General features: G+C 39.0%; 6 protein-coding genes across 13 annotated transcripts in view; 2 read left to right on the top strand and 4 right to left on the bottom strand.

Moving 5' to 3' along the window:
• The window catches only part of LOC111649545 (transcription factor COE3), a 68,775-nt gene extending 64,738 nt beyond the window's left edge, over positions 1-4,037 (bottom strand). For 7 of the 8 annotated variants that reach the window (XM_087172010.1, XM_087172012.1, XM_087172011.1 and 4 more), the window contains exons 1-5: positions 3,310-4,037; positions 2,865-3,021; positions 2,499-2,562; positions 2,099-2,154; positions 89-162 (exon numbers count right to left, since the gene is read on the bottom strand). In XM_087172010.1, the coding sequence (XP_087028136.1) occupies positions 89-162; positions 2,099-2,154; positions 2,499-2,562; positions 2,865-3,021; positions 3,310-3,440 (482 nt within the window). In that variant the 5' untranslated portion in view covers positions 3,441-4,037. The remainder of the gene's footprint in view (positions 1-88; positions 163-2,098; positions 2,155-2,498; positions 2,563-2,864; positions 3,022-3,309) is intronic. The other variant, XM_023399296.2, reaches the window with a different exon arrangement.
• A 12,577-nt stretch (positions 4,038-16,614) lies between these two features.
• LOC111649550 (protein phosphatase 2, regulatory subunit B, delta) lies at positions 16,615-21,554 on the top strand. The gene is made up of 10 exons (XM_023399303.2): positions 16,615-16,784; positions 16,998-17,072; positions 17,566-17,663; positions 17,793-17,958; positions 18,082-18,194; positions 18,280-18,457; positions 18,578-18,742; positions 19,001-19,170; positions 19,596-19,687; positions 19,868-21,554. Exons 1-10 carry the CDS (start codon positions 16,778-16,780, stop codon positions 20,145-20,147), a joined length of 1,344 nt encoding a protein of 447 aa, XP_023255071.1. The 5' UTR covers positions 16,615-16,777; the 3' UTR covers positions 20,148-21,554.
• On the bottom strand, positions 21,314-24,804 carry bnip4 (BCL2 interacting protein 4). Its single transcript, XM_023399305.2, has 6 exons — positions 24,643-24,804; positions 24,067-24,238; positions 23,894-23,954; positions 23,635-23,741; positions 23,067-23,216; positions 21,314-22,269 (listed from the first exon to the last, which is right to left on the bottom strand). Exons 1-6 carry the CDS (start codon positions 24,683-24,685, stop codon positions 22,227-22,229), a joined length of 576 nt encoding a protein of 191 aa, XP_023255073.1. The 5' UTR covers positions 24,686-24,804; the 3' UTR covers positions 21,314-22,226.
• Positions 24,805-33,559: 8,755 nt separating this feature from the next.
• On the bottom strand, positions 33,560-35,520 carry LOC111649551 (alpha-2A adrenergic receptor-like). Its single transcript, XM_023399304.2, has one exon. The coding sequence runs from the start codon at positions 35,084-35,086 to the stop codon at positions 33,875-33,877; it is 1,212 nt and encodes a 403-aa protein (XP_023255072.1). The 5' UTR covers positions 35,087-35,520; the 3' UTR covers positions 33,560-33,874.
• A 1,069-nt stretch (positions 35,521-36,589) lies between these two features.
• Positions 36,590-40,546, top strand: smndc1 (survival motor neuron domain containing 1). The gene is made up of 6 exons (XM_023399308.2): positions 36,590-36,746; positions 37,104-37,223; positions 37,705-37,847; positions 38,289-38,450; positions 39,227-39,380; positions 39,771-40,546. Exons 2-6 carry the CDS (start codon positions 37,104-37,106, stop codon positions 39,906-39,908), a joined length of 717 nt encoding a protein of 238 aa, XP_023255076.1. The 5' UTR covers positions 36,590-36,746; the 3' UTR covers positions 39,909-40,546.
• A 213-nt stretch (positions 40,547-40,759) lies between these two features.
• On the bottom strand, positions 40,760-49,149 carry LOC111649553 (max-interacting protein 1-like). The gene is made up of 6 exons (XM_023399307.2): positions 48,783-49,149; positions 47,521-47,623; positions 47,285-47,314; positions 45,795-45,909; positions 43,014-43,185; positions 40,760-42,821 (listed from the first exon to the last, which is right to left on the bottom strand). Exons 1-6 carry the CDS (start codon positions 49,009-49,011, stop codon positions 42,658-42,660), a joined length of 813 nt encoding a protein of 270 aa, XP_023255075.1. The 5' UTR covers positions 49,012-49,149; the 3' UTR covers positions 40,760-42,657.
• Between the last annotated feature and the right edge of the window lie 2,015 nt (positions 49,150-51,164).

The raw sequence follows: 51,164 nt of genomic DNA, 5'->3' as shown, positions 1-51,164 counted from the left end.
GGAGGGAGGGGGGGTTAGATTGGATCTGCAAAAATGGACAGAGGAACAACAACAACAAAATAATAATAATAAATATAATAATGCTTACCTGCACATAATTTCATGAGTAAGAAGAACTCTGCACATTTCTGGATTCTTGTCTTGGCCCTCATAAACTATGGCCTTAGAAAGGAAATGAGATGGAAATAAAAGTGAAAACACAGTCATCTCTTAAACACATTAATTCACAACTAATTAGACCAACATAGCTGCTGTTCTTGAACTTTATGAAATAAATCAGGGCAGGAACACACATGATGTTAGGACAAAACAATATATTAGATGAGTGCAAAGGCTGAGTAAGACTTTGGTTAAGATAATCACACTGTGATAAATCATATGAATTTATCTAAATATCTATTACATTCACCCAAATAAACAATTACAAAAAAATATAACTGACAGAAACAACAATAATAAAAGTAGCAACAATATTTTTAGTGGCAGTAATAATAAAAGATATAATTATAAAATGAATGGTAACAATAATAGTAATGATAATAATAATAATAAATTGTGTTTTTTTTATTAATCTAGATAATATCCTGTGGCTCAGACAGACAGACAGAGAAAGAGAGACAGAGAGATTTTCATAAGGAGAGATCCAATAGAAGTGTCATCAATATGCTTATAATCTGGGGATATTTGGGGGAAAGTGTTAATGGGCAATCTGTTGTTTATTTTGAGCCGCTAACAATGATCTTTCTGTGGATAAAAAGCGGTGTCTGGCGGTACGGTTGAGTAATTTTTGAGCATTGGCTGAAACAGATGGCGTGGAGCTATCAGTTCTGCCGCTCTTCTCTTTCTCTCCCTCCCTCGATCCCTCCCTCCTTCTTCCATTTCTAAGGATAGACTCTTCACTCCCTCGTACTGAACCGGCACCAAGTGTAGACGCAGGCAAAGCATCACATTATTGACAAAATACTTACAAATATAACTATATCCTATATATGCATATATATATAAATATACAAAATAACAAAAATAAAAAAATACAATAAATAAGCAGCGTGATGTTTGTTTATGTTTTGCTGTCATGAATAAATTCTATGTGTTTTTTTTTTTTTTTTGGCTCGCTTCAGGCGAATAAGAGAGAGTGACTTTGAAAAAGTGACATATCTGAACCAGGTCGCATCAGTCTTTTTTTTTTTTTCTTTTTTTTAAGCTGTCCTACTTGACCTGATGTGTGTGTGTTTTTTCTTTCTTTTTTTTTTTTTTGTTCTGGGAGCCGGGCGATTATCTATATTGGTTTGATTTATGTCGCTATTTGCAGCTGTAGAAACAGAAATCCATAAATTGCTTGTTCTGCGTCATTGACTCGGATCATTCGCACAGGAATGTTGTCTGTGACCAGTGGCCCAGGCTTCACGGCTCTATTCAGAAGACTCTACCTTAAACCCTCCGTTTCAACACAAAACATGGGCTGGAGAGCTGAAGTGAGGACGCCTGATTTTATTCCCCTAAATATAATTAAGTTTACAAACCTCTGCGTTGGCTTAAAACGTGCGTGCAGACATAGAATAATAACATTTGCTGCGCTGGGCTCTGGGTGAAAAGTCACTCAGCTGTTTGTGAGGATGATGAGTGAAATGCACCTCAGCAAAAATAGATTAATATTAATATTTATAAATATAATACGTTATGCAATTTTTTAAAATATCTTTAGAGCGTCACCTCTGGCTCTGTGCAGTAAAAGCCAGATAAGATCATATGGAGCAGACGTAGCGTTTAAATTTTAATGTTGGACAAACTGAGCCTACAAAGAAGCCTAACTCAAGCAGAGTAAAATCGACTTTGGAGTCTTGCAATATGATATGGCCAAACATAAACAGTCCAAATGGAGACTGTCTCTTCTTGTTACACCGGTAATTTGATTTTATTTTTCGCCTACCACTATATTTTGCAAGAATTTTTTTTTCTTTTTTTTTTTTTTGTGGTGCATGTTATCTCAGGGGGTGACAATTTGCATGGCGTGTTAAGGTTTTGCACAAGTGTAACCGTGGATGTGCAGCAAGAGTTGCACCGTGCGTGGACACACAAGTGTAACAGCAGCTCTTACCTGCTTCGTCATGGAATCGATTAACCGTATGTAAAGATCCTGTTCTGTTCTGACGCCTGCAGGGGAGAGAAAACACAAGAGCACTGGTCAATTTTGAGGAATTGTTGACAATAAATAAGAAAAAAAAAAAGAGAGACGAAAGCCCTCGGAAAAAAAGTTTGGTAACATGTCATTAGAAAAAACAAAGAGTCTAGAATCTTACTGGATTAAAAAAAATTATCAGACTGCTTTTACTATTATAATTATAAATATTATCATTATCACTCTTATTGTTAACCCTATTATTATTACTGTTGTTATTATTAGTAGTATTATTATGAGTGGTTTTATGCAGGCAGACAAACTCATATTTGATATGTTTGCACGTGTTTGCAAAAATATGAATGGCATTTGAACTCACCATTGCTGTACAATAACTGTAGTTTGTAATGTATCCCATTGTTAGTTTTTTCACTGGTTGGTTCCTGCAGAAGAAACAGTTTGTGAAAATTAGCATCAACAAAACAACTGCCTGTCAATACACCACATGTCTGCGTGTTAAAATATATGTGTGTGTGTATATATATTTATAGTTTTTGTGCAAAAGAAGAGAAACAGCTTTAGTTGTTAAAACGACTCTCTGTCATCAAGGAATTGAGTTTTTAAAAAAATCAATATTACACGTGACTTCCCCTTAGTAACCCATTGCCATTTCAGAGAACATAATTTCGATACATGTGCTGATTATGTTCAGGGGGTGCATGTATTTCTAAAATACACCGCTTACTTTTTCTTTCTCCACAAAGTCCACAAAAGCTGTCCTTTCGATCTCCACGGGCTGACCCTGTCTGTCATACAGCGCCAGGACGAAATGGAAAAAATTGGATTTTCTGAGGTTGGAAGGGGGCTGCTTTTCATAATGTGCCCGTGCCAAGCCGACACCGCTGCGGGGAGAAAACAAGAGACCATCTCGGTTAAGCACCGGACACCGGGGATACTAGATGATGGAGAAGCTGATGGAAACATTGGAGATGCAGAAGCACGCTCGAGTACGGGGGAGATTTCTTGATTTGTCACAATAATGGGTAATCTCATGTAATGAAAGAAGGGAAAGCCGAAGGGGGGGCATTTATTGGGAGACCGTAATTGATACAGAGTATTCAGGGGATTGAGGGGTCGATATGATGAGGAGGGAATGCGTGAGAAAAATCAGATGCTTTTGGCATGCGTACCTTTGGGCGGCTGTGTTTGCATCCACCACCCCAGCTGTGTGCATCCAGGAGCGGACCGAGTTCAGTCCACCCAGCGGTTCCTCCTTCATCGTCGTCCCACCCCGCGGTATAGTTTCCTGAATCCCAAACATTTAGGACAATTTGCGTGAAAAAAGAGCCTCCTGCGAAATTAGGGAAATAAACGTCCAAGCGTGTTATCCTTCAGGGTTTTTTTTTTCACGGGATAAGTAGCGAGAGCCGATTCAGACTTGCGAGGGAAAACCCGGTCCACAGGTCTTGCCTCCCTCTTCAGTCCGTCCGATGTGAACAATTCTCAAAGTGCTGTACTTAGTTAGAGCGGTATCCACAGACTGGAAAAGTGAATTGTTCAATAGACAAGATTTTTTTGTGTTGCTATTGTTCCTCTTTGTTTTTTCTTTTTCTTTTTTCTCTCTCTTTTTTTTTTGTGCTATTCACAGAAAAATCGATGGCAGTTGTTTGTGTTTGTGGGTGATGCTGCTCTCAAAGTGCCCACATCCCTGAAGCACCGCATCCAAAACCTTCAGGACTTCTTGTTGAATAAAAAACCCACTCCTGAAAAGGTGCTGCTGCTTCTCCACAAGACAAACACAGGCAAAGGCTGATCACCAGTGGAGGTGTTCCTAGTACACAGGAGAGGTGGATAAGGGGCCCTTTCGCGTCGTGCAGGATGGATGGGAACATGCAAAACTAAGCCCTCTTTCCCCGAGGACTGAAATCTTTCCCGGGAGCCAAAACTCTAAACCCACGGGAGAGGCGCTGTCAGAATATGACGCTGAAGGGGCGTGGTTTTGACCATATATGGTGCTCTGACGGTTCCTGTCAGGCAGTGGCGCTCCACTGTACGGGTACAGCCCTATAGTGCAGCAGCCTGAGAACACTCACTCGCTCCACTTTTCCTCTTGCTTAGGCCCTATATGTGGTGAGTTTGATTTTTTTAACGATATGGAAAATTCAACCGGGTGTAACCATCACACATAATGAGGAAAAAAAAATAATAATAAAAGAAAATAATACATAATAATAACTCGAAATTCAGGATTCATTGCTTATTGGTTTTAGCTGGCCTAATGATTGCAATTTCCGTGATTAGTTTTATTATAGCCTATTGGATTAAAATTAATAGTATTTGATATATTTATTCGATTAAATTTGTTATTATGATTACAAATTGGCTTGATGAGATTGTTTGTTCACTAATGTATCGAAAGCATCTCAATAGCTGTCTGAATGTACAGGCCATAAATCATATTTCAATAATGGCAGATCATGTTTCCTCATATTACTGATATATATATATTTTTATTGTGCACTTTTAACTCTTACGCTGCAGCTTATTTATTGTAATTAAAATGTAATTAACATAAGGCTGATTTCTCAGAATCAGACATGGTTTATAAATCTATTAATTTATATCAACTTCTCATTGAGAATTTTAACAACAGATGATTGACTCTCACTTGTTTGGCTGTCAGTCGCGATGCAGCTCGTTTCTTTATTTATTGCGAGAAGCATGAAATATAAACAAGGCTTGAAAATCAGACATAGTGTCTTAGCATCCATATTATTAATGTCAAAACTAATCAGTCACGTCGCTGTGCCATTTGCAGGAGATAAAGTCAGACCTCCTGACTTTCTTTTTTTATGGGCTAAAAAAAAGCACAGCCACCGTGTCTCATGACATTAAACAAACTTCAGGAAAAGCCATGGTTCTGTGTCTTCTTTATTTCATGCACGTCCCGTAAAATCAGTAATAATCAGAAACATCTAAATCATTTTTAAAGAGCCAACTGCCTACATGTCCGACTCCGTCCGAGAGGAGCAAGCAAGCAATCCGGTTCATTAGTGGTGAAAAGGAGGAGAGGATGGAGGGAGAGAGGGGAGGGTGCGAGGAAGAGAGATGTGTGCTATATCCTGAGCAATCTATCTAGCTGGTGCTGAGGGTTAATAGCTGCTGCCAAAGATAAGTGAATTATAAGCTGTTGCTTTCACCTCTACACAATCTATTGCCAAATTGCCCAGTCACAAAATGAGGGTGTGGGTTTTTTTTTTTTTTTTTTTTTAACTTTTTTATTATTTAAAAGAAATCCAAGTTTCAATTTGTGGAAAAAAATATCAGGAGAAACTCAAAGGGGGAGGGGGGGGGCTCTTTGTTAATTTTTTTTTCTTAGATGAAACAAACCGACACGCATGTTGTAAATGTTTTTGTCTGTTCTACCGAGATTGCAAATATCTTTTTTGCACAGAACTCACTGAGCTTTTTTTGCACAGTTTCAAGTCGCTTATTAGAACTTAACCCCTGATTACACGCACCAAGGCGATTTAAATCTGATTATCAAATTAGGAGACTTTGAGACAAATCCTCTTAGATCTGATACTGTTGACTGGAGAGGGAAAATGGATCTCCACACCCGTCACGTAGGTAACGATGCTGTCCTGAAAGGGAGTTTTAAACCGTATTTGACAACAAATGCAGCTGCCCCGCTATTTCAGAAGATATTAGAGGAAAATGAATGCAAATCTGTGTGCAGGGGCCATCTGGACGTGGAGAGAGGGAGTCAGCTGCTCCACACACTGAGGCGCGGAGCCTGAATCCGTCTCAGCTCATTCTGTGGGATCATCTGCGTGGTGGGCTTACACCGTGGAAAATGCGCTCTCCATCATTAGGTGAAATGTTAGCATCAAAATAAAGGAAATGTTGATCCCCGTTGGTTTTAGTGGCTGCGTGCATGAAAACTTTGCACGGGCGTGGAATTAGAGGATCTTATAGTCACATTTTATCATTTCTCGAATTAAAAAAAAAAAGCTGTTTCTCAATAGCACGCTGGAGGTAAGTGATGGGTGACAAGCAGGGAAACAAGTGCAAACTGTTTGCCTGCATGATCTCTGCATCTTTGGCCGCACTGAGCCAGGCTGACTGCTCGTTTAAATGACCGGTTGATGACACGGGGGGCTGTTATCTCATGCTTCTATTCACTGGCCACAATGAATGAACCCCCAAAGATTTGGGCCTGACCATTGATATAAAACCAAACTCCTCGGGACGCGTGGCTCCCAATAAAAATGTACACGGTGACTTCGAAGACCTCCCGTCTCGACGGAACGAGCCTCCTCCGTATTGAGGGTGACGTCTTCTTTTTTGTGTGAATTTACGGGGCGAGGCCCTCATGATCTCCTTAAATTTGCATGTAAATGGCGACATCAGCCTATACGCGTGCCAGGGGCCAGCGGGCCTCCCAGATGTCAAGGCAAAGTCAATCAGCCGGCCGCTGCCCAGCTGTCCATCGATGCACTTTATTGGGACAACACTTTCATTATGCTCACCTGCATTGTTTCCTAATGGATTGATTGGCAAACGGAGAAATAAAAAGAAGAAGAAGAAGAAATCTTATTAGCACCCACCAAGCAAGTCCACTCACGGCTTTATCACAGAGGCTGTTTTAAAGTGATTTTTTTTTTTTTTAAATATCAATCAAACACGCCCTCAGTTATCATTTCAAATTCCATATCAGCCCACTCAGGCCTGCTGTTTACTGCAACATTGTTACTTCTATTGTTTATACTTTTAATATGTTGAGTATGTGGTAGAACTTAAATTTTATTTATTTGTTTGTTTATTTATTTCTTATTTATTTTGTTATTTATTTATCTATGCGGATGTGACATGTGCAAGATTCCGCGCAAACATTAAACAAACAAACAAACAGCAAACTAATTTGCAGTGAAATGCACAGCCATTTGTTTTCAATTTTCTGTCACTTGTGGCTGCATTTTAAAAGATCAGCTTCATTTTATTCTCATTCATTGAGACTTTTCTCACTTGTGGGGATACATTGGACAATATTTATAATTGTTTGATTTTCTTAAATTAAATTAGTGCTTCCACATTATAATAAATGTCTCCTTGCAAACTTTGTTTCCAGGAGCTATTAACGTTGTGCCATAATAAATGCACGTGCGGTATTCGATATGACATATTCAAATATCATATTAAAACACACTTTACGCGTTATTTTTAATTATAGGGGTAAAACACAAATGGCCAAGAGTGATGAGATCAATCATTCGAGGCTATTCGTGTCAAGCCCCAGTTACAGCGCTGATAGACGGACAGCGCCCCTCGTTGGTTACACTTGAGATCATTGTGTCGATATGAGGCAGCTGTGCTCCTCAGTGACAAGATAGCTAAATCTCAACATAGGTTTATCTAACACCCCCACCCCCCTCCACCACATCTCCAGCCCCCCCACCCGAGCGACCGAAAAATTGTTCTCATGTTGTTTGTGGGACAAATGATCTCAAATAATTATATATAATCATAATATTTTGCAGGAGCATTCTTAAAAGATTGTTGAGCAGCGTGCACACGAGAATAAAAAATTAAATTCGATTAAAAAAATACATATGGATAAAATACATATTTATAAGGAACAGAGTGTGTGTTTTCCAGGCGGCAAAATAACTTCAAATTAAACTGTCACTTTTATAATTATTATTTTTTATCATTATTATTATCATTATTATTATTATTTATTACAGTCCACTTGTGCATCTTTTTGATGCGTTTAATGTGGGCTTTGTCACAAATAAACACAATCACAGTATGTGGCACACAGCTGGTGTGACCTCACATTTCGTCACTAACTTCTGTCAGAGTGCTCATGTTAATTGTGTGCAGTGGTGAGTTCTGTCAAGGGCATTGCCCGTGCGCACAATTTGCATTTCCATTCTGCTGTGGAAATGATGAGAGAGTTTCTGCGCGGTTTAGAGCCTCGCGGCGCAGTCTGTGGGCGAATTACATTTAAAGAAGGCGAGAGAAATTAAATAAGAAACCGAGACCACTTCAGGGCTATTAACATCTAAAATATCCCCTGGAAATTTAGACCAAAATACACATGACCAAATACCCAGGATACCTTCGCTCTCATGCAGCCCCGTCTTGATTGTGTCCATCACTGTTTTGTAGGCCTATCTAAAATTCTTTATTTAAAAAAAAAAGTTATCTCACCGCCTCACATTTCTCAGTGGCGCTGATGGGAGTGGGGTAAATTTGATTATTCAGCCATAAATCGCAGCATATTAACTTATAGCCCTAATATATGCGCTCAAATGCCAAACGGACTGTGCCACTCAGAAAAAAAAAGAAAACGTGTGGAGAAAAAAAAATCTGACTTTAAAAGGTCGTTTAAACATCTCATCAGTAAGTATGATATGGGCACATGTTGCATCGGGCAACGTAGCCTCCAAAATGAGAGGCATCAGCTTTAACCTTGGTTCTTTCAGAGCGCATGTGCGTGTGCATGAGCAAACAGGCAGCAGCCTTTGCCTCAGCACTCCAGAGAACTTTAATTTGCCTGTTGACCCCTGTGATGGAGCTATTGGCAACCTATAGTCAGACCACCCCACTCACATTAAAATGTATATTTTCAACATGTTGCATCAGTGCCTCCAATTTACTTCCACATCATTAAGGAGATACAGATTCGATGGTGATTGGCAAGATGTCTCATATATGAGCAGCGCAGTGCAAACTACAGCAGAGATTTGACTTTAGTCGGAGATCCTTATTAATATTGAACTGTGCTACTATTAACAGAAATGTTAATTATGATGTCAAGACAGAGAGAGAGTCAAGGTGAAAGCTGCACAGCAATAGCTAAAAATACTCCATGCCAGCTATAGAGTACAGTATGATCCTGCAGAGGAGTGTTACTGGCAAGGGACCTTTTTGCTGCAACAAAGAGGTGGAAAAGAGGAAGTAAATGAATTAGAGTACAAGCCAGATTTTGTCTTTGTTTCATCCACACTTGTCCTGTCCCTATTTTCCAACCTCTCCCTTTTCCTTGCTATTGGAAGTGCTGCAAATTGTATAATGCTGGTCTTTGTTCTACAGAGTCAAGCCACATGAATAGCCGTCCTGAGCACACACAAAAACACACTGACAAACTGATCATCTTAAAAAAGCAACGCCCTGGTGCTCACTTGGCCTACTTTCCACGGCAGCACTGGGACGTGGGAAGAGGAATAGAATTCAGGGGAGGATGTTCTTGCACTCTGGGAAACATTCAGTATAGCAAGTGTGATGCACATAAACATAGCCTTTGCATTGTCAACCTTAGACCGCATTTGCCCCAGATAACTAGTCCCCATGTGCTAGACTATTCTCTTTGACTTTGCAATTGAAATCCTGAGAAGATTATGCCAAAGCTAAAAGAGGCAAACTCCGGGGTGGGATTTCAATTGTCAATTCCTGTTGGATTTTATAGCATTATGACATATAGTACACCATCTGTTACGCTTCCTGTGACTAGGTCTACGTCTGCACAAGTGGAGCCTATTGATGTGAACATCATTACAACTAAGACCTTTGGTTTTGAATGGACAGCAATATATTCCTCTTCCACACTCTTTAATACAGATGTATGACTAAGCACAGGGGTCTCTATGTTACAAAACATGAGGGTAAATCAGGAAGGTGCAGGAAAGTAACCACTCCTAACTTTAGCTAAACAGACTTCCTGAAGCGCTAGATAATCTGGGGCTTCTATGTACACCGCCTAACCAAATGTCGACATCTGTGAGGGTGTGCATAAAGAAAAGCTCCTCAGAGAAACAGGGGATAATAATCTTAGTTCCCCTCACCTTCAGCTTGCCCATAGGGGTTTAAAAGGGAGATGAAGAAATCCTATGTAAACATGCCAAGTCAAATTTTCACTTGAAATGTGACGTGGAGGCAAAGGGCAACCTTGGTGCATCACTAATGTGGTTCCACACATGAGTTTTCAGTGCCCCTGGATGTAAACAATTGATGTATTCAGTCCATGGTTTGAGCACTGACTCACTATGCACACTTAGTATGTTTGAACATCTTTTTATCCATGACTGTGTGTTTAGTGCATAGGTGAAGAGCCCAGAGAAGTCAACACAAAGCTTGTACACAATCAGAATCTCTGTACTCAATAGCTTCCATGAAAGTGAGTTTTGCTCTCCTGAGAAACATACAAAGTTTGAGCATCTGTTCCATCATGTAGTCTTTGTTGAGAAATTAAATATTGAACTGATCTAGTGTACCATGAATGTTTCACTCACATAGTGATTAGACAGACTGGAGAGGCAAGACATCGCAGCACTTTACACTCTACTTTAATATAGTGTATTTGTTGTCCTTGCCTTTGAGTGTTTTATACACCAGATTACGTTGTTATTGTTGAAGATGGTTTTTAATGTTGCTTCAATTAGACTTGACATACATGTGTAACTCTAACACATACGAACACACAAACAAATTTATATGTAGATTAAGTATACATGTGCACACACACAATCATCCACTGTACACAGTGAGCATTATGAGTGTAGTCCACGCTGATAGTGCACATCAATATAATTGGAAAAAAAGTGAAATTAGAGATTTGGTTTTATGATTCAATTATAAACTTGGTGGCAGCACTTTTTCCACTTTTATGGTGTTACGCACCATATAGAAAAAAAAGTCCTGTTTTAAATTGGTTATGTTGTTTGCAGTTAAAATGCATCTCAGGATAAAGGATGTCTCCTCTCTTACTTCACTGTCCTTTGCGCCAAATCAACAACTGTCCCGAGGGAGAGCCCTTAATGACGTTCTTTGACATTAACATTTCAGATTAGATGAGCGGGCCGAGGTAACATGCGAGCAGGAGAAGGAAACGGTATCATCACAGAGATCATAAAATGGTGTCGTGAGTAGTCTTTTGTCCGGGACCATAGGAGAGTTCTGTTGCTAAAGGGAAGGACAAAAGCAGAAGGCGCCACGGGTATAAGGTTCCCCTGAGCAACAATGCTGAAAGTTTCAACTTGCAGCACATGGGTGTAACTTTAACTGGAATACTGTGGATCAAAGACTCACAAACAAAGTGGGTGGAAATGCTGGAGGAGTGTCTGTGCTCAAGTGAAGGACAGGTTCACTAGAGAGAAAGCAGGAGAGACCATTTATGAAACACAGACTAGGCAATCAAGGCTAATTACTGAGACTGTGTTTTGTGAACTCAAAGGGCAGTGTGATTCAATTAACAAAATTGATGTGTATTATGATTTTTCGCTCACTTTGAAAAATAAAATTACCTTCACAAAAAGTGTGGCAAAGCAAGCTTATCAGATATAAAACAAAATCGGAATTTAATTAGATTTAAAAAAAAAAAAAAAAAAAAAAAAGAGCGAGAGATTTCTGATTTGTCAATGCTTCACGCACACAGAGGATACACAGTAGATTTTGTAAGGCATCTCAAACATTCATTCCATACCCCTGTCATCTTTTTGAGAGTGGGAGAATTATTCAGTTCTGATTCTTTAAATAAGAAACACAGCCTTGAAATTTGTGAGGCTTAAGGCAACTCATCAGGTTAGATCAGTACAATGTGGATGTGTAACCTTTACACTGCAGTTGAACCTGCACATACAAGTGTTATGAAAGGTCCCTGTGGCACTCTGCTCTTCTGACATGGATTTGAAGACTTGCCACTTTATTAGCTGCTAAGCCCCCAATACTTGTTCTATATAGTGGAGGCCTATGTTATGAGCTGGGATCTCATTGTCTAGCGTTATTAGAGGAAGAGTCTGCAGCACTCTCTTGTCCCCCCGAGAGAATAGCCCCGAATGTTTGAAGGGAAGCTACAAGTGCAATTTAACCCATCTTATTTACAATATGATCTGTTACAAGGACATCATCGCTGCAAGGATTCACATCTAATATATCCCCTCAATGTGGTTCTTTTCAGTTTTCATTGATTCGTGAGGGTATATCTTTTCTGATGTTGGCTTGAGCTTTTAACAAAATTTCTCAGAATCTGTCAAGTTGGAGTGTTCACGGAGATAAGCCGAAAACTTTGGCGAGCCATGCGGCTAAAAATTCTGGATTTTCTTTTATGTATATTTCACGTGGAACTTTGACAGTCAGAACAATTGCTTTGTGCTTAAAGGTCAAAACAGTTAATTAATAAATGTAAGTGCATATGGAGTTCTTCATGATACCATCAACATCAGCTCGGGGAAAACAAGCCGTCTGTGATCATCCCTTGTGTCAGCAGCACACACTTATCCTCCAAAATGGAAATTATCTGTTGGCATTGAATAATAAGTGCCATAGTGCCATCTAGTGCACAAATTTGCACACTGAAGAATGACAGTCCCTGTATGTAAAATATACACTATACACTGCATCTCACATATGAAGGCATAGAGCCTTAGCAAAGAGGTAGAACTGAAAAAATAATAATAAAAAAAGTAAAGGATAGAGTACTATTTGCACTCATCTCTTGTGTGCTTCAGTGTGAGGTTTAACTACACTGAATGACCACACCGAAAATTTCCACTCATGGGGGAAATAAACAAGGAGGCAAAGGTTTGTCTTCCAAGCCAGGTCTCTGACAACCCTCAGTTGTGGAGAGCCGCGAGGATAATCTCCTTCAGACAATGAGACAATGTTGAAGGCTGTGCATGCAAATTATACTCTGCCATCTAAATTACAAAGGCATACACAGACCTCAAGTCATCAGGCCTCACATCTCACTCATCGGGCCTCCTGGCTGTTAATTTGCCAGAGGATGCTATAGAAACAACAGAACAGAAATAAAAAGAAGAAAAAAAAAAAAAACACATGCGCCAAAACAAGAGTCTTGAATAATTGATTGTGTTTGTCTTTGCTGTTTGTGTGTGTGTGTGTGTGTGTGTGTTAAGACTGAGGGTCTGGACAGAGCTTATGCCCCTGAGCAGAGCAGACACATCCACTGCCCAATGGTTTGTGTTAAAAACTGTCTGATGGACCAAATGTGGGGGAAGGGTATGTTTGTGTGTCTGGGGGGGGGGGCATGCATGTGTATGGGTATTTATGTGGATTCCTCTGTGTGTAAATTCATACTGAAATAGATGGAATCAGTACTTAGCTGTGTCTGAGTTTGTCAAAAGAAACTTGAACATGATGAGCTCATGTTAAAAAATCAGACCCGTCTTTGTATTCAGTTACATGAGAATAACATAAAGTAAAGATTTCCAGGATAACAAACGCTTGTTGTTAAACGGCTCAGGAATAGGTGTGTTGTAAGATGTTAAAAAGTCAATATACCTTCATTTTGTCTGTGCTGGTAATGAGCCATATTTTCTGGGGGAAATGGCTGCTTCTCCGGAGGCACCATGTCTACTGAATGTGGCCCTGATCCTGGATAAAACAGAAGGCTCACCAATCAATCTCTCCAGGTTGCCCACAGCCAGAGAAAGCAGCTGCACCACATGTTTGCCTTGCGCGATAGCGACAAGTTAACATACGGGCAGCACAGTAACCATCCACAAGCAGCCTCTAGCTGTCTTATAATGAATTCCCACAGGGATGGGGAACTATCAGAGTCAGTGGTGTTACTGGAGGCTCGGAATAAAGTCAACACCTCTCCTTATACCTGATGAAGCTACGGCACGGCAGCACACACACTCTTTTTCACACACACACAGTCACAGCCACAACACTGAACTTGTAAAAATGTGAAAAATCTAATGTATACAACAATTAGGCTGTGCAGTTTATTAAATCACAAATTAGGCTTTAGTCAAATGTTTCTCCTTCACACTGTGACAATGAACACAAACAGTTCCTTTTGTTTTTTAGTAGTGCACTATTAATCAAGACAGCATTTTCTTTACTCTTATTTCTAAGAATGATATGTAGTGAGGACAGACATTTTAGAATGCAATTAAAATTAAACTAAATTTGAGAAACGCCTCTTTTCATAATTTCCTCGAATTTAAAAAGTGGCATTTCACATCCTTTATTCCGAACTGGCAATTAATAGCATCTGTACCCACAAAGTTAATGCTTTAAAATGAAAACTATGTCGTACTTATTGTATCCAGCGAGTAATGTCTACACTGCCTCATCAGACAAATACGCATTTTGTTCCATTTAGTCAGAGGTTGAAGCCATAGTAAAAACCACTGCAAACCCCATTTGATAGTGTGTAAATGCACAGGGCTCCTCATGTAGAAGTCAAGGATGTTTTGGAGGTTCAAGTGGTTCTTACAATAATGATGGTTTTACAGAACACTGGTGAGCCATCTATTTTTAATTCAAGGGTAACATCCACCATGTCTTTTAACTACTAATGGGATCACTACACAAGCAGGTGTAGAATGCTTATTGGGGTTTATTACGTTTAAAGTCACTATTCACCTGTGTCTTAGGGAACACCTGTAAAATGTATAATTTACACAAATTTCTATGTATGCTCTTTCATTTCTATGAGCAGTGTTACACCAGCCAACTTGTACTAACACTGCAGGCACAAGTTGGTCCACCTTTATATATATAACAATAGATATAGATATAGTCTTCCTAACCTCCAGGCCTCTGCTCTGCTTCTCCCCGAGGGACGCTGTGTGAGTGATGAGGGGGATGTGGAGCTCTGGAGATACCGGGGAGAAGGTTTTGGTGAGATTTGGTCCAGGTCTTTCAGGTTACATCTCGCCACCTCCAGGACAATCTGCAAATTCGGAAAACAAATAAAAGCACAATGGACAAAATGCCATCAATATGTAGTAGGTATCCAGAGCTCATTATCACAGTTACTTGAAGTCAGTGCAGAGGGTTAGCAAGCTTCAAAGACACATACGACCTGTAACATCTGGTTAAAAACAAGCATTATTTCTTAATGAGCACCATGCTATTTAAAGATAAAGAGTAAAATTAGAATATAATAGCTGCTGTAAAAACATAGGACCTCATTTTACTTTTCAGTGAAATTAATAGCCTGTTTCTATCAATCAGTGCACTTAAGAGGACATACAGTATCTCTGGTTATTCCGTCCACTGAAATGTGCCCTAGATATTACATATTCTCATACGTCATCAGAATCTGCAAATTTTTTTGTTTTTTAGTTTCTTTCTTTCTTTCTTTTTTTTTTTTTTTTTGGGGGAATGTGACTTTTTTTTATTGCACAATCAGCCCCTATGGGTTATCCATCGCCTCCCAATTCTTGACAACTCCCACCCCTCAGAGAGTGCTGTTTACAGAAAAATAAGCATAAAACTAAAAACAGCCACCACAGCTTGAACATCATGTATATTTTGCATCATGATTTTGAGCATATCCCCCCAAAAATAGAAATATGCATGGCATACTTTTTTTTGGCAAATTCTGAGCAGAAAAGTTTGTTCCCTAATGTAGACTCCACCATTTGAAGAAAACAATACAAAATGACTGTGTGTTGGTTGACACAGACTGAATGCTCCATATAAAATAAAATTAAAAAACTCAAATAAAAGATCAACCAAAATAAAATGTATTTTCTATTTTAGAAGTGATGTAAATTAAAATCAAGATTTAGATAGATAGATAGATAGATAGATAGATAGATAGATAGATAGATAGATAGATAGATAGATAGATAGATATTGTCAAGACTGTAAGAGACATAGCCTTTTGAGCAAATTACTCCTTGTCCTTACAGGTCAACAGTCAAAGTCAAAACTGAGAAAATAAATTGTTGTATTTTAACTTTTTAACTTACTATTTGTTTTTGATTGGACTTGATGGATCAGGCTTTACACATCAAGTCCCAAAGGACAAGCTAAAAATACAAAAGGCCCTATGGCAGTTCTGTGAAATGGGATCTGAATAATACATAAGTATGTACATTCAGTTTATTACCCTCAGAGATACAACACACCTGCATTACCAATCGAAAAAACAACTAGGTTTTCATCCTTTTGCCCACTAGATGTCACCCACTGACCATACAATACAAAGCTGGGGTACTTCTAAGGTGTCATACAATGTTTTTGAGTTAGGACACACTTAATATTTAACAGCTACAAGGACCAAGCGAACAATAAAACTAGAAAAACGTTTTACCGTGAATAATATAATTTGTAAATAGAAGTTTTTCAATGCTATAACTTAATCAGATACATTACACATTATACATTACACTATATTCATGACACCTGGTCTATGGACACAGGATTAGAAAATGTTACACTGCATAGCTATTTCTTCTTGTTCTTTGCGTGCTTCAGCTTTTATCAAAGGATACCTACACCTGATGTGCAGTGTCATATGTGTCATATGTCCCACCCACGAATCAGAGGACAGCTGAATTGGCTTAAACAGACTCGATATGAAGCGCTTAATGTGGAATGTAATAGAGGTAAAGTCGAAAGAACTGAAAATAAAGACTGAATGCAGATTTAATAAAATGATGCTCGGGAGGATGGAGGGAGCCAGGATGTGGCATGTGTGCATGACGTCATTTCTCCATGTACTGTGCGCCATTTTGGAAGAAAAAAAAATCACGGATAATTTCCGTGGTCTTGACAGATCCGGACCCGAGTCTTCACACTGATTGTGGATGCTATCTGTTCCCCCGAGCAAGCCGCATTGGTTGATTAAGTATTGGAAGCTGTGTAAAGCAAGAGCTGCTAAATGAAGCAATGGCGGGTAAGCTACTTTTGAAGGGGTGAGAGGGATCCACCTCACTTGGTGTGTGTGATGGCCTGAATCTGCAAGTTAGCTAGCCAACGTTAGCGCTGGCGAGCTAAGGTGCTAGTTGTCAAACTGTGTCACTGTCAGGTCGTTTTATCGCCACACGAAACGCAAATGAAACGCAAACCAACGCTGTGTTCTTTTGTCTCTTTTGTGTTTTTTTTACAGGAGTTGCAGGAGGAAATGATTTCCAGTGGTGTTTCTCTCAAGTGAAAGGAGCGATAGATGAAGATGTTGCGGAAGGTATGTGGCTAACGTTAGCTCGGCGGTTAGGCTGGAACGGTGGGAAGCTAGCTAGATGGTCTGATGATGATGATGATGCTCTGTGGACTTCACATGAGATGCACGATAGCTAGATGGTCACACAGATTTTAATACAGGGCAGCTGTCGTGATTGGTGTGAGTCTGTTTGTGGATCAATTGCACAAACGCCCTTTCTTCAGTAAATAACTGTATGCCGCTAGCTAGCTATATGCTAGGTGGTGGCTAAGCTATTAAAAGGGGAGCGACCGTGTCCATGACGTCAATGTGCTGCGTCCATAAATTGTCAAAGTGACATCATGCGTGTTTTCATTCATTCATACATGAATGGGTGTGCGTGTTGTGCGCGTTTGGCTGTATGTGTGTCACAAGAAAAATGTAATCTGCACCGCTAGCATGATTCTAGCTGCCATCAGAACTGTAATCGAGGAAACTGAGCTGTGAGGTCTTAATCAGTCTGTGTGTCCATTTTCAGCTGACATAATCTCAACGGTTGAGTTCAACTATTCTGGAGAATTGCTCGCAACTGGAGATAAAGGAGGCAGAGTAGTGATATTTCAACATGAACAAGAGGTAAGATTCATATAGAGCAAGACAAGAGTATCTTCATCAGCAGTCTAATGGCAGAATGTACATGCTGACTCTATGTTGCAATGATACTGTGTGCACTTTGTGACTTATGTTTACAATGTTTTCTTCCAGTCTAAGAATCGTCCACACCTGCGCGGGGAGTACAACGTCTATAGCACTTTTCAGAGTCACGAGCCAGAATTTGACTATTTGAAAAGTTTAGAAATCGAGGAAAAAATTAATAAAATAAGATGGCTACCCCAACAAAATGCTGCTCACTTTCTACTTTCGACAAATGGTAAGAGTTCCGAGTTTATCTATTTTGATTATTTGGTATTACAATTTGAAATTGTGTGAATGAACTTAATTCTAATTATTCTTCACCTCTAAATTTTACAACTTCCTTATCTATTTTTGTCAGATAAAACTATCAAATTGTGGAAAATTAGTGAAAGAGATAAACGAGCAGAAGGTTACAACCTGAAAGATGAGGATGGACGACTCAGAGACCCCTTTAGAATCACCTCTTTACGGGTATGTAACCTGTGTCATATTCAAACATGGCTGTTTATGGTTTTAATAAAATCTTATCTAAATAGGTGCATGTTGTATGTTTCAGGTACCAGTACTGATGCCAATGGATCTCATGGTAGAAGCAAGCCCACGGAGGATCTTTGCAAATGCGCACACCTATCACATTAATTCCATTTCTGTAAATAGTGATCATGAAACGTACCTCTCCGCAGATGACCTAAGAATAAATCTATGGCACTTGGAAATCACAGACAGAAGTTTTAGTATCCTTTTTCCTCATCAGAAAGCAGCAGATATTAGATATGTGGCTTAGGGGTCAATAGTCTCTGCACTCCTTCATAATGAAATGTAAGACTGTTAGTTCCTTAACAGTGTGTTCCCAGATATTGTAGACATCAAGCCTGCCAACATGGAGGAACTGACAGAAGTAATCACAGCTGCTGAGTGCCATCCACACCAATGCAATGTATTTGTGTACAGCAGTAGCAAAGGCACCATCCGCCTGTGTGACATGCGAGCAGCGGCACTCTGCGATAGGCACTCAAAGTGTAAGTACCTCCACTGCATGTGAATTGAGTAATTTAATTAGTCGATCAGTGGAAAAATCATTGATTAAAGTTTAGATGGATCAATTAAGTAATTAATTAATTAAAAATACTAGACATTAAGTAATCTAATATTTAGATTTCCTGCTTTTAAAACATCACTTTCTTTATTTTGAGTTATTGTAGTTTAACAAAGTCATGCTGGGAATGATTAGAGATATTAGAAATAACAATTGAGGATTTATTTATTTATTTTTTAAGTCTTTGAGGAGCCTGAGGATCCAAGCAGCCGATCCTTTTTCTCTGAGATCATCTCCTCCATCTCGGACGTGAAGTTCAGTCACAGTGGACGCTATATGATGACACGTGACTACCTCTCCGTCAAAGTTTGGGACCTCAACATGGAGAACAGGCCAGTGGAGACATATCAGGTGCATAAACATACTTATCTTGTGACTTAAAATATACCTGACATTAACCCTGCGTGAAAACGAAGTAAGCATTGTTTCAAAAATGATCTCTCTGAGTCAAGTGACAGCTTAAAATCAGTAATGTAAGAAATTAAAAAGCACTAAATGGTTTTTCTGTGATTGAAGTTTTAAACAATGTCATTTTGACTATATGGCATGCAAGCTCCTAATGACTCAAGAAAAGTAGGAGTAGGTGTCTGTTGAATCTGAGGACAGTTGTGCTAAAATGTTCCAAGCAGAAGTCACTGTTCATGTGATAAAATTGTAATATGCAGGCCAAGTATTGTGTTAGCTGGATGATCCCTTTTGCACTTAAATTCTATTCATATTGATGAAGACATCTGCCTCAAGTGAATATTTAGGCTAAGTCATTTGTTTTGTTTCAGGTGCATGAATACCTTCGCAGTAAACTCTGCTCCTTGTATGAAAATGACTGCATCTTCGACAAGTTTGAGTGCTGCTGGAATGGCAGTGACAGGTGAGTCTACTTGTTCTTGCATTGGATGACATTACACTTGCTGTTACTTTAATTGTTTGTTTTTAAAATATTCAGAACACTGTTCCTGGGTTTTGTATTAAATGTGTCTATCACTGGTGACACTCTAGGTTTTATAGCAACTCCGTGCAAACAATCACTTTGAATGTCTTTCTCCATCAGTGCCATCATGACCGGCTCCTACAACAACTTCTTTCGAATGTTTGACCGCAACACCAGGCGGGACATCACACTGGAGGCGTCCCGGGAGAGCAGCAAACCACGGGCTACGCTCAAACCCCGCAAAGTGTCCACTGGTGGCAAGAGAAAGAAGGATGAGATCAGCGTGGACAGCCTGGACTTCAACAAGAAGATCCTCCACACTGCCTGGCACCCCAAAGATAACGTGATAGCTGTGGCAGCCACCAACAACTTGTACATTTTCCAGGACAAAATCAACTAGAAGATTTGGGGCTCCAGAGGATAGGGCTTTTACCGTACCTGTGTAGTTAAGCCTACTACTTGTCTATCTGTATAAGAAGAAACAGCCTCGTTGTCCTCCTGGTGAAGAATTCGAAAGCACGTGTCTACTTTTTTTGCCACAGGAGGTTGATCCATAGGCCTGTTTTATTTTGAGTCTGAGCTTAGGTTGTTTTTGCCTTTGGCACCAGGGCAATCAACATGCCCCCCTGACCCAGAAAGCCCAATTCGGGTCTAATTGACGGAATGGCACTCCCTAGAGGTCAAACTCTTGAACGTTGGTGTTTGTGTTGACATTTTAAGCCTTCATTTCATGATTTAACAACAGAACTCTTGGAAGCCCTTAAAATGACGTCTTGTCAAAGTTGTAACATCATTTCAAAGATTTTGGGCCCTCTGAAGCACGGATTAATGGCCAATAAGCCTAACTGTAACATTCCCCCATTGGCCATGTATTCAGGCCAAACTGCTGGTGGAAGAGGCCATGAATTTGGAAAGTGGACTTGTTTCTTTTCTTCCCCTCCCTCCTCTTACTTTACCCCAGTCAATACGGTGACATAATTTCACTGACTGTATCTACTCAAGTACACCTTGTCATCCACATAATAAAAGAAACTAAAACTACAGATGTGTTTTTAAATTTAGAAGTATGTATTAAAACATGTTTATTGCTTTGCATGTTTTTATGTTGTAGAGAGGTGGAAAAATGTTCAGTCACACCACTGTCTTTTGAGCAGATCTCAAGCAAACTTGTCATGGAAATACTATTTGGGGCTACCAGTTTCAGAACCACTGTTGGAGACAACCAATAATGTGTTTGTGTCAAGAGATTAATTTCTAGTTTTTGACCATGTTTTAGGATGCAGGCTGGAAACTACATGGCACAAGATGGGGCCCAGGACAAAGGGAATCTGCAGCCTTAATACCTACTTCTATCAGTGACAGCTACAAGTTATATGTCCCCAAACGTTTTACAAACCTCATGTGCATTATTTGTAAATCCTATTTTATAGAGTTATGTCCTCATATACTGCTGCTATATGTGGCTGTCTATGAAAACACAAAGGAGGAAAATTGCACACCATACAGTTTATGTGATAGAGTGCCTCCGAGTCATGTAATAAGTAAATAAAAGTCAGACAGGCCTCATACATGTGCCCTTATTCATTTATTAGGGATGTCACCCAAATTTGAACCGCATATTGCAAATGTGGATCTTATCTCCGTAGTTGTGAATGCAGAAATGAAAGTTGACTACACAAAACATATACTGATGACATTAAAACAAACACATAATAATGCATTGTCTTTGTCCATTGATTCCTAACATGGTGGCAATGTATTCACTTGTTTATTATTTTGACCAAAGTTCAATAAAATTTTAATTGTGTTCATCTGCATGTGGTCCTCTCCTTTGGAAGTCAGCTACGTGTTCCGACATATTAACTTGTGCATAAATTCAACAAGGCCATATGTATGTTTCCAGCTTTTTTGTGCAAAGATGAACAAAATGGACCACATCTGTGCCTAATAAGCAAACATATGCTTTTCTACAATTTACAGTTGCACAAAATGAGCAATCAGTGACAAATGTTATCTCATAAACACTAAGCTAATGATCCCTTGGACAAAAAATTAAAAACAAAAAAAACAAATCAAAACTATTTAACCACTGCTGATTTAGAAAAAAAATAAATTGACAGTATATCGTTTAAAGTGGCTTCTAACTGCAAAAAGAAAAAAAGGAAATGATGTAAGATATAGTTCCCTAACATGCAGATTTAAGGAGCAGGAAGCAGCAAAACAGTCATCTCCAGGGTAGGACAGGGACTACAGCAAGAAGCAGAGGATTGGTCAATGCTCTGTTCAGGGGTACACCCCATGAAAAAAGCAATAACAGACCCTTCAATCTCCATGCTGTTGTGGGCAACATGAGGCTCTCAGTCAAATTGGACCATGTCACATGGCCACATCTACATTGATCTTCATAAGGTCCCATTTTAAGGCATGCCAAGATGGTCACATCAAGGTGACGAGTTGTTGCAACACATCACTATTCTACTTAGTAGGTGTTGTGGGAAGTTAGCCGCTTCCCAATATATATCCTAAAAGGAAAGAGACAAAAGTAAAATTAGATGCTGAGAGCAAAACATATAAATAACCATCTGGAAAATTTTTTAAAGTCTCCAAAAATATGTCTTACAAAAATACCCTGGGGCAGGGACTAAATGTCTCTACTTCATCATCATCATCATCATCATACCTTTGTCACTAGAAAAAATATGCAATGTTTTTTTTTTTTTTTTTTTTTTTTAAACACTACAGACTCTACAGGCAAATTATTGAAATGACTTAACTCTACAGACAAATTACTACTGGTACTAAACAGAATTTCCTCAGAAAGCAAGTTATGTTCTCTGCAGTTTTTCAAATAAAATAGTTGTGACACATTAGACTAAACTGAGTGACCTGTACACTCTTAGGGTTAGGAACAAAGCTTTGAACATACAAGTAGTTTACCCACTAAATCTGAGACACTGAACACAAGCATTACTGGCCGCCGCTGTCTGCCTGTCCAACAATGCTTCCAATCATGCTATACTCTGGACACTCTTAATGTTTATGACCTCTGCTTGTTTTGCTGTGGTTCTCCTCTAACATATGTTAGAGGTTTATGGAAGTAAGATCAAGGTTTATCAATGACATCAGTGATGTTTGTAAACAGTGAGAAAACTGGTCTATATTTTCACATATACATTAAATGCATGTGGTCAAAAATTGGGGTTTTAAAGGGATTTTAGAGGATCCTTCTGGAATTGCCTCTAGAGGTTCCTATTAAGTGTTTTTAGTTTGGGGGCTACTGTAATATTGCCAGAGTTAGCAATTAAATGATTTTGCTTACCCTAACCCAACAGCAAGTATGTGAGAAATGATTAATGAGGGCAGGAAAAGCTTCAGAAAGTCAGCAGAGAGAATGCCTCCCTTCTTCATGACGCTGGTGTTCCTGATGCTGAGAGAGGTCGAGCGCTTAGGGTACTTCAGCAGGAACTCCCTACAGAGGAGCACATTAATTTTTCATTGTTTTGAATACATTAAAATGAATGAGTGCCAGTTTAATGTCACACTGACACCTATGCTAACACAGACATCATTTTAAATTCAATGAATTACAATTATAAATCATGCCATAAAATAAATATACTTAGGCTCCTTATGTAAGTGATTATCACTATAGGGTTTAACAATTTCCTCTACCATCCCTGTAACTACAACCATTTTTCCTCTTGCTAGTGATTACTTGTGCATTCAAACTGTATCAACGTAGTTCATAGACATCAACACTTTGCTTGAATTGTGTAATAGCTCATTTTTTGTCCATATTTTGGAATAATGACTATTATTTACTGAAATTACAAAAACTGCATATCACAAATTAAGAGTATAAATTATAATTTGTGGTGGAAACATACTTTGGTGGATTGTTCTCAGGTCGACTAGACCAGTCCCAGATCCAGTCAGCATTTTTCTTCATCAGATTCTCCACTTCCCGTCTTGTTTCTTGGAAGTCTTCATCTGACTGAAAAATACATCCAGCATCAACTTGGCCATCACAGATATTTCAAAACAAAATTATGCTATACAATATCAAACAAACTATTTAATAAAACTACTCTTGAATGAATGTGATTATTAGATTTTGATACAGTTCAGTGGTTCCAACAAACATACCTGTGAGCTGTTTCCCTCTGAGCCTCTCCACATAAGAAGAGGAGTCTGTGCTCTGAGTGGGCTGATGTAACAACGACACATAAGGGAAACTTTGTGAATAACACTTATTGACAATCTGTGTTACACAACACAAAAGAAAAACACAAACTGTGTTTCCCCTTTTTCCTACAAACCTGTTGCATTGAGAGCTTCCTCTGGAACTGTTTCTGCCCGACTCGTTCTGTGCATCTAGCAGCATTTTCTCCAGGTCACACTCCTGGCTGGACGTGGGGATTTGCTCCTGGCTACCGTGATGACTTGTACTTTGAGAGCCATTGCTACTGAAATGCAGCTCAACCCAGGAACCTTAAATCAAATACAATAGTCGTTACACGTGAAACCTGGTGAGTATGTAGTGTTGTATCACTGGCCTACATAGCCTGGGACTGCCACGCAGGCTATGGGTACAGTAGAGCAATCAACATGGAGGGGCTCTTAGCTTGAAGGCATTCTGTTTTTGTAGCATTGCAAACCAGCCTTGTTAACTAACTACGACGATGGGGTAACGTCTTACAGTGGTCTCTCTACGTCTTATATAACGATTAAAAAAATGTAAGCTTGAGCCTGCTGGTTTGTTACATCAGCTCAGGCTTTTCACAGGGCTAGTCTAAGCGATTTAATGTTAGTCACCTTATAGTTTCTTAATTATCAGCTAGCAACTAGCATCAACACTGGTGAGGTACTAGCTTGTTTTGACGTTTATACTTTACCTTGCAAACTCTCGTCAGACGAAATGTCCTTTTGGAGCGACATTGTAATGGTAGACACTTGCGGATCCAGACGTTTACGCAGCTTTAGATGCCGAAATCTAAGCGAAATGGTGGCGAAATCTCTATAAGCAGCTGGAAATCCAGCTACCACAATAACAATGACGCAAGACTCTGTTTATCTACAACGTGATTGGCTCTGAAAGGAGGGCACGCAGAGCAGGTTGACTGAGCGCGTGTCAGCCACTCGAAAACAGCACACACACACACACACACACACACACAGACACATCCGCACATACAGAAACACGCTTCCTTAACAACCCGAATAGACATAAGTTTCATACTAACTTTGTTACAAAAATCATGTTAACACCCAAAAGAGACATTTTACTCATGTCAGCTTATTTGGCTGAACCCAATTTATTAAAGCAGTTCCACACACCTGTCTGCAGATGGCAGTCGTAGCTCATAACACCCCCCTCTCTCAGTTTTGCTTCAGTTTGAAGAGTAAATACTGTAAACCATGTGATAAAGGTCACACATCTCAGTCTCACTTAACTATGAAACTGCACGTGATGGAATTATTTGGCTTAAAATGTAAATATAGTATGTATTTATAAAAAGCCCTATATATTTCAATATGAAATGTGCTGTGGTAAATATGTCCGATATGGACGCACTGCCTGCACTCTTACAGTGTCCTTACACCACCGTCCTGTATTGATCAGTGTTAGTTACCATCCTACAATTAAATTTGTACTTTCTGGTTTAGAATTTGCTTTCACCCTGACTAAAAATGTACTGTATTTTGACAAAGTAAAACACGTGGTATTTATTGTTTGGGACTTCTTGAAGAGGCGACTCCAAATTTGAGGCTGGCAAATTTAATTATGTTTTCTACCATGGAGATTAGTATGACTCATTATTCTTGCAAAATGAAATTATTGCTACAATTGAAGGGGGCTTATTATTCTGGGGTGTGCTCTCCTTCCTGGCAGACCATGGTTTACACAGTATATATGGAGCTTACTAGATCATTTCAAAACAGAGATAAATTACTTGGGCAACCGGTAAAGAAAAAAAAAAGCAGTTTTCCTCCTTACCAAAAAACAAGCTTGCACAAACAATAAGCAATATTAATTAAATCCCCTTTGGAGCTGCATCAGGGTTTTGTTTTGCAATTAAGCATTTTAATTTTCTGTAAGCTGTTTTGAACAGTAAGCTATTGTCTACAGTGTAGTCTCTGTAAACAAAGTATGTTTGCTCTATTTTGTCAGGGAACTGAGAGCACAATTAAGAATCACACATAGACAGTATGAAGGAGACACAGACTGATTACGCTACAAGTAAAGAGTTTCATTTTAAATTCTGCTCCCTCTAGCAGAGGAGAAAAGATGCCCTTTTCACACTGTACATGGGAATACCTGAGAATTCACTTGTAAGCCAGACAGATGGATAATTCAGAGTAGACATATTAACAAATAATGGCATAGTGGGGAGCAATAATCACTAGAAAATTTCCAAATTTTCCAGCCAGAGCCATAACATTGTGTATGGAACGACAACTGCTAGATGTCAGCCAAAGAGGAGGCAACAGAAACATTATGTTCCATATCACGTTTTTCTATAATTTAAAAACAAGGCCTGTATATTATAATAACCAAGCCTCTTGAAGGTGTTCAGCTCTGTTCAATGTAGTAGCTACAAAGTGTAATATAATAAAATGTCAGTGATATTGATTTTATCAACATCCATACACTTAGTGTTCAACAATAGCTAAATAAACATTTATGAAAACATAAGCGATAAAAAATGTATCACAGATAATATCTCAAATAATATCAAGCTCTGTGTGAAACTTGTTTAAATTTTCATGTAGTGCTGTCAGAATTTATGATGGAGGCAATATTGGCAGTAATTTTGTTAAGTGTTATGAATGTTGCGTTCCACTCCACATCCTAGCTCTCATTACAAAAATGCCAGCCAGATGGTGTATGCACCACAATGAATGCATTACACAATGTTATAACACGCCTCCATTCTCCATATTGAGCTGTTTGCCATGTATGGTTTTGACCAGAAGCATTATTCAGAGTTCAACACATAATCTGATTAATAATATGCAGTTATCAAATAACAAACAATAATATGAAAAACTTTGCCACATTTATAAGCTCACAAAAGCACTGAGCAACTGGCTTTGCAAACATCGCTGAATTTACACTTTATAAAAGCTGTAGCCATTGTGCAAAGCAGTATACTCAAAGATCTGAGAGAATAAAAAGAAAACCTCAAAGCAGCTCAAATATATACAAAAGTAAACTGTATTCAAATCAAGAATTAAAAGTAAGATTGTAATATGAAACATTTACAATCCCAAGGAAGGAAGTCCCCTCTCCTTCCCTTGAGCCCATTAAATTAAACCAGAAATTACCGTCTGGAAGTCTGTCACCGATCACCATAGATAATCTACCATTATCAGAGGTACCAGAGGTCTTTCAGGAAGAAGAAATTCACATCCTGCTTTGCATCAGTTCACCCAAGAAAGAATTAATGAAGTAATACCCAAATGGTACAAGAAATCTAATTGAACAATATTAATGGTAATATCAATGGTACAAAAACACTTCAGCTGTTCTTTGCCCTGTACCGGATGTATACCTTATGAATTTGATATTTTTTTCTCTGTAGTGTGGTTTTTGTTGTTTGAAATGGCCTTGATGGACGTCTGTTCTCTATAAGTGCCCTTCTACTTGTAGACATACCCATATAGTGTAAGATCCATTGGTGCCATCAAGGAGAGCAGTCATGATCCTTTCCCAGAAACTTGCTCCATCACCGCATGGGAGGTCCCAAGAACTATAGTGGGCTGTAAGCTGTATAATACAAATAAATAGATGATGATAAATAGACAACTCAAAATGTAACAGATGGAATATTGCATACAAATTATCTATAAAGGCTAGTTCAATTTGCCAGACAGCAATATTGCCATGCAGTGCAAATAAATCAAGTCGTCTGTGCTTAGCTTATTTGACTCGGTTTGCTACCAGCTGCCAGCGGTATCTCTTTGTTTACATGCTACATTTAAATCATGGTTTTTCGGAAAGATAAATGCAACCACACAGCTTGTTGGACAACACTTACTTTACGCATGTTCGACCAAAGACAACTCAGCAAAATGACCCTCGAGTTCCTCTTGCACCCAGCACGCACCACGTATTTGTTATTATTTCTTTATTAATTTTAATCGTTAATTACACTTATTTTATATTTTAAAATATAGCGCTCATGTTCCCGCCAGATTCGGTTTTTTTCGTTCCCCGCCAGATTCGTACCACAATGGAGTCAAAAGATACGTCACTTCCGGTTGCCATTTCTTAAATCATCTGGGAATTACCTGCACGTAGCACCACGTAGACGTGAAGTATATCGCATCTATTTTGGTTTCAATGGAATGTCGAAACGTGTTCAAAACACCGGTAAGTGCTGCAAAACCACCCGCGGAATTTTCCCAGAATGTTTAAACAATGCTAGCTCTTTGTAGCTCGTCTAGTTTCAAGTGTAAAAATAATAGCTAACTGTGTTAGTTAGCCTACATAAGAGGCAAATAGGGGCTAGCTACAAGGGGTTTGTATAATTATTTTATACAAAATAGGCCATCCGTCCACTGTCAGTTACATTACAATAAAATAATTCAAGTATTATTCAGCCTATATAGCTATCTTCATATATTTTCCCTAACCAGTGGTGTAATAATTACTCACATCTTTTACTTTACTTAAAATATACTTAAGGTACTAAAAGTAAAGTACTTATTATACAAAATGGCCAATTTCACAATAATGTATACCATATTGTTGCTGAATTGTAGTGGAGTAGCAGTATAAAGTAGCAGAAAAATGGAAATACTCGCATAAAGTAACTCTTAATTGTACTTAAGTACAATAATTGAGTAAATGTACTTAGTTACTTCCCACCGCTGACCCTAACCAATAGCCTCTCAAACATCAGCATACCAAAATATAGCTAGCTATTCAGCCAGCTTATTGGGTACAGTTGCTTCTAGTAATATCCTAAACAATGACCACAAACAATATCAACACTAAAATGCCAATAACATTTTCATAAAATGATGATTTACCTTTACAGCAGTGGAAAGGATCCTCAGTCCACCTCCTACATCTCAAATGTTTGGAGAAGGCGAATCTTTCAGTACAAATCACCTGGAAAAAAGGCCAAAGGAAACATCATCTGCTGACCAGTAGAGGTAACTGCCACAACACACTCACCTGAATCCATGTGTCAAATGGCACTACTGAAGTATTGAAGTGTAGTATATATGTCATACATGTGCAGGGGAGAATACATCTTTAAATGTTTAGACAGACTATGACCACTACTCTTCATAAGTGGAATTTGGTCAATGGTTCGGGTGCCTTAGCAGGGCCAGTCCACCATCCACTTCTATGCTGGAAAAATCTGTTTAATACCCATTGAAACGGGAACACTGTGTAAAAAAAGTATATTGTCCATAGAGGTGAAACTATATCTCATATATTGATTCCACTCACTCTGCATAATGTAATCATGTCATGTTTTGACTTTAAATAATCAGTTTCTGTGACTTATTATTCCATTGTCCATGACAATACTCAGTCGGTTTGCCTTGTTGCCTAATACCCTGTTAAAAAGAAGTAGAACAGACAATGTTGACACTTTTGCAGCAGATGACAAGAGTAAAAAGGAGAAGCAGAGGGCACATACAGATGTCACAGTTTATAGTGAGGCACAGTTTGTTCTATCTGTGTGTAGGTGTGTGATAACTGACAGCGTGTTGAAGGATGAACTGGTGTCAACAACAGGTGGCTGGTGTGGACAGATAAAGCACAATGATAGTAAGCTTGATCAGGAGTTGGTGTTTACTCTGTGTCTGTGTGTAGCTGACATCATCCAGAAGCACATGGTTGGGATGGGGGGTGTGCATAAGCATGAAGAGTAGAGTAGGCCAGACTGAAATTGGATACGATCAATAGCACAGACGGGACAAGATGGCTAAGGAAGAATTATGGTGCATGGAGCAGAAGCTTCATTTGTCATGAATGTGGATTCGCTGCAGAGCCTAGAAGCATTGTTGTAGATGGTGCTTGGAGTTTCACAGAAGGCTGGAGTATCTCTGCTTTTGATGATGATGAGCAAGGAGAATGAGTTATTGGAGTTACTTAATATTACATCCTGTATACTTTTAGTAAACGTTAACTCTCTGTGACTGATATTTAAACGAGTAAGACCCATATTTTGGGATAACTCATAACTGTTCAGCTTTAAAACTTTTCACCCTTTCGCCCCCCCACTTCTTTTCTTCTGTCTCATTCAAATGAGTTCAGTAAACTTAAGTTCAGTACCATGTAAAAGAGAATTTGTTTATAAAATAAAACTTCAGACATCAATTTTAATGTGCTCAAAATGAGCAAACACAACAGACAGACAGAGTGCAAGAAAAAAAAGCCTTTCTATATAATTTGCTTAAAGTGATATAACTCACAGTCACATTAGTAACATTAACAATAACAGCAGTCACATTAATTGAATAAAACTGCTATAGGGACATTTAGATGGAGTATTATGTGTAAAAGTGACCCACACATTTTGTGCACCAATACAATCCCATATACATACCATATACTTTCAGCTTTTATGTATGGATGCAAGAAACACATTTTACTGAAGTTTTATATTTTTCATTCGAACAGCATGACCTGAGGTAAATTCTGTATAAATTAGGTAAATTCAAAATCCATTGTGCAATACAATCCTGTTAATTTAATCACATCATTTTTTTAATTAATAGTTTTACCATATTTTTTGTTGCATCTAGAAACAAAAAGGAGGTAATGTGAATATATTAAAGCATGGATGAATAAAGACTATCTCAAAGAATGAACTTCCATTTGTTGATGCATTTGATATATTTAGCAAATTCTATATATACTATGTGTTTTGTCTCTCATTTTCCCAGTTGGGTCCCTATTTTCCTTTGGTCTTCTTGAACCCCTTCCCAACAAGCATGTTTGGCTTTTTTGATGAGCTAAGAAAGTATAAGACCCTATTAGCTGATTAACTTTATCCCCAGCACAAATCACAATAATCCATTTCTCAAGGACTGGAGATCAAGAATGGCCTCTAATAGGTCCAGTCTTAGTAAGCAGAAAACATTGGGCCTGGGAAGTCATTCAGGAAATATCTAAATTTTCAGTTTTCTTACTGATATGGTTGGTCATATCAATTTTTGCATAAATGCATTCACATGCAGAATATACACTCTGCATATTGTACCTAGAAATATTGTTATTAAATTGCATTATACACATTCAAAAAATATTAATAATAGTAAGATTTTTCATTGAGTAAAATCTTGATTGTGAATGTGATGGTGAGCAGGAGGGGAAGAGAAATCAGTGAGAGTGAGATTGCACGGGGCAAATTAAACAGGATTTCCTGCTGCTTACATCCTTCAGACTATCATTTGATTATTTTGCATCCTTATCAATTCAAGAGGGAGGACATATTATACGCCCAAGTGTGCATGATACATTGTGCTCAATCCATAATGAATGACCCAACATTCAATTAAAAACACTCTATTCATCACTAGCTATGATTTAAACTGGTTAGTATGGTCTTGATGCCTTTGTCTGATTCTGTGCGACCCTGCCTCGACAATCTTTGTATGTCTGGGATGCAGCCTGCTCTCTTTGGTCTTTTAAGTTTACCAACCTTTTTGAGAGACATGACAAGCAGCTTTAAAAAGCACTTACTGTGTTGTAGGCAGGAGAAATTAGAGGTAAATGGAGAGGACTGACTCAGGAGCTGTGTGAAAGCTATGGGAACTCCTGCCAGAGGCAGCTTATAAAGCATAGTTTTAATAGCTGTGGTGTCACAAGCATAAATCGTGACGCTCTGAAGTGGCCTTTAGAGGGGGAAATAAATCATTGTCTCAGCAGACAGCGAAAATGGACGTGTGCGGGCGTACACGCTGAGAATAGCAATCCTTAAAGTAACCGACTGTTTAGAGTTTGTAACCAACTGTAATTTACATTGATGTGGAGTGAGGTGCAGGAGACTGAAAACTAAATTCACTGATACATTTGACAGCATTCATTAACACAATTAATTCTTTATGTCACCAATGTTTTTGTGGTTTCATCATTTTAATCATTAAATACTGCCAAGTCAACTGTTTTCATTGAGTTGTTTTTTTCCCCTTCAGCTCTTGATGAATTTTTAGGATTGTAATGGGTATTTTGGCATTTCATCTCTCTATCTTTTTTGGTGAGCATATGCTTAAAAAAACTTTAATGTATGCATCCAATATGGTTGTCATTTTAATTAAATGATGCATTCAGAAGGCAATCTCTGCAGTTCAATCTTTTAAGACATACTGGTGTGCCTGGTAAAAATGTTATATTATATATGAAGGATTGTCTTGCAAATATTTTATGGTAGTAAACATACATAATGTCGATCGCTCAGTATTAATACAAAGAGCTACTCCTGCTGAAATGTTCCAACAGCTATAATAATCTATGTGTTCTTCACTTTTCTTACATTCTATGGCATGTTATGACACGCATTTGTCCCGTGCTGTTTAAACGTATCGATACCAACTGTCAGCATCAGTGCTCCAACAAAGCCTTATAATCAAAAAGATTCATCCTCCATAAATTCTTGTTGCCATAACTCCTCTAATACCAAGGTTTTGTCAGATTGTTCGTGGGAACACTATCAGCAGTCTACCATCTGTGGTAAATACTGGATGTTGTATTTAAAGACTCAGGGACATGGTTAAACCCAAACATGTGTACCACAGGAATCTCAAAACTCTAGAGTCCCAGAGACCAAGTCATGGGAATCACTTATTTGCTGTATGCATGAGAGGTTGTTGGTGGAAATGTTTGCTAAGTTAAAACAATTATGGATGATGCATTTACTTTATTTGAGATTCACATACTGATACTGGTCAAAAAGTCTATTTGTTGAAGAAAGGTTATAGTGCTGTGAAAACTGTGCTAAAAAGGAGAAGAGATGGGGCACGTTGATAACAGACCAAATCAAGGAACACGACACATTGATAAGCTTGTGCGGATATTAACCTCACAGTGTAATTTGCAGCAGCCACTCATATTTCTATCACTGCACGATTTCTGTTTGACTCCAGGGGAGGATTTAATGATATCCTGATATGAAGGGCCATAATTCATGTTAAACTGCATTCAGTATTGTTGTGCCACCCGTACCTCCTAGGCATAATTTTCTCTTCATATAATTGTCTTGTTCTTGTGCTTGTTATGAGAGAACGAGATAGGGTGTGGGGTGGGAATATATTTTTGAGTACAATTTGCTGTCATGCGCTCTTGGTATTGTTTGTACTGTTGTACAAAGATATTTGATTTGCAATAGCATTGTAGCATTTACGATTATTTGCTTTTCTAAATCTGTCTTTTCTTTTATTCTGATGACTATTGCAGGGAGAGGTTTATTTTCCAAATAACATGCATCCATTTTGACATTCCATTTCTCTTGTACATAATTTGTTTTCAGTCATGATAAAATAATTTGCCAGGTTTGTTTACACACTGTTGACATTTCAGTGGATTTACAGTATTTATAAAATATTGCATAACAAATATGAGTAAACATTTTCTTGAACTACATTGTGGTCTGTCAGTTTGAAGAGCTGATAAATGCAGTTTGCATGTGCTGTGATATGAGCTTTAGACATCTGCCTTTTCTATTACCCACATTATTCTTTTCATTTTCACAATTTTCTTTCCTTTCAGTCGGTCTTTAAATTTTATCGCACTAGGACCCGAAGCATGACAGATTGTAGATAAAAAAAAAACCACACACACAGACGTAGAAGAAGACATATCACCCATGTTATCACAGTTGTACAGTGTCAAAGTGTAAACTCACAGGTTATCACGGCGGAATACCAGCTGTAAAACAAATTGTACATTTGAGATTTTTTTATATTGCAAAACAAATATTTACTGACATGGAATTACACAAAATGTCAAAACAGAAGAGTAGTATATGCTACATTTCACATTTTTCAAACATTCAATAAACATCTTCTAACATAATTTTAATGTAATATTTACACTGGCTTTGAGCCTTAATGTAAAGGACCAACAATGCAGTTTTTGAAGTTCATGCACAAAAACCTTATTCATAAGCCTGTTCTGTTTGTTTTGCAAAGGATCTTTTTAAAAGACCTCCTGAAGTCATTATTGAAGATAGTGTAAATAACAGGATTTAGTGAGCTGTTGCAGTAACCAAACCAGAAAAACATTTTGAACAGTGTCTCTGGAAGTCCTTCGCAGCAGAGGTGACACAAAGCAGCAAGTGTGTATGTGAAGAAAAAGGGGAACCAGCAGAGAACAAACACTCCCATAACCACAGCCAAAACAAATGTGAAGCGCCTCTCTCTGTACTGCCTTCCTTTCCACTTGCTCACCCTCACACAGGGCTGCACATCTGGCTTTGGAGAGGTTTCTCCAGGCCTCACCTGAGCCACTTTGACTGTCCTTAGACCCCTCTTTTTCTTCAGGGAACATAGCATGGTTTCATTCCCATCCGAAGAGGAGGGTTCTTCCTCCATGTCGAACCCATTGATTTCTCTGCCGTCCCCCTCTTCCACTTCCCTCCCTCCTCTGTCTTTTCTCTCCAGGGGGTCCAGACCACACTTTGTGTCCTCTAAGTTGCCATTTTCTCTTTGCCTTTCACCTGGCGAGGCTCTTGTTCTTTTCTTGGCAATCTGGTAGATTCTAACATAAACCATAATCATGATGATGCAGGGTGCAAAGAAGGAGGCTGTGCTGGAGAATAAAATGTACCATTTCTCCTCATTAATTCTACAATCAGGGCTGTCCTTGTTCCCCTCATTCTTTTTCATTGTGATAAGCGGTGGGAATGAAATGATGGCAGCCAGTACCCAAACTATGAAGACTGTGCATTTAATCCTGCGTGGTGTCCTTCTCAGGTTGTACTCAATCGCTTGAGTTACGGACCAGTATCTGTCCAGGCTGATGGCACACAGGTGAACGATGGATGAGGTGCAGAAGAGCACATCCAAAGCCAGGTAGATTTCACACCACACTTTACCAAAGTACCAGTAACCCATCAGCTCATTCGCTAAAGAGAATGGCATCACTAAGGTGGCAACCAGGATGTCTGCACATGCCAGAGAGACTAAAAACAAGTTCTGAGGTGCTCTCAGGGCTCGGCTTGTGATCACAGCAATTACTACCATGACATTGCCAAAGACAGTTAGCAGGATGAGGATACCAACCAGGATCGTTAGAGGCACAGAGGTCTGCACAGTATAAGGGTGCCTGACAGACAAAGTCTCATTTTCTCTGGTGAAGATAAAACAACCCATCAGGATGAGCTGTGGTGTCGATAATGTCCGAACAGTGCTCTGTGAGGAGGCTCGGAAGCTTTGCTTGCCAGCAGTGTATTAATTGCATCCATTCAAGAACACAGCATCAGAAGATTGAGTCTCTTCATTTTGTTGACTGGAAAATACTGTTGCTTCTTTCCTCTTTAGCAGTGAGAACATTGATATCGTCAGAGAAAAATTACAAGATATGTTTCTTTATATTAAAAGACCAAAATGAAAAATAATTAAGGGAATAAAGTGAACTTTGATTTATTCCCAGTTTCCCACATCAGAAACTTTAAAAATACATCTATTCTTTAAAAAATAATTCTTCATCCACCAACCTTTTTAGACTGAAAACTTGCAGTTAAGTCCCTTGGAAGACATTTCATAAAACAGACTTACATTGTAGATAGTGCTGGCTCAGGCAGATCTTTTCATCTGCTGTGGCTGAAGTGGAGAGTACGTCTTTTATATGGGCTTGATCTGACGCTGAGGATCTGTGATGCTTGTACCACTTCAGTGAGAATGGGAATGGGCGGGGTTCATATGCTGCTGGAGATTTAAAAGCAATTTGGTGTTGCTTGCAGATCTGAAACCATTGGCTGATTATGACATTAACAATATTTTTGATTTATAGAAGTAATAACTGTAGTCTATTAGACTATAATGATTCAATGATATTTAAAGTACTAAATCTAGATTTAGTAAATCTAAAGTACAGAGTCTAGAATGTTGTAGCACTACGTCCCTGCAACATGTATCGTTTGAAGAGAGGCACATCTGTACATCTGTGAACCTGTTTCTTTCTTGTGAACTATGGCACTGGTTCTCAAACTGCCTTTGTCTACTTGTGACCATATCTACTTTTATGTACATGACCTATGGGTGCAGTGTGTACAATGTTGTATTTTACAACCTCTGTCTTTTATGTTTGCAATCAGCCACATTATTTGTGGTAGAACAAGCCATAACATACTGTATATGAGGCTCACATGCCGTTTGTGAGACAAACACACTGAGGGAGCTGTTTATCAGAGCTTAGCTTCAAAACCAAAGATCTGTGTGCCATGTGCTATTATAACACTTGCTGCTGAAATGTGCTGTCTGAATCATATAGAAAATGAGTTATGTTTTGTTCTCCATTGCCCTTTTTACTGAGACCTGTGTAATATTTTGTTTAGTAAGATTAAAACAGATATTGACTTAAACTGTAAATATGGATGATGCATAAAGAGTGAGTTGGCTGCTCATATATGAATCATTCAAATTAGCCAGTTACCTGGATAAAGCCTGCGAGAAGAAAAAAAGCGATAAAACGATAAATGAATATAGAAGAACTTGTAGCCTAATAGTGTAACTATTCCCGAATGAGAACATGATTGATGAAGAAAATCCGAAATGCTGCACGCTAGGAGTTACCTGACTCCAGAAGGTGGCAGCAGTGCAACATTTAGGATGCAAGCTGCCTTTAAAACCCAGATAAGAAGAAGATGCCATGTTATCGCGAGAAAGTCCTCCACGGGCTTCCGTTTGCGTATTTGTGTTCCGGAGGACGTCGAGCGGACTGTTGTTCTTCTAAGCAGTCGTTTTTGGCAAATAATCGAGTTGGAAATTTGAATGCTAACTGTATTTATTGGTCAAGAGCATTTTTACGGAGGTAAGATTACTCTTTGTTTTGCGATTCCCCTCAGCCACTCTTAGCTAGCAGTAACTTAGCCGCCGTACGGTAAATTTACGTCGATGAACGAGGGCCGAGGGATCTTCCTAGCCGTTTGAAGCTAACGTTAATGTTATAACATCTTACAACATCTTTCATGTAGATTTTGACTAGCCTATGTTTAACTCAATATAGGTGTAATATAGGTTACACAAGCAATTTGAGTGATTACGTTAATGCTAATGTAAGCTAGCTGACTAACCGAAGATGTTTACTTCTTGCTAATCGAATATGTGCTAATACAGCTAGCCAAGGTTTCCAACAACAACAAAAAAAGCTTTTTTTGTTCTCACACAGATGTCAGACGACTTGGTGAAACAGCTAAGCAGTTACAAAGCTCAGCTGCAGCAAGTAGAAGTTGCTTTATCCACCGACCCAGACAATGAAGACCTCCTTAAACTCCAGAAAGACTTGCAGGTTTGTTCGTCTGTGTGAATGAGACACATCAAAAGTATAGAAGCTGCAATTATTAGTCAACGAATCAATTTGTCGATCGACAAAATTAAACAAATCTTTTGAATATTAATTTTTTTGGACAATGTCAAATATTTGCTGTTTCTTGTTCCTCCTATGGTGATTTGATGTTTTGTTTGTCACAGTATCATAGTAAACTGAACATTGCTGGATTTGGTCTTTTATTTGGACTTTTGGTCATACAAGATAACATTTGAAGAGCTCATCAGCTTTTTTCTTCCAAGTATTTTGTGGTATTCTGCAGACATTGATTAATCAGTTAAACTCAAAATAATCTTGAGCAAAATCTTGGTTTCTGGATTCTCATGGACATAAGACTAATAATTTCAGATGTATAAACAACTAAAATTGCTAACTAAACTTTAACTGGGGGAAAATTGCCTGCACACTGCATGACTCTTTTTTTCATTGTTTTATCCCGCAGGAAGTCATCGATTTGACAAAAGACCTCCTGACCTCACAACCCACTGATGGTGCTTCAAGTACTAATGGGTCAGACACAGTCCCCCTGAAACATGGCTGGAAAGTGGGGGACAGGTGTATGGCTGTGTGGAGTCAGGATGGACAGTGAGTGTCACCAGCCTCTTCTCATGAAAACATTACATGCAACCACATGCCTTATAGCACTACAATTAGAGTAATGATTTTATGGATTAGTTTCTGTCAATTCATATTAATAGTTTATCTTAGGTCTCTGAGATTGTATGTCACTTAAGACAAAATACATTACTTTGGACAAAAGCATGAATACATTTAATTGTAGTCAGATAATTAGTGCATTTTGTTCTTGAGATGAATTGGAACACAACTTCATGCATGTTTGAACTTAAGGGCAACAACATTCTTGAGGGATGTTCATAGAAAATGCTCTGATAATATCTAATGTTCGCATGTGCAACATATTCACTTATCATAAATTATTATATATTATTCTTAAACTTTGCCTCTTAAGTAGAGCTTGAGTCTTTGGCTCATACTCACCTGCTTACAGACGTGATTTTTTGGCAGGGTGTATGAGGCTGAGATTGAGGAGATAGACCGAGAGAACGGCACTGCAGCTGTTACCTTCAGTGGATACGGGAATGCTGAAGTGATCCCTCTGCAGAACCTCAAAGCAGCAGAGGAGGGGAGACGCTCTGATGAGGATGGAAGTATGAAGCCCAAATCAAAGTATGTACAAAAAACATTCTCTCGTTGTGCTTAAATCATGCTTATTAACATTTTGAATCAAAATATATGAGCAGTCTTTATCTATACTTGCCTTGTGTGAGCCATAATTGGTAGTAATTGGAAGCTTGGTTGGTTTCACTCATGGGCAACAGAGCACACTAAAAAAGTAGTAAATGCACACATCCTGCAAAACATGAAAAGGTGCTGGACTAATGAAACAACATGAGAAAGAAAAATAAAGGTCCACAAACTGTAGCTCCCTTCTGAAATTTTAATGAGATATCCACCAAGAACACGTAGCTCGAAACATCAGGGCACTTACAATTCTGTTGTACTACACCATACCTAGATTTTTAATTAACCTTTTTTTTTGTCTCATGTAGACCTTGGTCTTTATAATTATGACCAGCTCCTTTTTAAATTGTATGAGTGTAATTCTACGAAGTAAGCACCAGCTAGTGGAGTAGTATTCAGTATATGTAGTATTCACCTACAACACCTTGCTTTATTAGTCCTCACTGGTTGGAAATAATCTTGGAATTTTTACACGCAATAGGGCCTTTGAGTTTTTGTTACTTTGATTGACTGATTAAAAATGGACTCTGGGACAAATTTCTAGACACATACACACAGTGGAGACACCTTGCATGTGCATAGATTACCTAAACTTCTTCAACAGCAACAAGTAGATTTCATATCCATAACAACATGTTTGTAATTATACATCATGAATAGGATTGTTCAGGACTAATGTTTCTCCTTGTCTGTCTTTTTAGGAAAGAGCAAATAGCAGAACAGAGAGAGTATAAGAAGAAAAAAGCCCAGAAGAAGGTACAGAGGATGAAGGAGCTGGAGCAAGAGAGGGAGGAACAAAAGTCAAAGTGGCAACAGTTCAACAACAAAGCCTACTCAAAGAACAAGAAAGGACAGGTAAGTTTTCTGTTTTTTTAGAGGACTGAATTTATTTGAGTGGACAAAGGTTATACTCTGTAGATGTCTAATTTCTTGCTTGATATTATATCCCACAGCAGTGCATAGTTGTGAAATCCCACAATGGGATTGCATTTAAATTAGCCGGGCAACAGCTCTGTGAAAATAGAATATTTTAAAAAGACAACTGACAAAACAAGAACACCATTAAGTCACAAGATCTTGTGATCTGGTCTTGTACTCTACCTCTAAAACCTCTAATTCACACAATTGCATGAATGTTTCAGTGATATGTAATTTTAATTTACATCATCCCTCTCTTGTCTGTCACACTGCATGCTAAAGTTGAACATTTGTAACCATTAATAATTGATTTTCTGTTTTTTGTAGGTAAAGAGGAGCATATTTGCATCTCCAGAAAGCGTAAATGGAAAGGTGGGAGTGGGAACATGTGGTATTGCAGACAAGCCTATGACCCAGTACCATGACACATCAAAGTACAATGTCAGACATCTAATGCCCCAATGACCTAATATATTCTGTACATAAAAATTCACTGTATACTAGCTATATCAGTGCTTTCCATTGTGTTTATACATGATTTAAGTTTCTCAAGTAAAGAAAGCTTTGAAAGGAATTGCTTGCACACCATTGTTTGAAATATTGATGTAGTTTTCCTTATATATTATGTGGGTACAACGAAAAAACATTTTTCCCTGCACTTGGACAAGGTCACTTGTTATGTAAGAACAGGAAGCTGTGTTTTAGAAAAGCCGAAAAGTTTGCTGTTTTTGTCCAGCTTCCACCGAGGCCAAACACTTGCTAAAATGTGTATAAAAATACACCTGTAGTTTTAGTGTGAACATTTATGGCTGGATTTTAAATACTGACCAGTTCTTGGTGTGTCTGAACATTGATAATGGCGTTGATTTGAGATGGCTGAATTTACGTTTTAATTTCTGTATATATAACAGTGAAATAAACATTGTTACCTTTTCAGTTTTTTAAAGAGTTGCCTCCACCGCATTTGGGCTGTTTTTACATGACCTTTTCATTGTGGTTCTGTCAGGCCCTGTAGGTGGCAGTAAAGACTTGTATCATTATTAATAAATCCATGTCATGAGCAGCACGCTGCAACTTTAAATACAACCCATTTTTCCATTGAAGTTCTATGAGTTTTTTGTTTGAGATGTTCGACTTTGTTAGTTCAGGATGTTTAATGGACTATGTTAACTGAAGACCTGATAGAAACCTGTGTTTTCTTTTAACAAAATGAACGCCGGGAAACAATTACAATATGTCAGTGTAATGCAAGAAACCCAAGTTTATTATCTGAATAATAATGGTAGGCTTACCAAAAAAAGACAATAATGGTAATGTCTGGGTAGAAGAGGTTTATTAAGATTCCAGGGACAGTTGTCAGGAACTGTAACAAAGTATTAGCAGGGGACCAGCAGCACATGTTTTGCAAAAAAGTCACCTTGGATGGCTGATTAAGCACAAGAGAAAACATTCTGGGGTGTGCTTCAACGTACTTCCTTAACAAAAGTCTTTTTCATAGTGCATTTTATAGTTTCCCAAACAGGTTGGGGGGAGAAAAGACCTGTAACAAGGAACTTTGTGCAAGAGTCATACCCATGTTAAGACACAATTTGGTGGTGATCTACTTAGGACTTGGACCAGAAAAATGCAGATACATGGTCATATTGAAATGGTGATGGTCATATTGTCTTATTTGGTTTCATGGATTCCAACAGGTCAGCAGTGCAATTCTATGTGTCAAATATACATTGAATTAGTGGGAAGTCTCCTAATTTCAAGGATTCAAACTTGTACTTTTTCTGCTACAATACAAAAAAGATACTGTATTAAACATTTAAGTATAAACCAAAACTAGTATTCTGTAGTGTGTATGTTGTTCATGCTACAGACATTTGTATAAGACTTTTCAATCCAAAGCACATTACAACATGATTAGAAAGGCTACATTCAATACACATGCACCATAGCTTTTTTTTTTCTTTTTAATCAATTACAATCATTTTTACTGTTGATTGTTAATAACTGATACCACTACTGGAGCAAGTGGAGAACTAGCAAACCGTAATTTGGTGTTGGACGGACAGAAGTGTGTCATAAACACAGCCAACATTAAAGATTAAAGATATGATAAAAACTAGACGCGTTATTGCTTGAGCCTTGTACTTGGACAAGTGCGGGATAGCTTATTACTGTCTAGATAAAATGAAATAGAATATGCGCACAGTGTGAAAGAGATGGTTCCTTCTTTCAGCAAAACACCACTGAGTAATGCACTAAACCTGTAGCACTGCATATGCCTCAGTGGGGATTAATTACATCAAGTAATTGGGTAAACATTAAAAAAATAATAATGAAAAAAATAATTTTAACAGCAGTTTTTTTGTTGTTTTTTTTTTTTTCATTCAAGCATGACCAAGACCTAGCTACAGTACAATTAAATATACCAAAAATAAATACTATAATCATATGCAAAATAAATTAGAATAACAAGGGTGGACTACACCACCTGTTTGGATATGACTGTGCTTCAGTCAAGAAGAGGGACACCACGTGGATCAATGATGGTTGTGGGTCCTAAAGCAGAGGTTATAGAAGTGTAATAAACATTTTGGAATGCAGACATTGTAGCCCTTGTCACTGGCTTGTTCACTGACAAGAAGTGCCTTCTGGATATATTATCCAAAGAAAAAGGGCAATGTTTTTACAAGGCAAATGGAGCAAACGTTCCCAATGGTGAGCTTCTAGCTGGTACTGTTTTTTTTTTTTTTTTTCTTTTGTGTGTGAGTGTTTTTGCTGGTTTCAGAAGATCAACTTGACTAAAGGTAGAGTTTCCCCTTCGTGGGTCCTCTACAGGATCAGTATTGAGTGCAGGTGATTCAAGCTGGCTATGGGTAAAGGGAGATTCAGGTGATTGGTTTAGTCAACTTTAAAAATGAAGAAACTATATTGGGTGAGAAGTTAAGTTTGAGGCTGATGTATAAAATGTTTCAGACTGATGTAGAGGAGCCCCTTGACTTCTGGAAGGAGACAATTTTAAACTTTTAGACTGGGTTGAACTTAAGGCTGGTTCTCAGGTGGAGTAGATGTTTCATTTGTCAGGTACAGGTGGGATTGAGGTTGGTTCTTCTTAAGACAGGGAACCTAAACTGCGAAGGAGAATGGAGCTGTAGGCTGGTACTTGGAGAGGTGAAAGCCATAAAAGACTGCAGCTGAAGTGAATGTATAGGCTGGTGCTTTAAGCAGAGAAGGCCAGTTTTAGACTGCATGTGGCGTATCCTTCGTCACTGGCTAAGCTCTGCCGGCTGCTGTGGTCGTCCAGGTCACTTGCGCCACTGGTGCTTACACTGTCCATTTCTCCATGGGAGAACTCAGTGCTTTCCACGTCAACTTCTATTTCCTCTGTTCAATTACAAAACAAAACACCAACATGAATATGGATTCATTTTATGAATCATGCAAGTCTTAATGTTTGAAATTGTGCTTTTCTAACCGTATATGGTGACAGATTTTAAACAAATATATTAAAATGATTAAATTACAAACATTAATAATGATACAAAATCTGCCCTTGTCCTAAATTTGGACACTAACCTCTGTCAGACTCTGAGCGATCAGAGTCCATCCGTGAGCCCAGGCTTTCTGTGCGGACCCTCTCCCTCTCTCCATGAGTCTGCAGCTGGGCTAGCTGCCTCTGCAGGTGTCTCTGCTCTCTCTCTAAGGTCTCCAGCTGGTGCTGACTCCTTCGGTCCACCTCTTCAAGTTTCTGAAAAGAGGGAAATACATGAGACTTAATTTTATTGTTGTTGTGTAGAAACCTAAAGATAATGATGATGATCAGTGCGTGTATGACACCTCTCTAAATACTACTCATGATTAACTGCAAAGTACTGTATATGCATGAGAGGATGGAGAACTTATCTGGTGTGCACTACTGCGATGTTAATATGTAGTTGTCGCTGCCACCCCCCCGTGCCTTCTAATAAATTATTCAACACACAAGAATAGCAAGTTGCTTGTTGGATAGTGGAATAGCTGGTGTCTGTGTGTGGGGGTGGGTTTCAGTATACAAATGAAAGTAAAGATCATTCTGTCCTGCTTTTTGGCTTCTTAGCTCTACTTTATTTGTTTAAACTTCCCCACCTTGGTCATTGGTTTTTGTTTAGTTTTGAGTAAAGCCTCTATAGACAAATTGCTCACTATCAGTATATTAGGTTACGCTAAAACCAAAGTCCTGGAGATGCACTATGAACCTGTGTAATCATAAGGGAAGGGAGTAACCAAACACTTCATGCCAATAATCACATCTGATCATGCCATAAATTAAAACAAAACAAAAAACTGATACATGCGAAGGTAGTGGCAGAGTAAGTCCTAACATTTTATTTGCAAGCCAGCTGAACACTAAAGACTTGTGTCTTAGACAGTGTCATGAGTGCTTAGAAAGGCACCCATAAATAAAATGAATTATTATTATTATGATTAATATGGTTCATTTCCTCCAATGTCTCCCATGTGTAAATATTTGCCAGATATAAAAAAATGTTCCTGTTTGAACGTACATAAATATAACATATGGCGAGCCAGACAACAACACCAAAACCAATTTGCTTGCATAACAATAACCTTTTTGTAATTATTTTAACCGTCACCCTCTTATACCAAAATACACCACATGAGGTTTGTGAGCTAGAATAAATTCTAAAAGATGAGACTTTGTTAGAACCATGTGCTGAGAGCCCGGAGTAATGTTTCCCATTAGAAAAGCAGTAAAATGACCCTGTTCTGAATGGAGTTTGGTACAAGTAAGAGTAGCATTCCTCTGTGCTTGTCCTGTAGCACAATACAGGGTGTTTCTTTCTTTTTTTTTTTTTTTTTTTTTTTACTTCCTGCAGCCGTGAGCTTCATGCTGGCTGCACCTGCTTCACCCTTTTACTCTACTACACAGCCTCTGGTTCTAAAAATACAACACAGCAGCATTCAGAAGCCACATTTCCTGGACTTCAAACAGGCAGGTCCAAAGTCAACACTTGACATCATAGGTGTTTATCCATTACCCCCCGCTGTGATACACTCCCACAGACTGCTGCCAGGACTGCTTTCATATTGCAGCCCTCAGTCATCCCTCAGCTGCTTCTCACTGCAGGAGCCTGCACAAACTGGGGCCAAGAAAGGCGAATATTTCAAAAAAAAAAAAATGTCTGGCTTAGATTGCAGCCACCGGGGGAGCCACAGTGTTGAGTCTTGGATGCTTTGACACTGCAGAATCATTTGAGCCTATCCTCAGTCTCATGTAGTTCAGACACACTCAGTGGTCCATTCGGGCAGGCAGCTCTAACAATTAGGACAGATCTGGTGCCCTCAAGACCAATAGTCAGTGCACTATTCTCACATTATCCTGTAGAGTGAAAGACACAAGACTTAATCAAAGACTTGCCAAGGGTTCAAAATCCTGCAAAGGACAGCCCTGGCAACAGCTCCAGGGTGATTTGTTCAAAGGGAAAGAAAAACTGAAATAACTGAGAAGCAACCACAATGTCCTAATGCTGAGGCCAAAGTGCCTGAAGGTGCAGTTCATTTAATAGTTCTGAGAAAACAGTTTACTGTTTAGAAGTGTCTGGGAAAACCCCTAACTTCTCTGTTTCTGTACATCTCATTTAACCAGTATTGACGTGAGGCAACTGGGTGACAATTTATCACCAAACTGGCCTCAGTTCTGTGTTCACTGTCCTTAATCTTTACATTAGACATTTAACTGAGCCAAAAAAGTTCAAATAAGAGGTAGAAAATCCAGACTTCCTCTTCTCTCCCTGGTGTTTATACCGAGTCAAGTATGATTACAAAACAAATGGGAGCAATTTCAATTCAACCTTTTCATCCGGCAACAACGTGTTGAACTAACACACCCATAGATGTACAGAATTTCAGAGTTCAGGTGGATTTCAGGCCAAATATTGAGCTTTCTTTGTAGAGAGTGGAGCTGCGCTGTGATCACACCTGATGGACAGTGAGTATCTGTAAAGCGCAGCAAACCAGAGACTGTTGGCCACCATGAGTGAGAGCTAGGAGACTGAATACAATTTTCTTCTAAAATACAAAACAGGATCAGACTATTGACTGGTGAGGCTTAGGTTTTCTTTTCCATCACTATGGATTCACACTGGGTCTCACACTGGAAAGAAATGGACCCTCCCTTGTATATCAAAGTCATCCTTTATAGTACTCCAGATCTATATCTGCTGTCAATACAACATCAACCGTTTTTTACTCAAGGGAACGGCCACAGAACTCTTAATTCCAGATATCTGTGAGTGAGACACACATTTGCTTTGTTAGTGTTTTCATTGCTGCAGGGGTTTCCTCAGACTACCACACCTTGATATGTGCTTTGGCCTTGTTGAGCAATCCCAGCGTGGTGTGCCGACTGCAGTCTGGTCCCAGAGGGATGAGGGACTTCAGCCTCTCCAAACACAGGCGGAGATGTGCTCGTCTGGGGGAGGAGACACAATCAAGAAGGGTCATTTCCATTTAGAGACAGCATACATGTGAATGAGAGAGTAAATATGCATGACAAAGCTGAGGATAAATTTTCCAGGCTAATGTATTCTAGTCCTCTGCACTGATCCTGATTAGTCCAGTTATGATATTTCCTCCTAATCCAATTTGATTAGAATTGTAATAGTTAAGGCAAACATCTATTTGATTGGTCCTGATTGATTCTAATTATGATACCATTAATCCATCTGTCATTAGCAATGTCACAGTCAAATTATTGAGGCACTTGATTTATCTGTTTATCCATGTTGCTAGTTAGCAACACCATCGGATACTTTTGAAATTACATATAGATCTGTCTGGCCCCAGATTTGAAAGCTGCTGAGGTCAGCCCAATGCTGTGTTTCTGATCTACCAAGGCCTCTGGGCCTGTGGTCTGAATGAATGCAGAAACTGGCAAAGGACACTCACTATCCTTTCAAATAATGGAGTAAAATGTAGGTCAAGTTGTGATGTCATCTCTTCTCCCTGCGTTGGCCACCATTTTGTAAGAAAAAAGAAAAAGGTACAATACGAAATAAGCATTCCTCTAGAAAATGCCCTTTCTCTCATCACTTGAGCTAAGATTCTCCCACACATGGCTGGACATTTAATTTTAGGATAAATGTGTCGTGACATTTGTTTCCCCCTCAAAGCAGAGGCTGCCACATCCTGGAGCTATAGAAGCAAGCTGCTGTTGGATTTGCAGCTGAGAATCTCTCAGGAAGGAGCCCTGTTGTCTGGAAACAGACGGTTCCCGTTTGCTGACTGGGGAAATGTCTGCATGTCCTCCAGGAACAGTGCTGCTACTGAGGCTGCATTACACCTCCCTTTTATTTGCCTTGCAAAATGCTATCGTATACAGGAGGAGAATTTCTAGTTGTTGATAAAAACGCCCTTTCTGGTAGTTCTGTGGTGATAAGCTGAATTATAGGGCTACGGTACATCTCGTTGTGAAATGGTATGGTCAACATGTTTAGCATAGCATCAAAATATGCAAACATGGCAGAATGGAGAAGGCTTTGGGTTTTATCAGCTTGAAGCTCCATTTTGAGCCTGCTGGTGCTTGAGATAAACTCCCTGTGTAGCTACAGCAGTTTAAAGACTGCATCTTTCTCCTGCTACGGTACAACTTTTGCATGAGTACAATGTGAACTTGTCACACATATGTAACAAAAGTTGAAGGCAGACAGATGTAGGAATCTCTATGATGACTTCCCTTATTTCAACCTCTCACTATTACATCTTGTTCCTTTTTCATGGCCTTTCACTACTGTCTGTTTAATCATAGACATGCACACAAATCACCTCTTCAGTCTTGTTTTACTCACCTATTTTTTTCAAGTTCATTGTGTGCTGACCTGTTGAAATTATAAATATAGAAACAAAACTGGATTACATGTCTTATTAATGCAAAATACAGCACATTATACAATTTTATTATTAACCACTGTGTATCAGAGAGGATTTGAAATGCCTTTTGTATCACATACATAAATGAAGACAAACATCATATTCACATCGACTAAATTTCATTTGAGGACCTTTTTCAAAATAATTTACTTACCTATTGTGAATATTGTCCAATTTCCTGTTTTTGAATTTACGTTGTTTCTGTTGATGTGCAGTCTGGTTTGCAGGGTATGTTGAAGCATACCCATGCTCACATTCTGTTGATAAAGAAGATTAAGAGGATTACATGTATATATAAATATTTATAGTACAGTTTTTTAAAAATGTGCTTCAAGCAAAAAGCTTCATGAAGGCTTGGATTTGCAATGATGGGTACGACCTCATTTGCCCTAAATTGTTCATTACACCTTCATATGTGACAAAATAAAAGACAGACAGCCCTTTTTGGAAAATATTAATAGCCTATTAATACACTCTATGATTGACATTTATGATGTAATTATGTATCTTGTGTGAGTTGGCCAATCTGTACTTAGCCCACATTAAGCAGAAAAGTGGGCCATGAGAAAGAATATTTTGTCAAAACTCCTTTCTATTCTACAGTACTGTGTTCTTACTGTTGCTTAAAAAAGGCCTACAGTTCCCATGACCCCTCCTTCCCAGTAACATACTACGTTTAACATGAACCTGTGTGTGATTGGCTATTTGCAGTGACTCTGGCGCTGGGAACATGTTTCCCGACCAATGAAAACTTTACAATTTGTTCCATGTGGAAACCATGTGAACAACACATACAAGGAAGCAGCACCAGCTGCCTCTGAAAATGATAGCTAGGCTCTCAACTGAAAATGTTTAGAGGAAATGAAATCTGAATCACATCGTTTGTAGATGCAAGAAGGTCCGTGAATGCGACATTTTTTGAATGGACATGATATTTTAAGGGAAGCATCGTGAGGAGCTGCGAGAAACTGAGATGGAGGATTAAAGGGGACATTTGGAGTCGCAAACCACAGTGTCTACATGTATTAACCTAGATGTGCACATATAAGCCTGTTAAAAATGATATGACATGAAATCCTGCCTGCTCAATTAAGTCTCCCATAGTCTGCCAAAGACCAGTTTTAGGGGAATAAGATAATTTAGCTGCAGGCTATTGTTGCAATAAAAATCAGTTTCTGGCGATGCATTTGCTTCCTGAATTTAAAAATGAGCAAATTTTCCGGCTTCTCGTGAACTGATAATAATTTGAAAGTGTTAGGTCGATTAGACAATAGTTTTTCAGGAGCAGGTGAAATATCATTGGCTGCTGACGGGCCAGTTCATCTGTCCGCTGCGCGTCTTTTGTCGCCTTCGCCTCTATTGTTGTCTGCTCGGCGCATTACATGGTAATATCCCCTACAGCCCGTGTTTACTTACTTCCGTTGTTCTTCTCGATATTTTCTATGTAATTTGCTGCATCGAGCAGCACTTGTACGTTCTTCATAAAAGTGCCGATTTGGTCCATTGCGGAACATTTGGAGTATAAAACGTCGCTGAAAGAATAGTCGGACATCTCTCCGAAATCCTGCTGGTCCATGGACGCATCGGACTCCGACAGGACCTCCTCGGATTTCAGCTCGCTGTGCTGTAGCACGTACTTTACCATTTTGACTTCAAGCTTTGTATCTTTTGGGGGGCTTTGACAAAGAAGCAGCGCTGAAATTGCACTCCTTGTCCCGTCTGTGCACTGAGCGGATGACTGAAATGAACCAGGCTGGATGGAATTGCAGTCCTTAGCCTCAGCCACTTGCCCTACTTGGTGGATAATCCCTCCCACTAACGCATGCACATTGCATTCATTGTCAACTGTGCCATAATAAATCCTCATTATCAATACTGCAGGAGAGTAACAAACAACACACTTATGTGCAGTGACATTCTGAAGTAATGCCTGCTTTCTTTTGTGACAATGCTGCTTTATTTCAGTTGACATAAACTGAATAATTACCTATGACAAAATAAGAGCTGCCTTTCATGTGCACACAGTTATGTCTGAGTTTATGTGAAAAGACTTTAAAAGTGAAAAAGCATTTAGAGCACATGGCAGTAGACAGTATCAAGTCTAATCAATGGTGCAACCTGGATATCAGGGACAGCTGCCAGGGTTAGTCTCAGTTATAAATATGTAATCACTTGAAGCTTCTGTGTTATTAAAGGGCTCCCAGGCAGTAATACCCTAATATTAGAATCACCATAATATAATCTGTAATTAATTTACGTTTGCATTTGGGTGTCTGATGTAGTGTTATGAGGTGATTTCCTCACTCCCCAATGCAACCCTAAGTCAATAGTATTCAGGAGTCTTTCGCTGGGCATGACTGCAATATATTCATATGATTTTAGAGGCAGTTTGAGATTATTTGTCTTGATAATCATATTGTTTTTCCTTAGCTGTGTCCTTCTTGAAGTCTCGTGTTTTTGGGGTTTTTTTCTCAACCACTCTGGGTTTGTTGTGTAATTTTCCTGTGTTCCTAAATTTACATAGAGATAACATGAAAGTAATAAGCTAGTGAAATTATGCTTATGTCAGAATAAGAATCGCCCATCCCTTTCAGGGTGTTATAATTCAGCGGACAACACGATTTACATGATAGTGAAAGTGACCATACTTTACTAGCCTTTAAAGTCATCGCCCCATTGAGGGGGAGAAAAAAAAACTAACCTTGAAATTGAATTTACTTCTAGCTTAATGGTCAACTTCTGTTGTCCTTTTGACGGATTAAGAAGTCATTTTCCCCCACACTGTGAGGGATGAAGGAGGACAGAGGGGAAAGGGCCTGCCTTTACGAGGCCAGCCATGCGTGCAGGGCTGTGTTGTGCCTCTGAGACAATGGGTGCAGATGGCTGGCCCGCTGCAGATGTGGCCAAGCCTGTAACGGACGCCTGTGAGAGAGTACACCCTCCCATGGAGTCTATTTCAGCCGCCTGCCAAGACCTGACACACACAGACAGTCCTGATCTGGACGCTGAAACAGAGACGCACACTTTAGTCGCAAGAACAGGCTACATTAATGAACAGATGCAAATGTGCTTTATAAAATCCAAACAAAAGCAGGTCTGCTTTTGAAATATGGGTGTTTTCCTGTTAGTATGCATTTTCCATTTACTGGAGCGTTGTTAATGTAAACGCAGACCTCATCTACTGCTACCTTCGTGCTCAAAAGGACAGATAAGTCGAGTCAGGCATGGACAGAGGGTTCCGTGGGGGATGGAAACTGACAGTATTTCGCCAGGAAAAGGCTCAGTGGTGCTGTGAGGCTCGTGTACAGACTGACTGTGCGTACTGCACACTGACAGCGACAGCGTGGAAAGCTGACCCGCTGTAGGTTGGTGTAGAATGTGACCCCAACTGGAGTAATCTGAAAAGCCTGAGGATTACACCAGTGGCTCGGCTGTCACAGAGGAGGCAAAGTCACACGTTGCTGGTGTGTGTGTTTATGAAAGAATGTACCAAACATCCCATCCCCTGATCTCACACAGCAGAGAGTACAAGGTCTATCTATTTATCTACCTACCTACCTACCTTTCTGTCTATTTATCTATCCATCTATCTATCTGATGCTGGCCTGGCACATGCTGGTGGTCTGTTAAGACGGCCGTCTCAGATTAAGCATTGTGCAGCAGTAGTCCCCCGTTGTTTTGAAACAATAGGTGCACTTTGCCCTGAGGTCACAGCAGAAGGACACCCCAGCAGGCCAGACGTGTGTCACCTGCTTTGTCCTCCCCTTAGCGCTGTCAGGACATAGAAGAGCTCAGCGC

Source organism: Seriola lalandi, unplaced genomic scaffold, assembly GCF_002814215.2.
Source record: "Seriola lalandi dorsalis isolate HSWRI2012SDOR001 ecotype SW California unplaced genomic scaffold, Sedor1 jcf7180002051200, whole genome shotgun sequence".
Taxonomy (NCBI): domain Eukaryota; kingdom Metazoa; phylum Chordata; class Actinopteri; order Carangiformes; family Carangidae; genus Seriola; species Seriola lalandi.
This window is presented reverse-complemented; position numbering and strand designations above follow the sequence as displayed.

What these genes read in the sequence shown, in the direction of transcription:
- LOC111649553 (XM_023399307.2), bottom strand. Translation starts at nt 49,011, where the DNA reads ATGGTAAAGTACGTGCTACAGCACAGCGAGCTGAAATCCGAGGAGGTC. An exon ending in AGGCCAAAGCACATATCAAG is followed by an intron (nt 43,186 to 45,794) that starts GTGTGGTAGTCT and finishes CCCTCTTTTCAG; the next exon opens with AAACTTGAAGAGGTGGACCG. An exon ending in TCGCTCAGAGTCTGACAGAG is followed by an intron (nt 42,822 to 43,013) that starts GTTAGTGTCCAA and finishes GTAATTGAACAG; the next exon opens with AGGAAATAGAAGTTGACGTG.
- smndc1 (XM_023399308.2), top strand. Translation starts at nt 37,104, where the DNA reads ATGTCAGACGACTTGGTGAAACAGCTAAGCAGTTACAAAGCTCAGCTG. An exon ending in GTGTGGAGTCAGGATGGACA is followed by an intron (nt 37,848 to 38,288) that starts GTGAGTGTCACC and finishes ATTTTTTGGCAG; the next exon opens with GGTGTATGAGGCTGAGATTG. An exon ending in CAAAGAACAAGAAAGGACAG is followed by an intron (nt 39,381 to 39,770) that starts GTAAGTTTTCTG and finishes TGTTTTTTGTAG; the next exon opens with GTAAAGAGGAGCATATTTGC.
- bnip4 (XM_023399305.2), bottom strand. Translation starts at nt 24,685, where the DNA reads ATGTCGCTCCAAAAGGACATTTCGTCTGACGAGAGTTTGCAAG. An exon ending in GTCTGACGAGAGTTTGCAAG is followed by an intron (nt 24,239 to 24,642) that starts GTAAAGTATAAA and finishes ATTTGATTTAAG; the next exon opens with GTTCCTGGGTTGAGCTGCAT. An exon ending in CCTGAGAACAATCCACCAAA is followed by an intron (nt 23,217 to 23,634) that starts GTATGTTTCCAC and finishes GCTCCTCTGTAG; the next exon opens with GGAGTTCCTGCTGAAGTACC.
- LOC111649551 (XM_023399304.2), bottom strand. Translation starts at nt 35,086, where the DNA reads ATGGGTTGTTTTATCTTCACCAGAGAAAATGAGACTTTGTCTGTCAGG.
- LOC111649550 (XM_023399303.2), top strand. An exon ending in AGATGAAGATGTTGCGGAAG is followed by an intron (nt 17,073 to 17,565) that starts GTATGTGGCTAA and finishes GTCCATTTTCAG; the next exon opens with CTGACATAATCTCAACGGTT. An exon ending in CTGCGATAGGCACTCAAAGT is followed by an intron (nt 18,743 to 19,000) that starts GTAAGTACCTCC and finishes TTATTTTTTAAG; the next exon opens with TCTTTGAGGAGCCTGAGGAT.